The sequence below is a fragment of the Emydura macquarii genome, unplaced genomic scaffold (assembly GCF_026122565.2).
Source record: "Emydura macquarii macquarii isolate MOO-44397 ecotype Brisbane River unplaced genomic scaffold, CSIRO-AGI_Emac_v2 contig_2205, whole genome shotgun sequence".
In the NCBI taxonomy this organism is placed as follows: Eukaryota; Metazoa; Chordata; order Testudines; family Chelidae; genus Emydura; species Emydura macquarii.
The window spans coordinates 21,833,555-21,896,006 of NW_027132342.1; the positions used below are offsets into that span (position 1 = coordinate 21,833,555).

The 62,452-nt window shown below is 40.5% G+C and overlaps 1 protein-coding gene across 1 annotated transcript; it reads left to right on the top strand.

The window, feature by feature from the left end:
- The first annotated feature begins 4,479 nt into the window (after positions 1-4,479).
- On the top strand, positions 4,480-59,739 carry AGBL3 (AGBL carboxypeptidase 3). The gene is made up of 23 exons (XM_067558960.1): positions 4,480-4,524; positions 5,309-5,361; positions 13,841-13,943; positions 17,004-17,064; positions 18,286-18,468; positions 26,238-26,345; positions 28,183-28,321; positions 28,964-29,746; positions 32,007-32,169; positions 32,955-33,081; positions 34,522-34,622; positions 34,777-34,898; positions 36,289-36,355; positions 41,010-41,108; positions 42,785-42,853; positions 46,143-46,196; positions 47,648-47,705; positions 51,120-51,191; positions 53,645-53,833; positions 54,953-55,001; positions 56,459-56,670; positions 57,440-57,692; positions 58,721-59,739. Exons 1-23 carry the CDS (start codon positions 4,480-4,482, stop codon positions 59,106-59,108), a joined length of 3,498 nt encoding a protein of 1,165 aa, XP_067415061.1. The 3' UTR covers positions 59,109-59,739.
- Positions 59,740-62,452: the final 2,713 nt, after the last annotated feature.

Below are 62,452 nucleotides of genomic sequence, written 5' to 3' on the forward strand. Positions count from 1 at the left end.
AGGAGTAATTCAAATGTAGTTAAATCTGCAGTGAAGACATACTTATAGACAACTTGAATACTGCAATATTTTCCTCACAGGCTCCTTATATTGTGTGATCCAAAGCCCGTATCTGACTCCATGGCTTAGTGAAAAGCAAAGCTCTGAACCATTACTCTACATTCCTTATCAACTACCACCATCATGTGGCCATACTGCTTCAAATCTTCCAACTGCAAATGCTATTTTAAAAAAGGTGCTCCACATTTTCCTCTGTCCTTTTAATTATTTAGGCTATTTTATTTCCCTTGTGTCAGTTGTAATTGTGACACTTTGGGTGAGTTGTCTCCTTTAGGGACAGAAGGAACAACCTTAGAGCATTCTGACATACTTATACCAAGCTAGAAAAAATAACAAAAGAGAAAATATATTGGAGGCATTTTTCTCAAAGTTTTTACAAGAGTCTTGATTAAATAACATAATATTCACAACTCCTTTACACACAAAGCAGTGACAAATATAGTTGCTTGGAACAGAGAACTAAAAGCTATCACTTGAGCCAGCACTTATCACTATTAATACTTATCAGGGTATGTCTTCACTGACGGTGGCAAATTCGCCGCCGTCAGATTGATTTATCCGGATCGATTGAGCAGACAGTGAAGACCCACTCAATCGATCCGGGAGTCGACACGGTAAAACCATCCCTCAAGTGGCATAGTGCTGAAGGTGCCATGTAGGAGAGGAGTTACAAAGTCGACGGGAGTTACACAAGCTACTCTTGTGTAGCTTGTGTAACTCCCATCGACTGCTGCTGAATTTCAAGGTAAGAGTAGACCAGGCCTCAGGCTCCTCTGGAAAAGGCTTAATTGGACAGAGGTATGGCTGATTACACGGACAGATTGGGTCTAATGAGTCAATTAGCCCATTCACAGGGAAGCTGTATAAAAGGATACAGGAAGGCCATGCTAGAGACTCTCTATTAGGCCTTGTCTATACTAGAAAGTTTTGTCAAAGGTAGTTTTTTCAGTGATAAAAAGCACTATAATTACAGTGCTCGCACCCATCCACACAGCACTCATTTTGTCACAAAAACACATCCACACTTGGTGCTATAGTATTGACAGTGAGAGCAGTGCATTGTGGGCAGCTATCCCACCATGCAACTCGGCAGCTTCTGCTGCTAGGAATTCTGGGATGGTGGAGAGGAACACGGAGCAGCATGGGTGCTGGCTCAATGCCCCATGGTGCATTGCATGTCCGTGCTGTCATTCATTGCATTGCTGGCAGCAACTCACGCCATATTTTCAACGGTTCCCCACTGTTTACTGCGCGCCTGCCATCTCTATCTGAGAACTTGGATCCACTCTCCACTGTTGCCTTTCAGCATTCTGAACACATTGCGGCTGGTCGTGCAGTACATCATGAGCTCTGAATCAGAACAGGAATCCAAGGAGCCTGACCTGCTGAGTGACATGCAGACAAATAGCACCGCATTACTGTTGTCATTCATGGAGTATCTGCACACAGTAAACCGCCGCTTCTGGGTGCGTGAGACAAGCACTGAGTGGTGGGATCGCATCGTTATGCAGGTCTGGGATGATGAGCAGTGGCTACAGAACTTTCGAATGCGCAATGCCACCTTCATGGAACTACATGCAGAGCTGGCCCCTGCCCTGCAGTACAAGGACACCAGAATGAGAGCTTCTCAGTGGAGAAGCACATGGCAATCGCTGTATGGAAGCTGGCAACTCCAAACTGCTAGCAGTCAGTTGCTAATCAGTTTGAAGTTGGCAAATCCACTGTTGGAGCTGTGTTACCACAAGTGTGCAGGGCCATTAATCACATTCTGCTGTGAAGGACTGTGACTCTGGGCAAGGTGTGTGAAATAGTGGATGGATTCGCAGCAATGGGATTCCCTAACTGTGGCAACACAATAGATGGCACACATATCCCAATTTTGGTACCAGACCATCTTGCAACAGAGTACATCAACAAGAAGGGGTATCGCTCTACAGTACTCCAGGCGCTTATGGATCACAGTGGGTGTTTCACTGACATCAACGTGGGTTGGTCAGGAAAGGTGCATGATGCTCATATTTTCAGGAACACTGGCCTGTAGCAGAAGCTACAAGCAGGGACATTTTTTCCAGATGAAAAGATTCCAATAGGGGATGCTAAGATGCCCATAGTGATCCTAGGAGACCCAGCCTGCCCACTAATGCCATGGCTCATGAAGTCTTACACAGGCAACCTGGATAGCTGCAAGGAGCGCTTCAATAACAGGCTGAGCAAGTGCAGAATGACTATTGAATGTCCATTTGGCAAGTTAAAGGCACACTGGAGATGCATTTATGGCAGGCTGGACTTAAATAAGGACAATATTCCTGTGGTTATAGCCTCCTGTTGTGTGCTCCCTAATTTATGTGAAGCTAAGGGTGAAAAGTTTGCCCCTGGGTGGACCACAGAGGCGGATTGCCTTGCATCTGAATATGAGCAGCCAGATGCCAGGGGTATTAAAGGGGCACAATGGGGGACATATGCATAAGGGAGGCATTGAGGGCCCGTTTTGACAATGAGAACCTATCAGGTGTTTTTTGAAACTGCGCTGTGACATTCTATGACTGCTATACAGATGTACGTGTGTCAGTGGTAGATGCACATATCATGTTCAACACATAAATAAAGAGTGCTTCTTGTTTTGAGAGCTTACTTTTATTATTAAACACAGAACAGCACACAACACAAACAAATCCTAGAGGGGAGAAAGTTGTGGGGGGCAGTGCCATGACAGTTGCATGTAAGTCCAGCAGTCGTTCTTATAGCTGTCTGAGGGGGTGGAATGAAGGAAATAGCGAAATGGTCCATGATTTTGGTAGGAATGTGTAGGGGGATTTGGTTGAGTGCAGGGAAAGAAGTTCTGTTGCAGCTGAAGTGGGGGGCTGAGCTTGCAAGAATTGTGTCTGCAATGACGCTATTGTCTTTAGAAACTCTGTCTGCTCCTCCATGGCCTTGATCATGAGCTCATGGCCAGCTAAAATTCTCTCCGGGTTTTCCTTCCTTTCCTGTCTGTCCATCTTCTGAGATTCTGACATCAATTGTCTCCATGCCCTTTTCTCTCTTTCAGATGCCTCAGAGGACAGGAGGAGTTCCTGGAACATCTCCTTCCTTCCTTCTCCGGGATCACTTCCTTATCAGTCATAGACAGTCCGCCAGCGTAGGGGCCTTGGCTGCGAAGGTCACATCTGTGTAAGAACAAGAAACAAATAACAAAACCATTATTGTGAATGCCCTAACAATACACATGAATCACTGTGAAACACACCTCATTTTCACTGTCCCCCTGCGCAGAGTACAGCTCCTTGATCAGCCTGAAAATGGTGTGTTGGGGGTGGGAAGGGGCGAGATCATACAACTAGATCTAGGTTCTGGAGTCTGGGTGGATGCTCACTTGGGGCATAAATGCAGGTACACAGGGAAAACAAATTTCAAATTGTGCCACCATTCTCCACAGGCAGGGGCCATAGAAGCCAGTATCTCGCTCCTTAGAGTCAGCAAGGATGCTAGGATGCATCTCCTCCACGCGAGCAGCTTCAAACCGGGTCCCTATGCTGCACGACTATGTGCTGCTTTGGTCCCTGCTCAAGTGATTGCCAATTGGTATGGGAAAATGACCTACAACGGGGGCAGAAAAACAGCTGCTCTGCCCAGGAATCTGAGGCAGAGAATTGGAGAGTACCTCCAAGAAAGTTTCCTAGAGGTCACACCAGAGGATACCCATGAAATCTCAGCGTGTATTAACGTGCTTCTCAGCCATACTGTCTAGATGTGCAAGGGATAGGAAAGCACCTGGAAACAGAGCTACTCCTGTGCATTTCTATCCCTTCAAGTACCTGTATGCTTTAGCCAAACTAAGGACCCCCATGCCTCCAGTACACAAGCAGCATCAGCTTCCAAACACTTACCAGAGCTCCCCTCTTCTGCATCCTGAACACCTGAGCTGAAGTGCTGTGGCTGGCTGTAGCCTTCTGCGGTCAAGAACAGCTCCTGACTCCCAACCTCAGCAACCGAATTGTTCCTTGGCTCTGGGTCATCCTCCAGCTCCACTTCCTCATCGATGACCTCTTCGTCGGGGTTCAGTACAATATCCAGTAGCCCCGGGGCCGCAGAGGTGTCTACGGGTGTCTTGAGGGTGGATGTGGGGTCACCGCTGAGGATGGATTCCAGCTCTTTGTAGAAGCAGCAGCTCATTGGCTCTGCACCAGAGTGGCGGTTTGCCTCTCTGGCCTTGTGGTAGCTCTGCCGCATCTCCTTGATTTTAGCTCGGCACTGCACGTATCCTGCTCATAGCCCTTCTCCATCATGGCACAAGAAATCTGGCTGTAGGTATCAAAGTTCCTTTGGCTAGAGCAAAGCTGGGAGTGCACAGCAGACTCTCCCCAAATGCTGAGCAAGTCCAGTGTGCTCCAAGCGGGAGAGTGTTTGCTGCGTGGAGCCACCATGGTCAGCTGGGAAGATGAGATGCAAGCGCTCCACGCTGACCAAGTAGGAAGTGGAATAAAAATTTCAAACTTACCGTGACTGTAAAGGGGGAGAGGCGGGTGGCTGCAGAGCAGCGGAGTGCAATTGGATATCCAGAGTGGTCAGGATTGGCATTGTGGGACATTTCTGGAGGCCATTTACCACAACAACAAAAAAACAGCAGTGTCTACACTGACCCTTTGTTGCTAAAAGTTTGTCGCGAAAAGCTCTAAGCCTCTCTTCCAAGTGGTTTTATTTTGTCGACAAAACAGGACAGTTTTGTCGACAAAAGGGTAATTGCTGTGTGTACACCAGAATTGCTTTGTCGACAAAAGGTGACTTTTGTTGATAAAACTCTCCAATGTAGACCAGGCCTTAGAGATGAACAGAGGGTTAGGAAAGCCTGCAACAAGGAGGTTTCTGAGTAGATGCTTTACCTCTTCTTCCCTTTCTCCTTTTTGAGAAGGGATGAGAAAATTGAGATACAGTATAAAGGTGTAGAGACATACATATGTATTGAAAGTGGGGTTAAAACACTGTAAAACTACAGGGGGTGTTACAAGCAAGACAGTCTCAGTGTTGTGGGTCTGCAGAAATGGCAGGGATGTGGCATGCCACTCAGTCACAAGTGGGAGCTTGTCTGGGTTTTGCTTATATCTGGGTGAATGGAGGAGCTGCTGAAGAGATCTGGGAGTCAGAGGAAGAAATGCTGTAATGGCTAGTAGAGTAGCAAAGAGAGATGCAGAAGGCCCTGCAGACCTTCTAAGAATCCCCCCATGCAGAGAAACAATTCTTGTTTGCCTTGCAGGCAGAGCAATACAAGTGCAAGCCCAGGTACACCAACAGTTCCTACAAAGTTTAGTGAGTCCTGCAGTGATGGGCAAAAGCCAACTACGGGGCCCTCTTTTAACCTTGTATGTCTCTCTTTCTCTGCTTCTCTTCAAGCCTGAATTTTCCTTCTTGGGTCTTTCTGTCCAGCTTCCTTGTTAATGGACTAATTGGCTCATTGATTCACTTGCACCCATCTGGCTTGGTAATCAGGCACACCACTATCCACTTAAGCCTTCTCCAGGGGAAGCTAATTAGTAGGACTCATGACCAGCCTGCTGGCTCAACTACTACCTCTCAGTGTGCATTCACTGTTTTTAAAAGAATAGTTTCAAACATTTCAAAACCACACAAATTTTAGCTTATAATATCAAACTGAATCCTTAAAGTACTTACTTTTAAATCCATAGCTAATTTGGATTTAGCATACAGTCTGATATATTCTCATTCAAGGCAAAAAAAAAAAAAGTTGGTGACTAGTGCTGCCAAAACAAATGTATTTTTTCCAAGCAAGAAAACAACTTACCCCATAACATCTCACTGAAAATTAACCAGTAGGGCTACTGTTGTCCAGTAGTTAGAGCAATTCAGGAGACATGGGTTCTATCCCCAGCTCTGCTACTGTGTGATTTAGGGCAAGACTTTTTACATCTGTATTTCTCCTCCCATCCTTTGTCTCTAGCTAGCTTTCTGAGACAGCAACTGTCTCTTGCTAAGTGTTTGTACAGCACCTATCACAATGGGGGTCCTGATCTTGATTATGCCTTCTAGGCAGTATGGTAATACAAATAATTAATATTAATAACTATTAGAGTATGTTTATTTTCTAACCTTTTGCTCTAGCATTTGTTCCCAGTGTGTATAAGTGAAGCAACTCTTAATATTAACAGCTAGCTTCTCATCATAGAGTGTTTTCATTAGTAGATCTCAAGACATTTTCCATAGAAGGTCAGTATCATTATCCCCATTTTATGGATAGGAGAAACTGAAACATAGAGGGCTATGATTTACCCAATGTCTCTCAGCAGACCAGGAATAAAAAGCAGATCTCCTGAATCCCAGTCTAGGGTACTCTCCACTAGGCCATATAGCTGCTAGCTTTAGCCTTCATTTGGCACTTAGGGGAAATAGAGTATAAAGCAAGCAAATTGTTAAATCTTCAGTAAATTAAAGTGTTATTTTTCAGCATAATCATCAGGATCCTTTCTGAAACCTATGTAAGTAGACTTCTGACTGTCTGGAGGTGTTGCAAAGCCTGTGTGATTAAGTAGTGGTGCTTTAGATGTTGTTTTAAACATTATTTTTGGTTATGTCAGGCAGCAAAACGCTGTGGTAGGAAAGTGCTGTCTGAAAGAGAAGTGACTAATTTCAAGCAATTTTCTTGTGTGGGGCAGATTCTCCACATCTGCATTCACATCTCAGGAGTGGCTTTCCTACAAAGAAATAGAAACATTCCCTTCTACAGGTGACACTAGAGGGTGTTATAGAACTGTTTATGGGACATGTTTCACAGAGGAAAGTAGCTCTCCCCATAAGTGTGTTTGTCAAACTGTGATGATCCTGGATTTGCCTACAGAATAAACCCCTTTAAGGTTAGCACAATCACAAAACTCATTACCATTATATAGGTAGAGGCTGCAGTGTTTCTCCCTGTGAAGCAAACAGCAAAACTCCCATCCATTTTTGGAGTACACGTCAGTCTATTTTAATTACAGCAAATAGATTTTCAACAGTTATAACAGCTAGCACCATATTTTTTCCAAGCCATTACTGCAGGAGATGAGTTCAAATGTAACTAATGCTCACTGAAGCCAATTTATCTGAACTAGGGCCCCTTGGGAATGGGGGTGGGAGCAGTTTGCACAGGGCCCCATTTGAGAGGCCCTCCTAAACCAAGTGGCTTTGTGACCTTCTGCACAGGATGGCAATGCCTTTGCACCAGGTCACAACATCCAGAATGGGGAGCTAGCCATAGCCCAGCAGGACCGGAGCTGTGGCTGAGCAGCAGGGTGAGTGCAGGGCGAGTTTGCTCTTCAACCCCTCAACCTAGGGCCTCCCATCTGTATTTTTTTTTCTTCCTCCTTCCCTCTGTTTTTGCATCCTTGTGTGTGTTTTGTAAGGGTAGAGGGCCTCAGTTTCAGATTTCGCCCCTGGCCTTCAAAAACTTTTGTGTGGCCCTGCTGGGAGTCGCCATCCAGAGGAAAGAGAGTTCTTAACACACACAGTCTCCGTTACAACTGTAGCTAGTCCTTGGGAAATCTGTTGGGCAAGATTCTATACTTAGACCTCTGCAGAGAGTATCATATCAGTACTCATGACATACATTTAATTCCAATTTACATCATTACAGCCATTCCCAATGTCCAGTCTAAATTTTCTTCTATACTATTACTTTTATACTACACTACTTCTTTGTGTTCCTCTCTTTAACCGCCATGACCATTACCCCTATGATCTCAATGCTATCTATCTGTCCCATTTAAATTCTGACCTCCTAGAGTGACAATTCAGTCCCAGTAATTAGCTAGTGACAGACTCAGTAAGCAATGCTGAGTTAGAGTGTGGAAAGAATTAAATTTGCAATACTACACACCTCTGGGGACATTGTCACTATCCTCACTAGTCAGTGTATAGACTGTAGATACTTTATGATCCAAGTGCTTCTATTGCGGTTTTTTGTATGCAATTTTATCTGACATCTGTGAAGTACAGAAAAATCATAAGCTAGAGATTGCTGTTCTTATGGTGCATCATTTATAGGGCTCCATATTCTGAATTCTCTGTCCAAAGAAAGGAGGAGGTCTGACACATTTTCTATGTCTAAATTGCCATCTATCTCCACTCTGCAAGTTAACTGTTATATGAAGCCTTGCTGGTGTAATGACTCAGCAGTGAGAAATAGGATCCTTTGGAAGTCACAAGATAAACATTTTGTACTAATAAGAGGAACTTAAATTTCCCCTCCGTGATAAAGTACGTGGCAAGTGCTGTGTTAGATAAATACTACAGGAATAAAAATTAATATTCAAATGCAAATCACGCTCAGCATCTTTGTCTCTCTCTAATTTCATCACATAGTCTGTTGCATCTCATTAACCTGAAAGAATGATTGCTGCAGAATACTGCTGCATTTCTCCTGTAGGACAATGTACTTTTCCCATGGGGAGAAAGGTCTAGGAAGACTTCTTTCACTCTTAATTTTTTTGCTTATATTATTCCTTGCCCTTCTTCACTGCCACTCTTAGATCCCTGACAGTTGCCTGCAACAATAGATTGGGGATATCTCTTATGACACTGCCTTCTCATTAGCAAGGCAGGAAAGCCAACAGAATCTATTATTTATCTGGGGCTCAAAAGTTCACAAAGCACACAGTATAAAAGGAAGGCTACTACTTTAAGAAAGTGACTTCTCAGCCTTCCACATACCCAATCTCTCACTTCTGTTTACTAGTCGCTAATTATTAACCCTTCAATAACATCAACATTTCAATGACATTGTTTAACACAACTCAAGTTTAAGGGAATAATCATGAGGGACCTACAGCATTTAAGGTAAATTACTTTTAACTCTGTTTAATAGCATGTGTAGCTAGGAAGAGGTGGTGGTTAATTAATATTTATTTGCAGGATTTATTGACAAGGTTTACTTGATTTTACTTACTTTGATAGCAATGTGTGTTACTCCTTTTTTTGTACTGTGAACTTGAGTTCTTGTGAAGTATTGGATTTACAGTTCCTGGAAATGCTATCTTCCATACACAACACAGAAGCAGCAAAGGGAGCATAAATAAGGCTCAAATAAAATGGCAAGCTGCAATTTTGTGTTGGAAACTGCAACTTTCCACGCTCACTGCAACTTTTTTGCAATGCCACTTGCTCTAATTTGGCCCTGACACCCTCTGTCATGTGGAGGAGCATCTGAGCCAAATCTGAGTGAGCAGCATTGTGACCTGGCACTTGTAGTGGGAGTGGAGGCAGCCAAGTAGGATGGGGCCAAGGACTAGTGCAGGTTAGGGCCAGACTCCCTGAGGGGCTTGCCGTAGGCAGTGGGTAGCTAAGGTGAAAGGTGGCTCAGACTTGGCCCACCACTCACACCACAGTCCAGCTTGGCAGGCAAAGCCCCTCCCCTGGCTCAGTGCTGGGCCACCTGGCTACCCAGGAGCAGGATGAGCAGGGAGTGTCTCCAGAGCCCAGCAGCAACTGGGGAGAGGAGTCAGCGGGGCCCCAGCATGATGCTGTAGGCCACAGTCTGTTCCAAGCACAGCCAGCATCCAGCCCCAATCCTGGGGCAGCAGTGGTGAGTTTATCCTTCACAGGTGCTTTGGACCAGAGTTGGGGCATCTCCTGGAGAGGGGAAAGTAGCTTCAGAGGAGGTAGCCAGACGTTGAACTGGGGGGAGGGACGGGCAGGTAGTATCCAGCCCTGTAGGAGGGTGAAGGACCCTGCTGCCAACTGGACATCTAGTCAGTGACAAAACAAGAGTTTAGATCCCGTCTCCGCGCAGCTGCCCACACACACCTGCTCCCCCCATACCACCTTTTGTGGTACTTGAGCTGATCACCCCAAAACTGCAGCTTTAACAAACTGTGAAACTTTTGAACCAAAAAATCACAACTTTCTCACAGCTTTAGCACCCATCTCTTATACAGGTCTCTTATTCAGTAGATCTCAAAGCACTTTACAAAGGAGGTCTGTTGTATAGGAAGGCCATGCATCTGGTTTTAAACTAGACCTGGGGTGCCCCACAACCTACAGCCCCATGGACCGTACAGGGCCCACCAGAGCATTTCATAAGGCCCACAGCCTACTTCAACACAATATACTAATGGCCCAGCCGATTCATTAGTTTTTTGTCATCATGTTTACATTTTAGTTTACAGAAGTGTGTAAATAAGTTGTTTCTATGTACAGTATTATCTATCTAAATACATACAAACGAAGCTGAACTTAAAATATGAATCAATACAAGTGACTTTAAATCCTATTTAAAATATGTAGAATCTGTTTGGACCACGTAAGGTTGTGCTTAGGTTTATGTGACCCTCTTGTGTAATAAGGCTGAGCACCACTGAACTAGACAGTCCTGCTTTTTAAGGTTTATCCTGTCTGGTACTGGGACATAATTGGATGTGGTTTTCTCTGGTATGAGAAGGGGGATGCTGCCATTTTGAAGAGAGTGTCATTCCATTGGCATGACCTTGCACATGTGTGCAAGATCACCTCCATATGGGTGGAGCAGCACCTTCTTCAAAAGTGCATCTCCCATGTGGTGTGACATCACATCCACCATGCAGGCAAGGAAGGTCACGCCAGCGAGGGTGAGCCCATGCCATTCCCAGCAATACCAGAATATCCAGTATTCCGGGAATGCACAAGTGGCCACTCTACGTCTGTATCATTCTCCCCACTTCACAGGTCAGAAAACTGAGGCTGAGAGGTCAAGTGACTTGTTCAAAATCACCCAGCAGGCCAGTGGCCTAGCCAGTAATAGAACCCACATCTCCTGAATGCCAGTCAAGTGCTCTAGCCCAGTGGTTCTCAATTTTTTCCAGACCAGGGTACCCCTTTCTGGAGTCTGATTTGTCTTGAGTACCCCAAGTTTCACCTCACTTAAAATCTTCTTGCTTACAAAATCAGACATAAAATACAAAAAAGTGTCAGCACACATCTGACGAAGTGGGTTGCAGCCCACGAAAGCTTATGCCCACAGAAATGTGTTAGTCTTTAATGTGCTACAGGACTCCTGTTGTTTTTGCTGTATACAGACTAATATGGCTACTCCTCTGGAACTTGTCAGCACTCAATTACTTAAAAATGGCTTACTTTCTCATTTTTACCATAAAATTATAAAATAAACCAATTGGAATATAAATATTGTACTTAAATTTCAGTGTATAGTATATAAAGCAGTATAAACAAGTCATTGTCTGTATGAAACTTTAGTTTGTAGTGACTTCACTGGTGCCCTTTACATAGCCTGTTGTAAAACTAGGCAAATATCTAGATGAGTTGATGTACCCCTCAGAAGACCTTTGCGTACCCTCAGGGGTACGCACACCCCTGGTTGAGAACCACTGCTCTAGCCATTAGGCAACACTGCTATGCTGCTCTGTATACTGCTTCACCTATATAAGCTAAATTCCTCATGACTCTGAGAGCTGAGCTGGGGAGAAATGAGGACAGTCTCATCAGGCTGATCACCCAAATGGAAACGCTTGTTGAAACATTTTGGTTGGTTCTTCCCGGTTCCAGCTGAATGCTACTTTTTGAAATGCTGAGTAGCCAGATCAATCCACGTGAAAATTTTGAACTCTGGTGATCAGCCCTCTAAGGTTATCTCTGCATCTGCACTATCGTTTTGCAGGAAAATCTCTCACTATTTACAATTCTGCTTTTTTTCCACTGGAGCACTATCTGCCCCAGTGCTCCCACCATCAATACCAGCAGGGGAGCTCAGGTGCACAGCAGGCAGCCATGCAGTGTTGGGAGATGTCCCAAGAATCCCAGTGCACAGTGGCCACAACTCTTGCAGCATAAAGCCCCATCTTCTGGAGTCTCATGATTACACGAGAGTCCCATCTGTCCTGCTTTATGCATGCACTCATGTAAAGCAAGTTTCTAGCCTCAGCCTGGCAGAGGAACGCTGGGAAACCCTGAAGACTCACAGCCCAGCGAACAAGCACCCCAACTTTATTCGGGTTTCCCACTCGCATGAGTCGGAGGCAACCTGACAGGCTGAGGGGGGCTGATGGTGGCTCCCCCCTACAGCCCCGGGGGCCTATTACTGGCACGCCGCAGCGGGCTAGCAGCAGGCGGCCAAACGCCGGGGTGACGGACATTGCGATCCAAGCTCCTAGGGCGGGAGCCATGGGGTGAAAAGGGCGATGGAAGCTCCACGACAGTTCGCGTATGCGGGATGGAAACATTCGCCGCCCCCACGGGACACGTGATCTTTCGCGCCACCACCGGGGGGACGGGGAGGGGGGGGGACACAATTCCCGCGAGACTTAAGGAGAACTCGGTTGCTGAGGCAACAGGGCGGCCGCTCATGGTTGGGTTTTCCGCCCCTTTGGGCTCCGCGCCTGGGCCCGGGGCGGGGCGCGCCCGGAGAGGGCGGGCCAGAGGGCGGGGCTCTGGTAGGGTATTATGCAGGGTTAGGGCGGGGCTGTATTAGCATAGCGGGGGGGGAGTCAGTGTGAGTGGGTAGGTGGGGGGTCAGTGGGGAGGGAGGAATGTGGGTTTGGGTGAGTGTGAACAGGAGATGGTGTAGCGGGGGGAGGAGCCGAAGGGGTTTGTTCAGGAGAAAGGCACACAGCCCTGAGGGAGGGCCAGACATCTCACATGGAGAAAGCCTGTGCCAGGGCATCTGTGTTGGATAAAAAGACTCAGAGGCACGAATTAAGCCTGCTTCCTCTCCATAAACCTCCTCCCCCCTGTTAACCTGCCCAGTTGTGCAGAGATCAGCTGATAATCACACTTGCCTAGATGCCCCTGGTGATCACTGGGACCTAAGCTATTAATTTGTGCAGAATTTTTTTTTTTTTTTTTTTTTTTTTACTTTCCATAGTTGACGCTTCTAGCAACAATTTAAAAAAAATGTAAACCCTGAATCATCTTGAACTCAGCAGACGGACTGCTCCGGGGCTTCACTTCTGCTGGTAACTTTGCCAAAAAGCAACCAAGTAAATAAAGAAAATTGTTCTGTTTCATACTGCAATTCAAAAGCTTGTGGGCAACAGTGAAACTAACAAAAATTATGCCAGTTTAAATCTACTGATGCTTTCCAAAATCTGAATTTTTTTCACAGGGAAAGAGAATCAAATAAACAGAGGCCTTGATTCAGAGCAGCAGCTAAGCTGAGTTCTGTATCATGTGGAGGCAAAGATGGCTGTGCATCACATTTACAGTTTGCTCCACTTTCTGGAAGCACTCAGGCACTGTTTGAGCCCCACAGCAGCCCAGGTCTGCTTTTCTGCAGTGACCTTCTTTGGGCCACCAGAATAGATATGTCAGAGCATATTGTGCTATCTCCCTTCTACAACCACATCTCTTCTGCTTATCAAGAGGTCTTTGAGGAAGGTGCCATAGAGAGATTCCTGGCATGAAAATCTGTTGATACCTACATTCCATTTCCACCCTCTAGCTCTACCTCCATTGCTATCATAGCTGGAGTTGTGTTGGTATTAGCAACATTGGGAAATTTTTAGAGAAAAGGTGACTGTAAACACCATAGTATACAGTAGTATAATCCATTCTGTTTTCCAAAGGATTTCCTTTTATAGCTCCCTTTAGTGTTTGTTTTAATCTGTCCTTAAATGCAGCTAGTGATAGCAAATTGACTACATTCCAGTGGCATAATGCCTAATTGCTTGTCAATGAAAAGGAATATTTTCCTAGAAAGCAAAGATTTCAGGAAGAATCCCACCCTTGCTGCCCTTTTATTTATAGAGAAATCAGTTGTAGAAAGAGAAGTGTAAAAACAGTCATTTTGAAATTGTAATTTATTCCACAGTCTGCAGAACAATTTTGTGTTCACATTTCTGAAGATTATGTCAGAAGACTCAGACAAGGATAAGCAGCTGATAAGTCACATAATAAGTGATGAATACAATTCGGTATGTCTCCCTTTGGCCTTCATCAATTTGTATGTATCTATTTATTTATTTATAATGTATCCATCAATATAATAGCATGATTTGCTTTCTATGGAAACTCCGACATCTGATTCCAGCTCACCACTTTAAAGAGGCACTGTGATCTTGAAATGTAGCCACTTTAAAAAAAAAAAAAAAAAAAAAAAAAAAAAAAAGTTAAAAGTAATTTCAGGTACTACACCTGTCCCTGAATTTCCCTGTCAGTTTGGTGGGTTTATGACCACATTTTCCTATTTTTAAAATATTTTTCTCTCCACTTTCCTGTTTAAATAGGGAAAACTTACCAGTGAAACTAAGTATACACAAGTGCTAACAAATGCACTAAGTAAAAATATAGTCCCCAATTCTACAACAAATTTTATGCGTAGATTGAGGTCTGCAGAGGGGTGTGATTGGTTTCTCAACTCTTTTCCAATACAACATTCCTAGTATTATTTCCATACTGCAAAAATGTAATGAAATGATTTCATGGCATATGAGTAATATCGAGAGATGTATGTGATGATGCTGATGGTAATTGCTTCCTTTTCTCTTCATCTCTCAGGGAGCCCAGAGGTTTGCCTTTTCCCTCACGCCTTGTATTTTTCCATGCTTTAAATATTTTATGATTATTCTAGCACAAGGGTTTTCAAACTTTTTCATAGAATGGCCTGCATCTTTGAGACATTGTCTCATGCATTACTCCCATTACTGTATAGAACACCTCCCCTCACATTTGTAATTAACATCCCTGGGGCAACTACGTCAGTTGTTTTCATGGAAAAAGTAAGTTTAAAAATACATCAGTATTTTCATATTATTTTTAAATGGTTTAGCAGCCAAAAACAAAAGGAAAGACATCCCCATGTAACTAGCCAGCTCTTCACAGCTACCAGTAAGTGCTTTGTGGACCGCTGTTGATCCGTAGACCCCCGATTTGGAACTACTCATTAAGCAAAGGACTCTAGATGGAAACCCCTTTAGAGCTCACCATTGATATTGTTCTACTGTTTAGAACGGTATGGTTTTACATTGTTAAGTAATGTAAAACCCTTCCTTCTACCCTGCTGTCCCTGGAGGTGGGCGTGGGAAGTGAATGCACTTCTCCACAGTATTTCTAGCCCTGCTGTCTGGGGAAGTGTGACAGGAAATCAAACCAAGAACTCCCACATGCGAGTACAGAGAACTAACACTGCTAGGTTGCTGTTGAGTTAATCCAGGGGTTCTCAAACTGGGGGTTGTGACCTCTCAGGGGGCTCATGAGCTGTCAACCCCCATGCATGCCAGTAAGGGAGGTATGGCATGGAGGAGGTTATCACCTTTGGGGGGGGGTCATCAAAACCTGAAATATTTGCAAATGGGGTTCCAGCAAAAAAAGTTTGAGAACCCCTGAGTTAACCCAATAGTAATGCTTTGGGACCACAATGTTAAAGTGACTACTGATTTTGTGTGTCTCAATTTTCGGGTGCCCAGCTTGAGGCACAGTAAAGGAGCCTGATTTTTGAAAAGCACTGAGCACCAATAATCTGAAAAACAAGCGCTATAAGGTGTTTCCAGATGGCCACCCAAAAATTGAAACACACAAAATCATTTAGTCACTTCTGAAAATCTTGTCATTATATTCTTCTGTTCTAGGTAAATTTTCAGAAACCATGTATTATATTATTACTTTTTCACCTAAGCAGCTAGTCAGAGTTCCCTTGTAGGTTGTTCCAGCTGGGAGTACAAATTGATGATAGTCTTGTATTTTCTTTGATGAAGTCTTGTTTATTTACAAGGAATGTACGAAGTCCTTCTACAAGGGCAGGAGGAATCATAAACAAAAGGAGTAGTTTCTGAGCTTCCAGGCCCAAGCTTCTCAGCCAGCACCCCCAACCCAAAATCTTTTCCTAGCCTTCTGTCAGGTCCCCAGGCTAATGTTTGGCTTTCTTGCTTTTCCTCTGAGTCTTTCTCAGTTTCTTGTCTGCACTCCAGCTTGTCTTTTTCACCACACACACGCAATAGCCTGTGGAATCTTCTGCCCGCATGGTGCTAGTTTCTCCCCAGACTCAATTATGCCTGGTTCTGGATGTGGCCCCTTATCTGTCCCTTATAGATATCTTAGATGAAGAGTATGTCCATACTTATTAGTTTCAATGAGGTTTTAACTCAGCCTGTAGCAGGGTGTAACTCAGGTCAAAACAATATTTAAAATACTAATGTAAATAGTGTCCGCAAATAAATCAGAATTTCCTACTGCAGTTGTGAAACAGTTTTGGAGTTAGAAAAGTTCCATGGTATTTCAGGAAGAAGGTGAGTTTTTTTTTTCTTTGCATGAATGTGATATTAATGCCATTCTGACAGTCCTAGAAACTAAGTTCTGTATTAACTGAAAATGTACAGGACCGGCAGCAGCAGCAGCTCCTTCATGTTGCCTTTCCAGTGTGTTTCAACCTTAACCTGGCAAAACCATTGTTAGGGTCGAGACAGTAGTTTGCTCTCCATGGCTCTTTTAAACATTAGCCTCTCTACTGAGACTGGAAACAAAAGTGCCAAGTGAGGGATTGGGCATTTTTGTGATATAGACATGTGTCAAACTCATTTTTACTTCTGCTGTATATTCAGATTGGCCAGCAAAAAGATAATACTAAATATCTCTTTACCAATCCTCTGAACCTTCTAGTCCCCCATAGTTTATTTGACAGGTTGACAGAGTTGTCATCTGCTCTGCTCAGATCTCCCAAAAAATATTTCAAGCATGCTCATTTGTCAAGGTAATTGGTCAAATGGGAGCTAATCAGTTATGCAGAGAATGGTCAGTTCCTCATGTTTGCAAAGTTGTTGAAACTCATTCCCTTAGTCGCATGTCATCCTCTTCCCCACCCCTGAAATTTTTACATTATGATATATCATGGGGTCTTCATAATAATAATAAACAAATGAATAATCTCACTGTTGAAAATCACTTATCCTTACTAGAACATGTGCCAGGACAGATGCTGTTGCTGCTTCTTTTTGGTTAAATAGAAATAAGAGGAGACTATCCTATTGTCTTATTTTTAGGATGAAGATCCCTTTAACCCATTTGTGGCAGAAGATCTTGAGCAGTGTGCATTTTTCACAGGTTAGAACCCTTCCATTTCTGTACACTTTCATTGCAGGGCCATAAGGGAGGATGAGAAGGGATATTAATGATCATGCAAGTGACAAGAGCCATGTGTAGTATGAACACAAGCTTTGTATGCTTTCTCATGCAGTTCAGCTAATGCACCAAAGTCCTAACTTGCTGTGTTCCTTGGATCAGAAACTATTGAGCTTGCCAAATTAGGTAGTGGTTTCAAAGAGCGAACATTTATCCACTAGGAATGAAAAAGAGTCAGCTAAACTAATTTCTTTTCCACATGCTCTAGACATAATTTAGATTTGAATCCAGGTCCCCAGAGATGGAAAGCTAAGGCATTACTCCAGTCTCTGTTTGTTGTGCTGAGACAAATGCTGAGACAAATGCACAGATGCTACTACAAATACCTGTGAATGTCCTTGCCAAGTTGCCATTTCTCCTTCCAGAGTGATCTCAGAAGTGGAAGAGATGGAGGAGGCATCATGAGGCAGTGGTTCTGAATCGGGCATACCAGAGTTGCTGCCACCTCTGCTCTGGCCAGTTGCTAACAGCTTCGTTCACTGCTTCTTCCCTATCTCCAAGGCTGGACCCAAGTGAGAGAGACCGGCCCCTTCCACCTGAGAGACACACCCACTCTCAGCTCCCCACTTCCTAGAATCCTGGACTGACATCGCCTCATGCTACCTCCTCCACATCTTCCAGGCCCTCTCCAGAAGGAGAGATGGCAACTTGGCCAAGACACATATGTGACATGTGGCAATGTGAAGGTGAGGAAACCTGTCCACATATGTGCGCCTTTCAGAATATGACCTCTGTTGCTTGGCAGGTAACCTGGGCCCCCTTCTTAGGAAAATTCTGGTTGTGCCCCTGTTCCCCTCTCATTCAGCACTCCTAACAATAATTGCTAATGAAATAAATCCTTTCTAATTCTGTTAAAAACTCCTAATACGTATCTACAAAAACTTGAAATATTTATCCTACTTACTACTTATAGCAGAGTGCTTGATGTGTTTTGTGATAGAAAAATTCATTGTCCACTTCACTTTCCTTTTTAAATTCAGGGTGATTTGCATGCAGCATTGATCTTGTGTTTCAGTGGGATGACAGTAATTTCATTAAACCATTCTGGGGTACTGGATTATCCGTTAGTTTCAGACTAATTGTCTTTGAATGCTGTCACTTGAAGGACAGAAGAAACTAGTGTATTTTTTCATTTTCCATTAGATTCCATTTGTGATCAGCTTTTCCCACGGACAAAACAGATGGTCTTGGCATATAACTCTGGAAGATGGGTACCCCGGCTTTGTGAGCCTCGCAATCTTTATGGCATATCTCCTGCAGGTCACCTGTGTTTAATACGTTGGCCACACCAATGTGAGGTCATCAGGGACAGAATTGAGCATATTGGTAAGTCCTAAATCAGGGGTTCTCAAACTGGGGGTCGTAAGGTTATTATGGGGGGGAAGGGTCGCAAGATATCAGCCCCCATGCATGCCGGTAATGATGACCTGGTGTGGGGGGGAATCATCACTTTTGTGGGGGGGTCATCACAGCCTGAAGTACTTTCAAAGGGGGTCCCAGTAAAAAAAAGTTTGAGAACCCCTGTCCTAAATATTGGTCATTAATAATACTAATACCTAACTCTTATATAACCCGTTTTTCGTACTTTTTACAAAGGAATCTTTGTCAAAGCTATTGGGGTACGATTAAGAACTCTCCTTGCCAGTCCTTGTGCTTTACTGATAAAATTCATTGTGGTTTTGGAGCAATCAGTGGAGATCAGGTGCTTTTCTGAGGTGAGACTGAACTGTTGATGGTCCTGATTCTGTTCCCTTTAAAGTCAGTGATCAACTTCCCGCTGACTTGAGTAGTGTAGGATTGGGTTGCCACCACCCACTTGGTAGGGACGCACTTGTCAAAATTGAGAATTGAGAATATAAATAAAATTATATTTCGGGAAACAGTTACACAGAGTCTAGTGTTATTGTAGCTGTGTTCATCCCAGGATATTAGAGTGGCAAGGTAGGTGAGGTAATATCTTTTATTGGACCAACATCTGTTGGTGAGAGAGAAGCTTTTGAACTTACACAGAGCTGAAGAAGAGCACTCTGTAAGCTCAAAAGTTTTCCTCTCTTACCAACAGAAGTTGGTCCAATAAAAGATATTACCTCTCATCCTCAAGGTTTCTCTAGTGCAGAGAGTATGTCATTTCACATGTACGAACAACTGTGTTATAGAAATGTAATATCAAATTGCTGTTCGTGTCGATTTTAATATAATCAGCATCTGTCTCAACACCTAAGAGGTAGCCTTCAGTAAGTCTATTCAGGGGGAACTAAAAGCAAAGCAGAAAATGAAATGAGTGGGGTGCCACTGGGGATGTCAAGAGAATGGAGCCTTCTCTTTGTACAGCAGGTTTGCAAGAGAACATGTGGTATAATATCTAGAACAAAGAAAAGAGTCTGAATTTTGTTCTTGCCCTTAGAAGTGGTTCTTCAGGTCAGAGTTAAAGGAGATCTACAAAAGGTATTTTAAAAATTAGACTTGTGCCCCATTTTACTTCTTTATGATAAATAAAGAAATTATAGAAGTTTGTATGTGTGTAAGAAAAATCAAGTCTGGTCCTCTCTAGGTTAACTAAAGATTCTCTTGGGGATCCCATGATTGTATATTTTGAGTCTTTACAATTTAATTGAAGGGATGAGGATGTTCACTCTTTAACAAAAGCTACATTTTTTCCCTAGTGCTCATTAGAAATTAGAGAGAAATCGGTGTCAAAACCAAACAAAAATTAATACGTTTTAAACAAAGTTATTAAAAATCTCTTTCCAGGTTTCATTCTCTTGTCTCTATTGATGTTATAACTTCACTAGTTTTTCAGTCATAACCAGGGCTTGGATTCAACTGGTAAATAATGGTACAGTGTGTTACAGCACCTTTTTCATGCTGCTTGCTTGTTCTCCAGAATCATAAACTTTAATTTAAAAAGCAGAAGTAAGTATCTAGCTGGTTTGTTTGTGGAGGTACACTTGGGTCATAATTTTGAGGCTAACTCATTCAATGAAATCGGCCTGCCTTTGCAGAACCCAAAACAATAATTCTGAGAGGCATGACCTTCCCCATTTGTCTCAATGGGTGCTAACTCAGATGCCCAAAGATAATACTTTAAACACCAACATTGTTAACTCACTGCTCATCAAAGTATGTATAAAAGGAGAGGGAAGATCATATTATGAGATGCTGCAACAATACTGTGAATAACAGTTTATTTTGGCACTGATAGCGAGTGGCTTCAGAAAAGTATTGCCATTCTTTTCCATCCTTCATCAAAAAGAAGCTAACCCCAAAGAGCCTTTCAGATACCCCAGCAAGGTATCTGAGCCCCCATCAGGGGGAATCAAGCTCAAAAAGATCAGCAGGGTATCACCCAAGGGAAATCAAGCAGAACCATGGTTGTATTTGGACCTCATCAAGAGGGAGCTGAAACAAGGAGCTGAGAGAGCATTTGTGATCATATTTTGAACATCTGCACAATGTAATGTGAGTGATATCTCAGGTGGGTTGGGCTTATTTTGTGGTCAGAGCTTGGAAAAATACCACTATTTTTCCTCTTCCCCCATCTCCCTCCCATCTGACCCCTGGTCACAACAGCATCTTCCAGTGGGTATATATTTCTAATGTAAAAAACAAGCAGAAAGAAAACTTATTTATTAATTTTTATTTAAAAAATCTTCCAGGTTATAAGAACATAAGAATGGCCATACTGGGTCACACGAATAGTTTATCTACCCTAGTATCCTGTCTTCCCACAGTGACCGGTGCCAGACGTTTCAGAGGGAATGAATAGAACAGGGCAATTATAGAATGATCCATCTCCTACCATCCAGTCACAGCTTCTGGCAGTCAGAGGTTTAAGGATACCCAGAGTGTGGGGTTGTGTCCCTGACCATCTTGGCTAATAGCTATCGATGGACCTATCCTCTATGAACTTATCTAATTCTTTCTTGAACCCAGTTATACTTTTGGCCTCACAACTTCCCCTGGTAATGAATTCCACAGGCTGATCGTGCACTGTGTGAAGTTCTTTCTTATGTTAGTTTTAAATCTTCTGCCTATTAGTTTCATTGGGTGACACCTGATTCTTGTGTTGTATGAAGGGGTAAATAACACTTCCATAGTCATTTCTCCACACCATTCATGACTATAGACCTCTATCATATGCCACCTCACCGCAGTCATCTCTTTTCTAAGCTGAACAGCCCTAGTCTTTTAATTTCTCCTCATACGGAAGCTGTTCCATACTCATAATCATTTTTGTTGCCCTTCTCTACACTTTTTCCAATTCTGATACGTCTTTTTGAGATGGGGTGACCAGAACTGCACTCTGTATTCAACATGTGGGCATACCAGAGATTAATATAGTGGCATTATGATATTTTCTATCTCTTTCCTAATGGTTCCGAACATTCTGTTAGCTTTTTTGACTGATGCTGTACATTGAGCAGATGTTTTCACAGACCTATCCGCAATGACTCCAATGTCTCTTTCTTGAATGGTAATAGCTAATTTAGACCCCATCATTTTGTATATATAATTGGGATCATGTTTTCCAATGTGCATTACATTGCATTTATCAACACTGAATTTCATCTGCCATTTTGTTGCCCAGTCACCCAGTTTTGTGAGATCCATTTGTAACTCTTTGCAGTCAGCTTTGGACTTAACTATGTTGTGTAATTTTGTGTCATCTGCAAACTTTGCCATCTCACTGTTTACCCCATTTCAAAATTTTCTGAATATGTTGAACTGTACTGGTCCCAATACAGACCTTTGGGAGAGCCCACTAGTTACCACTTTACATTATGAAAACTTACCATTTATTCCTACACTTTGTTTCCTATCTTTTAACCAATTATGATCCATGAGAGGACCTTCCCTCGTATCCTATGACTGCTTACTTTGCTTAGGAGCCTTTGCTGTGGGACTTTGTCAGAGGCTTTCTGAAAGTCCAAGTACACTTTATCAGCTAGATCACGCTTGTCCCCATGCTTGCTGACACCCTCAAAGAATTCTAATAGATTGGTGAGGCATGATTTTCCTTTATAAAAGCCATTTTGACTCTTCGCTAACAAATCATGTTCACCTATGAGTCTGATAATTCTGTTCTTTATTATGGTTTCAACCAGTTTGCCTGGTACTGAAGTTATGCTTACTGTCTTGTAATTGCCAGATTTGCCTCTGGAACCTTTTTAAAAAATTGGTGTTACATTAACTATCCACCAGTTATCTGGTACAGAGGCTGATTTAAGCAGTAGGTTACATATCACAGTTAATAGCTCTGTAATTTCATATTTGAGTTCCTTCAGAATTCTTGGATCAATACATCTGGTCCTCAGTACTATTAGTGTCTAATTTATCAGTTTGGTCCAAATTCTTCTCTCTGGACAGCTCAATCTGAGACAGTTCCTCAGATTCGTCACCTAAAAGGAATAGTTCAGATGTGGGAATCTCCCTCACATCCTCTGCAGTTAAAATTGATGCAAATTATTCATTAATCTTCTCCACAATGGCCTTGTCTTCCTTGAATGGTCCTTTAGCACCTTGATTTTCCAATGGACACACTGATTCTTTGGCAGGCTTCCTGCTTCTGATGTAGTTACAAAAATATTGCTGTTAGTTTTTGTGGTTTTAGGTAGTTGCTCTTCAGATTCTTTCTTGGCCTGCCTAATTATACCTTTACACTTGACTTGCCAGAGTTTGTGCTCTTTTCTGTTTTCCTCACTAGGTTTTGACTTCCAATTTTTAGATGATGCCTTTTTTCCTTTGACCATCTCTTTTACGCTGTTATTTAGCAATGGTGGTGGGGTTTTTTGGTCTTCTTACTGTGTGTGTGTTGTTGTTTTTGTTAAAAGTTTGGTCTCCTGTGTACATCATAGAGAAGGAATAATAAGCACAAGGCCACTTTTTTTTTCCCTTTGCAGGTCACTTTTTAAGGCATGTTGGCAGTGTGCCAAAGTTAGCATTGTAAATAGTGATTTCAGCTTTCAGGGCTGTTTTTTTAACATCTCTCACTATCTCTATATTGATAGGTTAAAGGTAAAAATTCTTAACCATGGTAATAATGTAGCACCATGCCACATCAGTCTACCAGGGGCATGATATCTTTCAATTCTGTTTTCATTTGACAAGATCAAATTAATGTGATGGCATACAGCCATGAGTCACAAGATAGATCTCTGTATTATTTATTCTCTGCAGCCAGTACTGATTAATTATAGCCTGAACAATTCAGATGCAGCGGTGAATTTGTTTATTACATCTGAGTCACTGTTGTGCACACTCACGGGAAGAATGGTTGATTATACTCAAAAAGCATTTGAAATAATATCTGATGTTAAATTTCACAAAAACGGCTTCTTTTTTAATGATCATCCAATACACCCTCAGCTTGGTTTTATTCTCTCTCTCTCCCTCACATTTTACCAACTCCTTTTTTAACATACACTAACTGAAGGGGAGGAAAAGGAGTTAAATCAAAATCCCATTCTTTTTAAAGGAACTGAATCACTCAGGAGATTACTGGTAATAATAATATAGAGACTTTCACCTCTTGATTACTGGTTTAAAGATGGACTTCACAGCAACACATGTTTAATGGCCCTGACTGTTCTGTATGATCCCAAATTTGCTTACCTTCCCCATAGTAAAAATGTTTTCTGTTCCCCTTTTCATCCCCCTCCCTCGTATTTGAAGTATCAGGAAAATCTAGAAATCAGTTCTCTTTCTTTTCCAGAAAAAACCTTAGCAAGATTTGTAGTCTATGAATAGTCTGTCACATGAAGCTGTAAATTGAGTCATTCTGCACACATAAGGAGGGAGAATGTGATGACACTGTAAAATCAGCAGTTCTCCCCCGCCCATCTCTTAGGGAAAGGAAAATCTGCAGCTCATATTATAGATATTAATTACAGCCTCATGTGACGTCCTTTTTCATATAATGCCAGTTCTTGTCTTTGTCCTTGACTGAAGAGGAGGTGAGGACCTAATGTTTCAAATATATACAAACTTCTTTGATTTAAAATGTTCAGATGAGCACCTCTGTTTCTATATGCCTGGCCCACAGTATGATGGAGGAAGCATGATCCTTAGTTTTATACAGCACATTCTTATATAGGGTGTACAGTTTTAACACAGAGAATGAGTTGTACAGTCTCCCATTGTCAACAGAGGAATCTGTACATCTGATTCTGTGGGCCTTGCTTTGACAATGAAGCCCTTCAGGTGGATGTGCAGATAGCTGTAATTGAAGGCTCTAGCCATTGCCTTACAAACTGTTTTATGGGCTGAGTGCTCTAGTCATGTCATAAGCAAAGATTCAGAGTTTTAACAGTGACATATATCGATTGACAGATTGCCATTCACTAGCACTACCAGGAGCAATATAGGAATGTAAAAAAGATGATTTACCAGAGAGTAACACATAAACACACACATACACACAACTTGTGTTTATTTAGAATTGCGAATTAGAATTGTTCCTAGGTATTAAAAGTGTGGTCCAAGTTTATTGCTCTTTAATTTAATCAATTGATTACCCTGTTCTTTTATAAAGAGGATAAAAAGGAAGGACAGATACACTTTCAATATGTCCTTCATAATTTGAACATTTCAATACACTTCTTGCTGACTTTTCTTTACAAGTTAAATAATCCTAGCAAACAGTCATCATACATAGATGTCTGTATACCATTAACGATCTCTGTGCTTCCCTGGACCATGTGGCTTTCCATTTTTCTTTCTGCAGTACCCCTGGTCTTTTTAGTTAAGATAGTCACTTGTCTGTTGGTTTTGGTCAAACATCCACTATGGCCAGTAAAGTTTCATCATCTATATTTCTTTTTCCTCTTTTCCTAGCCACTTGTCTTTTTTAAAGTAACCAACTGTAACTCAGAGGTTCATTCTTGTATCAGCAACTCATCTCAGGCCTGCTATGCTCACTACACCTAACACACTGTTGTCATAATCTGTATCTAAAAGGGGTCATGAAAAATATCAGTGGAAAACTAATAACTCATGGATCATTCATATTCTTGTGTGATGTATATACGGAGAGTGTACATAGAATTATGAATATCTGCTACAATTATATTCTAAAAATGAGTTTGGCAAGCAATACAAGCAGAGGAAGAGACAATGAAGGTGACTGGATGTGGAAGCTGCGGGAAGTACATGATCCTGGAGGGGGTAACCTCAAAAGAGCTACGTTTGTATGAAGTGCCGCCTCATAGAGCTGATGGAAGAGTCGATTGGGTTGGAGATGCAGGTGGAAACTCTGGTTGAGTTTAGAAGGGGGTTCGAGCAGATGATGGAGCAGAGGAATGAGGAGGCTGAAGGGAAAAACCCAGACCTGAAGATGAAAACAGACCAACGAACTCTGAGGGGAGAATGCTGGGTGAGGAAAGTGGCCAGTGGAAGCATGTGACTGTGAGAACCTGGCAGAGGAAAAGATTGGCTAGTGAAGGAGAAATAGAGCTCAGAAACAGGTTTGCGGAGTTGGAAAATGAAGAAGGGGCACAGCAGGTGGTTGCTGAAGGTGGGAGGGCAAGGAAGAAGAGAAGAGAAGCTAGTCCTATACAAAGAGTGGATGAGCCAATGGAGATACCACCAAATAAGAGCCCCAGGAGGATACAGGAATGGTTGCAGAGGATTGCAAAGGAGAATAGTAGACAAGATGATATGCAACCAGAAAGAACGGGGGATAGGCCAGAAAATTCAGAATGCTGAACCAGAGCTGCCCAGCACACAGACACTCAAGGAACTGCATGCTTGTCTGCTGGCTGTTGGTGTCCAGGCTGTGAGCTACAGCAACAGAGCACAGGCACCCAGGGTTATAGGCCAGGCAGTGACACAATCTCTCACTGGTCTGAGTTGCATCCCAAAACATGACATCCACGCTGATGGTGTTTTTAAAGGCAAATTATCAAGGTAAAGAATGAGCTGATAAAACACTTGTATAAACCTAAGAAGATCTCTTATCCTCAAAAGGCATTATTTGCTTATTCCTACCACAAATGATTTTGAAGTTGCTGCCTGACAACTTGAGAGAAGGTTCAAGGAGCCTTCATTTGTTATGGACACCCTTTGTTGTTTAGCTCTCTCTGTCTCTTCTTTTTCAGACTGGATTCCCCATGAGCCTGAGCCACTGTATCACCCAACAGGCGTGGAGCTCGAGCCACTGTGCCAAGACCCCAGAGAGGGCACTGTGGTTTATTTAGCAGATGAAGGTGGGAGCACGTTGTGAAGTGTTATTACAAGGTGCATGTAATTTTGGCACCCATTTTGATGCTTGCCTGGGTTTGTTTTATTCTTTATGGGCCTGATTCTTAGCCAGTTAGTCAATAGGAGTCTCTCCCAGGATTTTAATGAGTTTTGGATAAGCTCCTATATCTATAGATATATAAATAAATTACAGAGCTCTTTCCCCATCCATGGATTCTGCTTGTGTTATTAACAACCCTAAAAGTGCAATTCAAGCAGTTTCTGAACTTCAGTGGGAAATAGCCTGAAGCTAGTTTAATTTCTCTGTATTGATGTTTTCATAATATTTAATCAAAAAGAAAGTGTGAATGTTCAAAAATCATTTTCTTTCATAATTGCAGGGATAAAAGTGGAGGTACATGTTGGTGGGAGACTTTCCGTATCCTGTTTGCAACTTATCACTTTATACAGTGATTCTCAACCTATTTATATGGCCCTCAATGTGTGCCACATCCAGTACTACCTGTATGGCCCAGAGGATGTTAAATGAACTACAACTGTGTGCTGATTGGGCTGCAAATTGAGAACCACTGCTTTATACTATGACCTTGTCAATTCTCTCAAGTTAAACAGGGTCAGGTTTGGTGAATACTTAACCACAGATCTCTGAGGGAATAGCTAACTGCTGCTGGCAGTGGCTCTGTTGATTCATTTGGTGGTATTGTTTTGTGATTCTCTTCTGAACCACAACGGTGTTAGGGAAACTCTGTTGCTGAAAGCACCTTCTTTTGGATGTTATATGAAACCAAGATCTCAACCAGTTGTAGTCATTAACCCGAATTCTTTATTGCCACATACAAAACATGTTATATACACTGTATGGTTCTTTGTATTCCAAGGAAGATCTCAAGGTGCTTAATATTGTATAGGAATCACTTAATTTAGGATCCAGTTCAGCAGAACACTTCAGCATATGCTTTACATTAAAGTCAGAGGCATTAAACACATACTTAAGTGCTTTGCTGAATCAGGATCTTAGTATTGAAATACACCCAGCCACCTCTTGGCTGGATATGGTAACTATTCTTTTGCCAAAAACAGTGCAAAATAGGTTTTAGGAGGGGAATTGAAGAATATGTAGTGAGATGTGTAGTGAGCTCTAGTGATTTAGTTGGAGTTGGTCCTGCTTTGAGCAGGGGGTTGGACTAGATGACCTCCTGAGGTCCCTTCCAACCCTAATCTTCTATGATTCTTTGAGATGGGTTAATTCAGGGGTTTAAAAATGTTGTTATAGCATGGATCATACCTTAATAGAGAGAGTGTCTCATGAACATCATCCCGTCAAGTCATGTTAGCACAGACCACCTCCTTTCTAGTTCATGACTGTGTAACTTTCCTGTGCCAACTATAGCAATTGCTTACATAGAAAGTAATATTGGGAAAAAATGGTTTCTTTTAATGTGATTAACAGCTGAAATAAAGGAGGCCAATTAGAACTATGTGAACAGCAAGATTTCCATAGGTGACCACTGTTTGGGAACTGGGGGGTAGATGCATTAGCTTGTCACTTGTAAACAAGATAAATTTTTAATACAAAGACTATTTAAAAAGTAAAAAGGGAGCTTTACATTAATAACAATAAATAGTAAGCATATAAGTTTTCAAAGCATATTGGTGATGTTTTAGCCATGCGGATGATTGAAAGCCATTGGAAACTGAGTGGCTAAAACTTTGCATGACTCCTTTGAAAATTTACCCTAGATATGCACTAAAAATCAGGTGTGTACTTTCTGTAGAAGGTTTTAGACATTGCTGAAAATCATTCATAACTGAATAATATGTATGTTCTGCTCCTTTTACTAGCTAACGAAGAATCATGTTTTGTGTATTCTCGGGTAGGGGGTAGCTACCCCTCGAAGCAGGTCATCACTCAAGACTGGGACAACACTTTGATCTTTGAAGCACGGTTTGAGAGTGGGAATCTGCAAAAGGTGGTCAAAGTGTAGGTTTGTGATCTTTTCCTCTTTGATGAGGTAGTGTAGGCATCAGCGGCAGTTAAACATGCATTTGTAAGTACCCTGGGTCCTGCACCCTGTGTTACACTAGTGGAATAAGCCCTAAGAATATTTTCATGTGGACTTCAAAGGGAACAATCTCATAACTGTTCCATGGCATTAAATATTTTCTATGGGTGAAATTCACTTTGGTACAGAGTGTCTGGGCAAGGACTGTGTACCACTGGTGTTGCAGTGAAGCCTCAAAATAGTGATTCAGACTTTCGGCATAACTATAAATTTCACCCTACGTACACAAATTCATACACACAATTTTCTTGCACAAGGTTTTTTTTAATGATACTCGGTTTAGTCATCTTAATTATTTTAAGTAAACAGTAAAGAAATGTGGTGGTGATTATTGAAGCATTCCATCTAGTCTGACATCCTGTCCCCAGCAGCAGCCTACAGTTTGATTATTTATGTGAAAGTGAAAATCCCTCCACACTTGAACATGGTTAATTGTACATTACTTTATCATGATGTTGAAGGAATTTCTTCTCCATCCCACAGTCACCAGCATGATTTGAGTCTAATGTATTTCTGTGGTAACCAGCATTAAAAATGCTTGTCTTCTTTCTGCACACCAGTAGTGAATTCGAGTACCAGCTGACACTACGCACTGACCTCTACACAAATAGACACACCCAATGGTACTACTTCCGAGTAACCAACACTCAGGCAGGAATGCGTTATCGCTTCACCATTGTCAACTTCACCAAGCCCACCAGCCTGTACAACCATGGTATGCGTCCACTGTTGTACTCAGAAGTGGAAGCAAAGATCCACCAGGTTGGCTGGCAGAGGACAGGAGATGAAATCAAATATTACAAAAACAACCTTGGCCAAGATGGGCATCAGTATTTCTCACTCACTTGGACATTCCAGTTCCCACATGATCGAGATACCTGCTATTTTGCCCATTGCTATCCTTACACTTATTCCAACCTGCAGGACTACCTGGCAGCCATCTCTAGAGATCCAGTGAGGTCAAAGTTTTGCAAAATCCGCATCTTGTGCCATTCACTGGCAAGAAACATAGTGTATGTTTTAACCATCACCAGCACCTCAGAAAGTGGCAAAGAGGGAAAGCGTAAGGCAGCTGTGATTTTGACTGCGAGGGTGCACCCGGGAGAAACAAACAGCTCCTGGATAATGAAGGGCTTTCTGGATTACATTCTGGGCAGCTCCGGCGATGCTCGGTTGCTCCGGGACACTTTTGTCTTCAAAGTAGTACCAATGTTGAACCCAGATGGCGTGGTTGTGGGAAATTACCGCTGCTCCTTAGCAGGCCAAGACTTAAATCGTAATTACACATCAGACCTGAAGGAATCTTTTCCTTCCATTTGGTACACCCGGAACATGATCAGAAGGTAACATCATCTCTTCTCTCTTCAGAACAAAAAAACCTTTCTATTCTTAGTGTCTGATATTTAGTATAACCACTGTTTACGCTATATTGGCCTCACATTTATTGCTTCTCATCTCATATTTAACCCCCCATTCAGTTTGTATTATTTGTTTAAATTCTAAGAGGCTGGGGTTTTTATTGTAGTTGACAATGTTGTTCTTCTGTTGTACACCACCCTAAATATAGCATCCATACAAGGAATGTAAAAGATACCTTAAGTAGCAAAGGAGAATTTTTCAGGAAACATTCAGCCCCAAAGAGAAAGGGAGGTTTTTTTTCATAGTCCTTCTCCCCAATGCCCCCATCAAGATTTACAAATAAGGCTTAATTCTTTTGTTCATTGTAATCATTCAATTACAATCAATTAAAAAAATACAAAAACAATCAATTGTACAATGTAATTCATTGTAATCAGTGGCAAAATACATGCCAACTTCATTGGTGCAAGACAATGGCCTAAAATGGGGCCAAGTCCATAGTGGTTCCAAACCTTGCATATGACTGATAGTGCTATCAAGTTTACTATATATTTCAGTATAAATGTGTTTGGTTTCTGATGCTTCACTTCCTTATGCAGTGCAGAGATCTAGTCATCTCTGTAGCTTCATACCCAGACATACCCATACATGTAACTTCATACCCAGAATCACCATTCAGGTTTGGCTTCTGTAACTGGGTTCTTCCAATGGCTTTAGCTTTGAAAGGACTCTGCCAGTGCCGGTAGAGCTAATATTTAAATTACAGTGCCAGTTACAGTATGTTTTGATTCTCAGGTACATGTTTGCTCATAAGCACTTTCCCTTTCTGCTTCTCCATTCTTCAGATAAGAATCCTTCAGTCTCACTTACCACCTTTCCATTTGGAAAATATTTAAAGAAGAAGTTCAAATTCAAACACTGACTCTTTTACTTATTTCCATTCTGGCCTTTCAAACACTGGCCCTTTCAAGAGTCAGTGATGACTCTGGGGAAGGACTGGAGCCTGCTAGAGAATGAAATGGACTATTCTTGCATAGGAGACAACTTGGGTAGATTTGAAAAAGGACAAAAGTTTTTATGATAGATGGATACAGGCTAGTCTTTTCCAAAACTGTGTAGCAGATAAATCCTCTCTTTGCCCCACATCTCAGTTTTACAATTTAAAGGCAACTTGTATAGCAAAATATAAAAAATACATTTAGACAAATGTGCTGAAATGCCCCAAATAGCCAGACCCACATTTAGCACATTATCAACTAAAAAAGGTACTCTTTCTTTTTTTCCTTTTCTTGATCCATCATGACTTGCCAACTCCGATGCAGAATGATGACCCAGCATGAATGATGGTGATGATATCACATCACCCCCGTGAAATTCTGCTGGAACTGGCTTTTTGGGGATGTGTTAAATCCCAATTTTTTTTCAAAGTTGTGCAGGTTTGCAATGTTTCTTTTAAAAATATTATAGACAAAATACAACATATTCCAAAACTTGCTATATTGCAAAAAAAAAAAAAACCTGACACTTGAAATTAATTCTTCCTTCACCCTGAATGGGGAAAGGGCTCTCTGCTACACAGTTCAGTGCTGTATATTTATGATGTATTTAACTCTCCAGATTGTGCCATGGGTATGATATGGCACACAAAAAGGACCATAAAAGTAGCATTCTAGTGCAGTGTCTTGCAATACTACAAATTGCTTTAAAACACACCTGAAGTGGCTGAAGATCATTCCCGGACCTGAGGTTCAGTAAGGCTGGAGGAGAATGTAACTGGGAAGGGAAATGTGGAGGTGGAAGGGAAAACCCAGATAATTGTTGTTGAAGAAAGGAAGATCCAAAAAGGAACAGAGTTCAGTTACCCACAGGTTTTTAAAAAAAAGCTTTTTGGTTTCATAAAGAATGACTTACCCATTATAACTATTTTAATAAAATGAATGCAAAGTTCTGATGCACAACCTTGGATCTTGTTGTTTCTGAGCCATGGCACACTCTTTGGGTTTGATCCTGCAAGGTGCTGAGCTATCTGGCCCTGATCTAGCAAAGCAGCTAAATTCATACTTAATTTTAAGGACATGAGTAATCCTGTTGAAATCAATGGGATTACTCATGTTCTTAAAGTTAAGCACATGTGTAAGTATTTATTCCTATGAAGATTGCTGCAACCCATCAGCCCAGGCTGGTGTGTCTGAGATGCAGAAAAAAAGTATTTACAGTAAAATATTGTTTTCTCTCTTGTTACAGAGTGATGGAGGAGCGTGACATTCTCCTGTATTGTGATCTTCATGGTCATAGCAGAAAAGAGAATGTCTTCATGTATGGCTGTGATGGTGGGGAGCAAGCAGACATGCCATGCTTGCACCAACGCATCTTTCCCCTCATGATGAGCAAGAACTGTCCAGATAAGGTAAGCAAGTCGCTAACTTTAAATAGTCACTAAATGAAATCGGTGTCAGCCACTCTGATTTGCTAAGATGTCAGTCAATTGGAAACAAGCTTATTTATAAAGATGTTAAGCATTACAAGATTGTGCTTTTATTGATAAAATGACTTCTGATTGGCTAAAACACACAACAGGTCAATTCTCTAAATCAATCAGGATTCAGCGATTCAATAATAGCACAACACACAAACTAACACACTAGATTTATTACTGTAGCATTTGGGTCTAATTCTGTTGTCTTCAGAAACCAGTGGTGAAGTTATCCAAAGCTCCATATGGCCCAGGGTACCAACTGTTGATTTGTTCACCCATGACAGAAGAGCTATTTAGATTTTCACTAAACATGCATTTCACACTATCTTAGTATTAAAAATAGAAATGGAGGTATGTTTGGGCTGGCCCAGCAATCTGATGGTAGTCCAACTATTGGAGTAGACTCCTTTGACGCAGTATTAAAAGATGTTACATGGTGAAATGATTACTAGTCCTTGTTAAAGTAAAACGAACTGCTGTAATCAAAGAGGGACTCTCATTCCAACCACCGCTCTGTTGTACCTAAATTATTAAAAGACTGTTATGTACCATGTGTGATGCACTACAGGGTGAGAGAAGGATGGAATGAACCCTTAACTATTTTCCTAGTTGGGAAGCTTGAAAGTTTTACAAGCTAGTGAGGTTAAGATGAAACTGTGGCATCTTCATCTCTACTTCAGTGGGAAAAGGAGCTGACCATACATCCTTCTTTTAAGTTTTCATTCCCAGACTGCAATTTCAAAGTACAGAAAAGCAAAGAAGGGACAGGTCGAGTAGTGATGTGGAAGATGGGCATCCGCAACAGCTATACTTTGGAAGCCACTTTTTGTGGCTCTAAACTAGGTAAGGCCTTTTTACTCAAGGGAAATTGCAGGGGTCATCAAACAAAATCTGTTTTTGTTGCCTTTTTTTTTTTTTTACAGATACGGTAGGGATCTGGATGGTCTTAGCTACCATCCTCAAATAATCCTATTTAACAAAGATAAATGATAAATTGCGTGAGGTTGGGGTGAGCATTTTAACCCAGGGTATACATAAGTTAATTTTCAGACATGTATTAGATGTGTTTAGATAATTAATTATTACAGACATGTACTGGAAACCAGTACATAATAAATTAGTGGGCCTGCCTACCAAATTAAATGGAATTGCTAAAAATAAATATGCCAGAAACAATTGTACAAATGAGAGGAGAGATTGCTTATTGAGGATACTTAGTGAGAGGTGAGGAGAAATGTTATTAGTCCCAAACTGGTTTTGTTGGAAGTAATGTCATATATAATTCCATCCTTCTGAGACACCAGCATGAGGACACTGTCTACACTGGCAAAACATGGATTTAGAATTTTCTGTTTCTACTATCAATTTCTACTCCATCAGTAGTAGCTGTAGGGAAGCTTTAGTGTGGACATGTCTGCAGCATTCTTAACGCTGTCTAGACAAGAGCTTCCACCATTGTTGCCCCAGTAGTGCAGGTCTAATTTTTCTTAGTTTAAAAAAGGCCATAATGGCTATAAAAGAGGGTGTTTGCTTGCCTAGAGAAAGGAGGAGATCTCATGCAGATCAAGACGGGGTGCTGACTAGACACATAGCTTTGCCAAACCTAGAATATCAGAGATTGCTATAGGAACTATTCAGTGGTTATTATCCCAAAACTTTTGGCCGGCCAACCTAGCATTTTGTGCAGTCTCTAGAATGAACAAGCATATTCAATTTAATTTGTAGTTAGATTACTTTTCTCTCTATTTTGTATTTGCTGTGCTAAATAGATTGTGCTTTATTTAAGTTCATTTGATTTTATTGTCTGCCACCGTGGATAATTACTGTGAGCCACTCTTGAAAGAAGGGAATGAACCTCTGACCTGTGATGAGAGGTGGAGGGACACTAAGAAGCACTAACTTCCTTATTTGATTAAAAGTATGGGGACAAAAGATCCATTCTAAGAAGCATTGCTGATACTCAGGCTTCAGTCAGATTGGAGCACAGGAAGAACAAGACAATGTCATAATCATGTCATTTGAGCAGTTGTATTGAAATAGTAGAAAACTGTTCCAAGATGTCTTGGAAAACCAACAATGTTCAGCAAAGGCTTTGGAGAGGGTGGAATGTTTTTCTGGAAACTATATTATAAGTTTGTGGGGCAGCAACTAAAAATTAGATTTTTCCAGTCTTGAACAAAAGAAATTTTAACTTACTTTCAGTCCCCATGCTGAAAATATCACTGCAGCGGGTGAGCAGGACAGTTATGTCTTCATTTGTGAGTATCCCTGTTGATGTTTCAGGCAATAGACGGGGCACTCACTTCAACACAGAAGACTTAGAATCAGTAGGATACCATTTCTGTGATGCCCTCTTGGATTACTGTGATCCAGACAAGAGTAAGGTAAGAAAAGCCCTTCTTAGAGCTATTGGAATACAAGTATTTCTGTGATAAAATTCTCTGAAGGTAGTAATAACAAACACTATATTGGTTTTGTTAAGTAGCTTTCAGTGAGGCAATGGACTTCATTATTAACTAAGTGTATGATCTTCTCTAGTATTATCTGTGTCTGAAAGAATTAGAGGAAATGATGAAACAGCAAACGAAGACAAACTCAGAGAATCTTAATTGTGACTCAGATGCCTCTGTCACAGATCCCATGCTAGACAGAGATTCCAGGTAAATCAAAACTATTGAGATATATTGAGATTTATTCTACCTTGTTGTGCATTTAGGTAAAGGGGACTACATTTACATTAGTCAGTAGAATAGTTACCAATAATTTAATATTGAAATTATTACAAGGTAATTATATCTGAATCTCAGGTTAGTCTTTAATGATCAGTTGGCTGTGGATAGAACCTCAAGATTGGTCCTGTCCTACAAAAGAAAGCCGGCCTCTCATTAGCCCAGTATAGGGTTCTAAAAGCCCTTAGGGAGAGATGGAATTGAACTGAATGGAAATTGGTGCAGAACTTTCAGCTGCATTGTGTAAATCAATACACTATTTTTTGACCTTATATGTTTGCACAGAAGTGTAACTGTTGGATAAAGTGTATCATTTAATTCAGTGCACGTGAATATAGTACAGTGGAAAGGTGCCAGACTGAAGTCCTGTACTCCATTTAGCTACAGAATAGGTCCATCATAAGCAATAGCAATACAAGATTCCCCTCACTGACCCTGCAATGTGCTTCTCTCCTGAATGATCCACCCCTAGATGTCAGGGAGAAATACAGTCTCCAGGGTCCAATCAATCCTTGATCTCACTGCTGAAACTGACAATAAGTTAAGTAGTGACAATTATGCAGGTGATTTAATGAGATGTGGACATTAGCCTATTGTGAATGCTTCAGAAATCTCCAAATTCATTTCACAAGAAGTAATATTTTGTAATTTTTTGAAAATCTCGATGCTTCTATTTAATACCAGAAATGAAATATCTCTTGGTCCTTGCCTTGTCAGTGCATTATTTTGAAAACTGCCTCTTCAAAATACTGTCTCCCTTATGAATTACTAAGAAGTACACATCCCAAAACTGAAGTCTTCACTCCTCTTGGTGAATAATAAACAAATGAAGAGAAGAAGTTTTGTTGTTTTTTAAAAAATACAGACAGACATATCTTAATGTCTGCAGTGCATTGCATCTTGGTAGAGAATTAATAGAAGGCTTGCTTATAGAAAACAAAATGAGATATTATTAGATGAAATGACAAACTAGAGTGACAATGCTAAAATTATATCATAGCTAGCTAGAAACAGGAAATGTCATCTGCACAAATCAGATAGTACTGAGGAACCAACGCTTTTTGGACAACCCTGTAGTCCCCATGAACAAGGTCCCCTCTGTTATATTGCTTAACTCCAGGTCCTGCAGCCTATACAATGAGATTGTGTGCTCTATATGAGGAAAGTATGAAAACCACAATTTATACAGCACTTCCAATAGGATTACCGTGTGTAAGGGGTGGAGCAGGGCACAGTCATTTTATATGGATGAACTCAACAAAATATTTTTTCCAATCCAAAAATAAGGAAATAAAACAAAACAATGTTCAATCTTTCACAGTACCCAAGTTTCTGACAGCTCAGACTCCAATGATACAGCTTCACACTGGCTAAAACTGGATACTCAGGTATCTTATTAACTTCTCTCAGCTGCTTAGATCTCTCTACTGGATGTAGCAAGAAAGAAATTGTTCGAGCTGAAAGGACAGTTTTATGTGCCTAAGTTAACAGGAGGTGAAAGTGTGTAGCAAACTAGTCATAATGCTAGTTAATAAATTGAGTATGCCTCTGGATTCTCCTGAATAACGTGAAGTACAGTTAATAGACTATATTAGTCTATCACGTCACTGAGCTTTACAGTATTTCCGAATACAGGTGCAGTCCAAATCTATAATGCAGAACAGTAAACAAAATTAGGGATTTCCCATAATCTTCTGTAATTGTCATAATCTTCTGTACTAAGTTTTTCAGAATTTAGTCTTCCATTTCAAAAGAAAAGCCATTTCTAGCTCTTCTGGTTGCATAGAAATATTTATACACCTTAAAAAAAGAAGTGGGTCTAGGATCATAATATGCATCATTGCAATGCATTGAAGACAGATTTTTATTACAGAAGGTAGAGGAAGCAACTAGGGGAGAGACTATTCTAGATTTGATTCTGAGAAAGAGGGAAGAACTGGTTGAGAAATTGAAGGTGGAAGGCAGCTTAGACGAAAGTGATCATGACATAGAGTTCTTGATTCTAAGAAATGGCAGAAGGGAAGACAGCAGAATTAAGACAGTGGACTTCAGGAAGACAGACTTTAACAAACTCAGAATTGGTAGATAAGATTGGTAGATAAGATTGGGAAGCAAGGCAAAGGGAAAAAAGAGTTCAGGGGAGTTGGCAGTTTTTAGAGAGACGTTTTTAATGGCCCAAGAGCAAATTATCCCAAAGCGTGGGAAAGATAGAAAGTGTGGTAAGAGACCATCCTGGCTTAAACAGGAGATCTTCAATGATCTGAAACTCAAAAGAGTCATACAAAAGCATCAAGTCATACAAGGGTAAAAGCATCAAGTCATACAAAAGTGGGAAACTACATCAAATTATGAAGGGTGAATGTAAAAAAAACCAATGTAGACATGTAGGGACAAATTAGAAAGGTCAAGGCAAAAAAACCCGAGTTTAAACCAACAGGGGTCATAAAGGGTAACAAGAGGAAGACTAAGAACAGGGTAGGCCCTGTCAATGAGCAGGGAAAGACAATAACAGAAAATGCAGCAATGGCTGAAGTGTTAAATGTCTCTTTTATTTCACTTTTCACCAAAAAAGTGAGCAGTGATTGGACAACTAATATAGCGAACTTCTGTGTAAATGGGGTAGGATCTGAGGCTAAAATATGAAAAGAACAAGTTAAGAATTACTTTGACAGTTAGATGTATTTAAGTTGACAGAGCCTGATGAGATACATCCTAGAATACTTAAGGAACTGACTGAAGAGAATTTTGAGCCATTAAGAATTATCTTTGAGAACTCATGGAGGATAGGAGAAATCTCAGAAGACTGGAAAAGGGCAAATATAGTACCTATCTATGAAAAGGGGAATAAGGACAACCTATAGATCAGTCAGTTTAACTTTGGTACCCAGAAAAATAATGTAAATATCTATAAGAAAATAAGGTGATAAGTAGCATTCAACATGGATTTGTTAATAACAAATCATGTCAAACCAACCTAATATTCTTCTTTGACAGGGTAACAAGTCTTGTGGATTGAGGGAAGCAGGAGATGTGGTATATCTTGAATTTAGTAAGGGTTTTGATAGTCTCACATGATGTTCTCATTAACAAATTAGCGAAACATAGCCTAGACAAACCTACTATATGGAAAACCATACTCAGAGAGTAGTTATCAGTGGCTCACAATCAACCTGGAAGGGATCTCTCCTGGGTCCAGTTCTATTCAATATCTTCATAAATGATTTGGACAGTGGCATAGAGAATACATTCATAAAGTTTGTGGATGATACCAAGCTGGGAGAGGTTGCAAATGCTTTGGAAGACCGGATTAGAATTCAAAATGATCTGGACAAACTGGAGAAATGATTTTAAATAAATAGGATGAAATTCAATAAAGACACATGCACATATATACACTTAGGAATGACTAATCAATTGCATATTGCAAAATGAGAAATAACTGTCTAGGAAGGAGTACTGCAGAAAAGGATCTCGAGATATAGTGGATCACAAACTAAATATTAGTCAACAGTGTAATACTGTTGCAAAAAAACCCGAACAACATTTTGGGATGTATTAGCAGATGTGCTGTAAGCAAGTCATGAGAAATAATTCTTCCATTCTGTTCAGCACAGATAAGGACTCAACTGGAATACTGTGTCCATTTCTTGGCACCATGCTTTGGGAAAGATGTGGACAAAGGAGAAAGTCCAGAGGAGAGCAACAGAAATTATTAAAGATCTAGAAAACATGACCTATGAGGAAAGGTTAAAAAAAATGGGTTTGTTTAGTCTGGAGAAGGCTGAGTGGGGACATGATAGTCTTCAAGTACACACAAGGTTGTTATAAAGAGGATGGTAATAAATTGTTCTGATTAATCACTGAGGACAGGACAAAAAGTAATGGGCTTAAATTGCAGCAAGGAAAATGTATGTCAGACATTAGGAAAAATTTCCTAACTATAAGGGTTGTTAAGCACTGGACAAATTACCTCAGGAGGCTGTAGAATCATCATCATTGTCTAAGAAAAGGTTAGACGAATACGTCAGGTATGTTCTTGATAATACTTAGTCTTGCCTCAGTGCAGGGGACTGGACTAAATGAGCTATCGAGGTCTCTTCCAGTCCTACATTTCTTTGATTCTATGACACCAGCACTTACCATGAGAATCTTGGTGCCGCTACATGTGTTGATGTGTCAGTCATCATTCCTTAATGCTAAGTGCTCATGGCTCACAGTGCTTAGATGATGCACTCCCCTCAGAACACACGCATCAGTCATGACTCTAGCACTAAATGATGTTAACACAGTGCTGTTCCTACCCTCAATAGTAGCTATTCTGGAGGGCAACACTAGCAGTTATAGTGCCAATTCAGCAAAGCACTTCACATTGAAGGCAATGGGACTTAAGTGCATATTTAACTGAATTGCTTTGCTGAGTAGAGATGGATTTAAGCACATACCTAACCATTCTTTTGAATTGGGGTTTATGCCCTTGGCATGAGGGATTAACGTTCAATACTTCAGATGTTCAGTCCCCTCTTCTTGGGCAAAATTGGTTTGGTTTGGTTTTTTTTTTTTTTCTTTATGTCTTTTGTGGTGAAGTTACTTTTTATTAGTAATTTTCAGTTGACAGTAATAGTTTCTATTTATTGTAGCTTTCTGTTTTAACATAATACAAATAATAAAAGGAAAGCTATAAACTTGAAACATAGAACCCAAAAGAGACCAGCCCCTAAAATCCTTTAAAAAACAAATATACACAGGCTTTCTGGATGACTGGGCTGATGGATTCCATGGTTTCCTTTGGGTGATTCTAACTTTTGGATCCAGTTTAGATGATGATTGGGTAAAACTGAAGCTTCTCCACCCCATTTTGCTCCAGGCAAAAGAAATCATGCAATATATGCTGTGTATTATAAATTACACCACTAGTGCAGTGTAATTACCATGACTATTTCAACTCTGATTTAATCAGATTTATTTCTCATCAGAGATTGATCCACCACTTCTTTTATGTGGGAATTTATTTGGCATTTCTATCTCTTGTCCCCTGCATGCCTCCTCAAAGAATTACCATTTTTAACCTCAGTCTAAGAGTTATCCACTTATGAATTATAAATCCAGATGTCCATATATTTAGTTCAACATTTTGGGTGAGAAGTTTGGGTGAGAAGAATTAATATTTACCTGTTAAAAACAACTCAGTACAAATTTAAAACAGACTTTAGATTTACCAGCAAATACTGAGTTATATGAAAATAAACTGAATATTTTTCCTGACCCTTTCAAACTCTGCATTCCCTCTCCCCCACCTCCAACCATCAGGTTAGCAATGTGCCTGTTTATCCTAAGGAGTGATACAAGTCTGGTGGCTGGTGGGAGTATCCAGCTGAAAGCAGTGTGAAAAATCTGCTCCAAAACCTGAGATTTTCACTTGATTTACCAAAAAACCCTTCCCTGAATTAAAAAAGAAAGAAACCAGTAAAGTTCAAACTTGGTCTGATGATCCCATGATAGCAAAGTACAGAGCTGTATCTTTTATATATTCCTCTCTTTGATTCCACCCAAAAAGGACCATGGTTCTAGTCAAGGAGGGCTGAGTTTGATTCCATCAGCACTACTCCTGTGTTGGCTATAGTTGGTCTCTAGAGAGCAAAAGCCACTCAATATTTTTCTAACCTAGAGTTTGTGGTCCTCTTGTAACTTGAGTTAAGTGATTGCCAAATCACTTGAGTTAGCTAACACCTTTACAAATATTAATCTAGACACTCCACAAAAGTTTGTTCCAGGACATATGTGTTTGTGGTTTACCCTAGGACTCAGGATGCTAAGCACTATAGTATGATTTTGGCTATCCAGCTGTCATGGGGGACAGACACTGAATCGTTTTGGAGAACTGTGATTTCAGATAGTAGAAGGAATTTTAAATGAAAATAATAGAAATTGGGGGGACATGACTCTGTTTTTATCCGGAGCTCTGTTACCCAACACAGAGGAACATCATAGAAATGTAAGAGGCAGTTTGTTTCTCATCCACATAAATTCTGGTTTGTTTGCTAGGTAAAATCCAAGAAGAAGTGTTTGAAAACAAAGAAAGAGAGGAATTCCTATCTGGAAACACTGGAAAAGAATCATACAAAACATACACAAGAGCAACTGGTAGGGCATGATTACTTCTGGTGTGATATATATGCTAGACAATGAATTGTAGTAGCATTTCTCCATCCAACTGGATTAGGATGATCACTAGAACTTCACAGTTTTGCAGTAATGACTGGGAGACCTATTATGAATTACTACATTTTGCAAATTTGCCAGTAAGCAAGCAAACAATAAAAAAGCAAGGATGTTGCAATAGAGATCCTGCAAGATACAGAGTATCCTGTGAAAGACTAGAGTCAGCGGGTGTTCAGAATGCTTAGCACTTCACAGAATCAGGCCTTTATTTGGTCATTTTCAGTCCTAATTATTTACAACCTCACGTCATATTCTGCTAACACATATGCCAGGGGTGGCCAAACTGGCTTGTGAGCTGCATGCAGCTCTTTTACAGTTAAAATGCAGCTTGCGGAGCCTCCTATGCCCCCCTATTCTCCACATACCATACCAGACTGGGGTGGGGAGCTCAGGACTTCTGCCCTGCAATGGGATAGTGGGACGAGGGGTTTCTGTCCTGCAGGGAGGGGAATCTCAGAGCTTCTGCCCTATGGAGCAAGCCTGCCAGAGCTCAGGGCTTCTGAGCTCAGCAGGCACGCCCTGGCTCTCGAACTTCTGAAGATTGTTCTGTTTTCCCAGAGGATTAGTAAGTTTGGCCACCTCTGACATATTTTGGTTATCTTATCCATCCAATTTATACGAAACTTCACCATGCCATCTGCTATTAAATCTTTGCTGAGATGTGAAAAAAGAGTAAAAAGTTGTTGTGCAGATTTTATAATGTGTGAATTTAATGTATTGATGATAGCAGCAAGAAATAATAAATTGTTGTATAAGCTGTTACTTGGGGAAAATTAATAACTTTTGCCAAATCTGTTTGAAAGCACAGTAAATCACCATTTCTGGGAAAAAATCGCTAGCATTTGAGCACTTGCTGATGCAGTATGTTGTGCAATATTCTTCCTTCTCTGGGGATCTGGGTTCAATTACTAATTTAAATGACAAGATCAGTAATCTTATCAACATCCCTTTTTGTGGCTTTGATGAAATGGCCACAGAATTTTGTATCATTTGTTAAGGCTACCAGAAGGAGGTTAGGACTTGAATTGCAAGGGATATCATGGGTCACTATTTAAGTATTGTCCAAGCCCCATGGGGGAAGCTTGCATGCAACCCTCACTCACGCTTTGTCTGATCAAACCTAGAAAACTGAAATAGTTCACAAATTTAAAAGAAAAAAAAAGTAGTAAGTTAACAGCTTTCTACATGATATGCCTCTTTTAGGTGTATGTATACTGTGATGTTGGGCACTTCATTAACATTTTAGATAGACTGATGGATAAACAGATGTTACATATATATAGCTCCTTCTAAAGGAACCCCTTTATTAATATTATGGAATTACAAGAGTGGCAACAGTACCACCCCCAGTCAAGGTTACAAGACATGTATGCAGAAATGAGGAAGAGTGGGGCCTGCTACCATTTTGAAGTATGTTTGTGTCCAGGATTCATATCTTTTGTGACTAGAACTGTAAGAGAAAAGCACTGATCTTCAGCTTTTTGCCCACACCTCATGCTTTTAACTTTGGAATCCTAGTATTCTATAGCATTCTTTTCTCTAAGATGTAATATTTTCCCTTATGTGTAAAGATGGTTACTTATTGTTTTTCCATTTAGAGAAAAGCCAAAACTTCAGAAGAGAATTTTCACAGCATCACTAAGAACAGAGGAAATGGAAGCAAAAATGTGAGGGCTTTTCAGTACTCTAAACTATGGGGGTACCTTCTTTCAGCATAGGATGTTATTCTTCATCTGACCAGAGAATAACATATGGGCAGCTTACTTCAGAAGCAGTGACTTTGGACACACTGTTGTGATAAAGGAACAATAATTAATCTGAAAAAGACCACTTTTCTTTATTGTAAAATGTGTGTAGGTTAGGTCACAGGTTTCCAGTGGAAGGAAGGTATCAACATCCAGGAATCTGGGAGAGGCCAAAGATGCTAAAATTTAGTCTCCACTAACATGTTATTTGATACCCTAGCTCTTTCTGTAGGGACATGCATAGGGACAGGGGATTTGACCAGATCCCCTCTGACCTCAGAAGCTACCCACTACAGTCCCTCCACCTCTGTAAAATCCTTCTCTTCATGATTTTCTTCCCTTTAAGGGGAATTCTGTCAGTCCTTTAAAATGTTACACTCTTCCAGCATTTCTCCATCAATCATATAAAACACTTTGGGGCCTGTTAAGAGGAGCGAAAGAAGGGAGTTATTGGGGTCCTAGAGAAAAAGGCATGGATAGTTCTAAATAATCTTGGAAACCATTTCAGCCCAGAGTATCAAAATATTTGCACTATTCATGATTTGTAATGACAATTCATATACCTTCCTACCTGTCAAAGGAAGTAACACTATACTTACTATTTATTAACTAACCAAGCTAGCATCTCATGTGCTTAATTTTGTCAAAAGGACATAGTCAAAGTTGTTGGATATAAAATATGACTTCTCATACAACTAGTGGCATATTTCCATTAATACTTTAGTACATGTTGGACAAATACGTATGCCCAATCATGTTCCACTTAAAGTCCATGGGAATTTTACCATTAGGTCTAAATAGAATAGGATTGGACTTCTGGCATATCAATTATAAGACCACTGCTAAGTAATCATAAAATAAACTTTTGTATGTGCAGGCTGTAAATTGAAATTTACATGAATCCTGCTCTTTCAAATACACAGAGGAAAAAAACAATACTGTCACTCATGTCTAGAATACACAAACACACCACAATCAGACACACAGCTGGTAGATCACATTTTTGGCCCACCTATCTTGTGTCCCCATAAGCTGTTGTATAACCCAAACCCTGTTGGCCAGGAACAGCAATGTAGCAATCAAATGAGTGTGCTGTTAACACAGCAAAATCTAAAGGGGACCTATGGAAGGACTCAGGACTTTTTTGTAAATGTAGTCACCTCAGGACAAATGGGTATTATTATTAATTTTATTTATTTAGTAATTAGAAATGTATAACTGATTATTCTGTTTCAACTTATCCTACTTCGCAAGTCCCATGTGTAAAGTTATACATATGCATTAGTGTTTGCAGGACTGGCACATTAGATTGGAAACCCTTCAGGCAAGGGTGCTGGATCAATTTGTATATGGGAGGTGTTGAGAGCCATTGAACCAAACTGTAAATTCTGTATAAAATGGAAACCTCTTCAAGCCAGGGGGTGTTCCACATCCTCAGTGCCCCTAGTTCTAGCACCTCTGCCTTCAGGGGGAGTATTGAGTCTTTCTGTGTTTACGGGCAGTACCTAATATACTGTGGGCTCTGTCAGAATACAAAAAAATAGTAATAGTAATTAATAATGCACTGTGTATTTAAAACTTAATAAACTTTTGGATGTTGTGTATTGATCAACTGTTATCTCAGACTTCCCATTTTTAACCATATTGCAGCTTCCATCCTGCCTGTTGATTTAATGGATGCATGGTGTATCTACCTGTTTTTTCCCCAGGTACATCTTACTCAAAAAGTAAAACTGATGGAGTTGTACAATATGTTCAGGGAACATAGGAATGAAGTTCTAAGGCAGGAAACAGAGTCTTGGATGTTTCAATATTAGAATAAGTCTTGTTGTGCAACAAAATCAGAGTGCTTTCAATGTCTGCCATTCTATTTATATTGTTCTGTCGGTGATCAGTGTGGTTCTGCACCAGCACAGGGGATCATCAGCATAGAATCACCTACCAGTTCAGGGCCTAAGTCTGATATTGAAGTTTAACATGGCATCTCATATCTCTGGGTTTTTTTTTCCCTATCCCACTTGGGCCTCCTCCTAATATAACTAGGAACCCACAACTCTATCCCCTTAGAACCAGATTTTCAAAAATCTGGCTCCACAATTCGGGTCAGATTTTCAAAAGAATTCAGTATATTGGGTGCTTTATTCTTTATTTAGGTCCCTAAATGGGAGCTGAGCTTTTTTGAAAATGTGACTTTTATTGTGGGTCCTGATCACTGAAAATGTGGCCCTAAAGCCAAGATTTTAAAAAAATAAGAGCTTTAAATTGTGCTCCTAAATCTGTGTGCAGACATCTAAATAAAGTGGCCAGTTTCTCAAAAGTGCTGAGCGCCAGTGTTGTGCCAGGCAGAGCTCAATCACAGCTGCCTGCTGGTTCTGGATATCAGGTGAGGAATAAAAACACGCCTACACCAATTAGGTATATGTATCTTTAATCACGGCTTACGCGCCAATCAGCAGAGGGAGACTCTAATGAGCTCTGTGAAGCAGGCTGCAAGGGATTTTTACCACGCAATCCTAGTGGATTCATGGCCGAGTCTCGTTACGCAGTTTGCATTTCAAGCTTTTATACAGCATTCTCTAGGGAACAGCAAGCATTGGCTAATTTACAGCACATGACCTTCTTTCCTCACTTTCTCCTCCTTCTGGCACCCAAACAAGCTACACAGCAGATTGCGAAACCGGCCCTGCAACTTGCTTAGGGTGCTGTGCAGCAATTCTAATCAAACCGGTTCAGACTAGCCCCACGGCATCACTATCTCCAGCGCGTTACAAAATCTTCCAAGCCCTGCTACTACAGCCAGCAGCTTCCAAACAGGACAGTGGGCGTTTCTGAGTGTTCAGCCTGTTTGACATTCAGGCCAGTTATTTCAATGCCTAACTTTAGATTCCTTTTTAAAAAACAAAAATCTTGTCCAAACTGTTCAGAATTGGTTTAGAGAAACCATCTTTTAGATTATGATTTCAAACGTGCTTTTTCTAGTGCAGGCAAATAAAGGCCTGCTTGCTATTTTCCCTTTGTTGACTCCCATTATGTATGATAAGTAAAACCGTAAAAGTTGTATGAAATTATTTCATTGCTTTAGTCAGCAAAAAGCTCTCCAAACAATAGTTGCATGAAGTAAGTTATTGGTTGTCTTCTTATTAATGTTTCCTTGTTTGTGGTGCTGATGGTGGCATTCTGTCATGTGATTCATACATTTCTCTTTTCAAAGGTCTCCGTCTATCTCCCCTTTAGTTCCAGAAGCAATGATGTCACCAGAGTCCAGGTACTTGTATTTGAGCAGAAAGAAATCATATAATTTAGGAGGTTATAGTTCCTATTATAAATCATTCTGTCCAGAAGGATCACTCTGCATCCATCTCCTAATATGATTAGCTTTTATTTATTTATTTATTTACCCTGAGAACCCCCTCAGGAATGGGATTTTAAAACAGTGGGCCCAGCTGAGAAATGAAGGTGCAAAAAGGGCATTAATTAAGTTAAGTAATTAATTAAGGCATTAAATTAGTATACTCAAGAGTGTCAGTCCAAGCTAGGATTTAGTGACAGAAAACATGTATTTTTAAATGTCAGGCATAGTGGTCTGGTGAGCCAAAACAATGTTAGAAGCTTTGCACAATCCAGCTTGAAGAGGCCAGTAGGAAAGATTCTGATGGACACAGCAGACAGCACTTGTCAGGCAGGCAACTAAATCCTGGGGAATCAAGGAAGTACAAAAAAAAGCAAATGTCACAGATACTCAGGACACCACCCAAAGGAAGCCTGGCCCGTGTCCCTCAGATGGCCCAGGAACACTAAATAATGTATTCAAAAAGTATTGTGAAATGTAGCCTGCTTTAGTAAGCACTGCCACTTGCCAAATGCTGCACTCATTTTACTAATGAAGTGATGTGCAGAAAGGGTCAGGATTCTCCACTAGCATAAACCAGCATAACTCCGTTGACTTCTGTGGAGCAATGGCATTTTACACCAGCTGAGTGTTTGGCCCAAAATCCATTTAAAAGACTCTGCATCAGGATAGTGAGTTTCATCTTTGAGACTCTTGCTGTGGTGCTCCTCACTGTTATGCAGTGCTAGAGATATAATTGAGCAGAAGATAAATAATAATAAAAAAGCCATGTCTCTACTACATCAATTAACTTGCTTTGTTACTTCCTGGGATCTGCTAAAGAGACCCGGTCATCCCCAAAATCATATTTGTAAAATTATTTCATGTATTAGCTTTGCCACTAAAAATGATTATGAAACATAAAACTAATATCTCTTTGCAAATTACATTTATATTGCGTGAGTTTTCCAGCTTAATTTTTTTTCTCAGCATCTACTATCACTCCTAAATTAAGAATTCCAGGAACAGGGTCTATCATATAACCCTGTATTTTATCCACCAGTCTGCTCGTCCCCGATACCTCTACATCCTGTTTCAATCCCACGATCAGTCAATTCCACCCATCCCAAACCAAGCAGCCAGTTCAGCCTTCCTGAAACTACGCAGCCTCAACCAATTACCCCTCTCCCACTTAAACAAACCACCCAACTCCTACCCAAGTTTGTCACCGTCTTGGAAAATCATTGAGCCAATTTGCACTCCCTTGACAAACCATTGAGCAGCAGCAAAATGCCGTTTTCTTTCTGTCTCTCATGGTTTCATTTATAGTAGACTCATAAAAATAATAATAATAAATAAATAATATATGTCTCTGTCCTCTCTTACAGACTAACAGCTTGGCAGCATTACATAAAATACTTAAGGAAATTGACCCCATGGTCAAAGGTAAGCCTCACTTTTTTTGGGGGGAGAATCAGGGGCATGAGATCCCTGTAATTCAAATACTGTCTTTCTGTAATCTGTAGTCTTTCTGTAGTCTCTCTGGCTGCAATAAAAAGTATATACCAAAAATAGAAGTTCAAAGTTCTTTGGCTCAGTTTCCATTCATCCCAATTATAGCCTATCTTCCACACCACTGTCACCACCTGTCACATTCTGCATCACCTATTGGGAGCTATCTTGTAGGAGATATCTTGAATCCAGAATGATTGGCCACCTCCAGAAAACTGAAAGAATAAATGTTTGCCAGTATAAATGCTAGGATGCCAGGAGTTGTACTAATGTTCTCATTGGCACAAGAAGGTTAAAGAGGAAAAAATTGGATAAAATAACATAGCATAAATCCAGCTTGTTCTTAAGACTCCATTCAAGCCCTGTGCCTAGAGTGATGGGGAAGAAAAGTCTCCCCTCCAGCAAATTTGTCACAGGAAATATGTTCACTAAAAATATGTTTTCAGCATTGCCTTGATTTTTTTGCAGAAATAAAACTAGCTTCCATAAACAGAAGTTACTGCAGTACTTACAAGGCAAAAATTGGTACTTTCACACAATTCTAGTTGGGTCAATATGCTTATTCCAAACTGTGTTTTCTGGGTTAAACTTCCAGTGTAAACATCAGGTTTCCCTGAATTGGAAGTAGATGGTTGCCTCGGGACTAGTTATCATGACCTGATTACATTTATTATGGGCGAGCAGAGGTAGTTGCAACCTATAATGTGTATATATATTTGGTATTTCAAAAGGGCTAATTTCCCAAAACTGAGAAGAATTATGAGTGAATTGACAGGAAGGAAAAAATTAGATGGAACAATGTGAATGAAAATTGGGAGTTGTTTAAGAAGAGTTTATTAGGTGATCAAAAAGCCAGAGTTCCACAATCAAGAAAGAAAACAATTTTGAGTAAAGGCCTAGCCTTGTTAAAAGGGGAACTGAAAGCTGCAATTAGATATTAAAGAAAAAAAATATATAACAAATGGGGAAAAACAGGACGCAGACAGCAGTCAGTATAAATTATAAGTTATGAAATGTAAAAAAGACAGAAGGTCAAGACATAAGGGAAAATGAACGGTTGGCAGGGCTAAGGTTAATGAGAGAATGTTTAAAGTATATTGGAACAAAAGAATTCCTAATAATAGTATAGGCACATTACTCGATGGATATGGTAAAATTGTTAATAATGATGCAAAAGAGGCAGAAGTGTTCAATAAATACTTCTCTGTATTTGGAAAGAAGCAGGATGATACACTCATATGAGGAAGAGGAAGTACTTTCCAATTCATTAGTAATTAAGGAGGATGTTAAGCAGCATCTACTATGGATAAGCATTTTTAAATCAGCAGGTCCAGATAACTTGTAGCCAAGATTCCTAAAAGAGCTGGCTGATGAGATCTCTGGCTTACTTATGTTAATTTTTGATAAATCTTGGAATATTTGGGACATTTCAGACAACTGGAAGTGTGCCAATGTCATCCCAACCAGCAAAGGTAATTGTGAGCCAGTTAGCCTGAAAGCAATTCCAGGCAAAGTAATGGAAAACTGATAGGGATTTAATCAGTAAAGAATTAAAGAATGGGGATATAATTGGTGCCTGTCAACATGGATTTATGGAAAATAGGTTTTATCAAACAAACCTTATTTAATTTCTTGATGAATTGGGTTTGGAAAATAAAATTGTGCAGATATAACAAACTTTATAATAAGGTGTTTAACTTAGTACTGCACAACATTCTGATTAAGAAAGCACGTGTTAACTGGATTAAGAAGTGGCTAACTGAAAGATTGCAAGTAATAGTCAATAGAAAATCAACACTGAATGGGGGGGGGTGTCTAGTGAAGTTCTGCATGGATCAGTTCTAGACGTAATGCTATCCAATATTTTTATCAATCATCTGGAACTAAATATAAAATCATTGCTGATTAAGATTAGCAGATGACACAAAGACTGGTGGAGTGGTAAATAATGAGGACAGGGCAGGCAGAGCAATCTGAATTGCTTGGTAAACTGGGCCCTTTCAAGCAAAATGTGTTTTAACACAACCAAATGTAATGTCATACATCTAGGAACAAAGAATATAGGCCATATTTACAGAATGGGGCACTATATCCTGGAATGCAGTGACTCTGAAAAGGATATAGGGGTCAGAGTGGACAAGCAACTCAACATGAACTCTCAGTGCAACGTTACAGCAAAAAGACCTAACTAATGCAGTCCTTAAATGTATAAACAGGGGAATAGGAGTAGGGAGGTGATTTTATCACTGCATGTGGCATAGGGGAGACCAATACTAGAATGCTGTGTCCATTTCTTATATTCACATTTTAAAAAGGATGTTGAACAGTTTGAGAGGATGCTGAAATGAGCCACAACAATTATTTGGGGGCTGGAGAAAATGTTTTGTAGTGAGAGACTTAAAGACTCAATCTGTTTAGCTTATCAAAAAGAAGATTGAGAGGTGACTTGATTGTGGTATGTAAATACCTCAATAGGGAAAAATACCAGGTACTAAAGGGCTCTTCAGTCTAGCAAAGAAAGTCATAACAAGAAGCAATCACTGAAAGTTAAATCAGATAAACTGAGATTAGAAACAAGGCACACATTTTTAACAGTGAGGATGATTAACCACTGGAACAAACTACCAAAGGAAAATGGTGGATTCTCCATCTCTTAATATCTTGAAACCAAACCTGTGGATGCTTTTTTGAAAGGTATGCTTTAGTCGAACTAGTTATAGAGCTCAATACGCGGGTAACTAGATTATATTTCTAGCCTGTGTTATTCAAAAGGTCATATTAAATTACATATGGTCTCTTCTGGCCTTAAAATACATGAATCTATTAATCTTGTTTGCTCCAAACTGTACTTTAATGTCATACTTCTAAAGAAATAAGAATTCTCTACAGGAGTGCAGAGTTTCCTTGGTTGTACTTACTTCAAAGGTTATTTTTAAAAGTTATTGAAGCCTCAGCACTGATGATTGATGGAATTTGTAGTACATAGCACTACACTATGTACACTACTCCACTAGCTTATCATGGAGTCGGGAGCCTGTAAAATCAATAAGTTAGGCTATGAAAAAGCAGAAAAATACAATTCTGAGTATGAGCCTTCCTTGCTCCCACTCCTCCCTACTGTTAATTTTTGTTTTTACTTGAACATTATTATTATTATTTATGCCTTTAATAATTATTTATTCCAGAAAGGTTTTCCACAGATACGGAATCAACATTTTTGCTTTTGCAAAATCAGCTCTGACCTCTGGCCCATTTCTGACATGGGAAAGCAACCATGGTGAAATGTTATGCAGATGAAAAAGTTGAAGCTTGTTTTCATTTAAATGCAGTCTTTACAATCTTTTCCAGACGCTGTGCCAGCTGTGCAAGCAAATTATACAGAACCATATCTCAGTCCTTTTTTTCCTGAACAGGGATCGGGTGAGTAATTGTAACAATATGCATGTGTGTGTGTGCCTATATTATGTATCAGTTAGATATAGATATGTGATAACATATTTTTTTCCATCTATAGCTGTATTGAGGATACTGGAATTTACCTTTCTGACATGAGTGGTTTCATCACTCATAGGGAACCTATCGAGTCTCAGGTTCTGTAGTAGTAGTAGTAATAATAATAATAAATATTAAGGAGTATGAGTGCATATGAGCACCTAAAATACAGGAATTCTGTGGAGGTTTTAATAAAACTCCTGACAAAACCTATGGAGTCGGTTCATGGTCAGGGTTTATTAATAACTCATAGGGATAAATTTTAGAAAGTAACTTTCCCTTTTTTTTGTATGTTTATTGTATGTTGTGAAGGCTATTTGTTTAAAAAAACAATCACATTTTATAATACTGAGGGATAATAATAACATCATACTGTAACAATTTGTTTTAACAGTGATTTCATGTTTTCCATTCATGCTGCTTAAAAACAGGTCTCTGAATCCCTCTTTGTTTTTCCTGACATGAACTCAGACCTGCTGTACCTTCCATTAGCAGAGAACTATCTACTTCAATGTTTCTCAACCTTTCAAGTAGCAAGCTCCCCCTAACTTCTGAAAATTTTAAGAAGTATCCCAACACTCAATTTTCCACTCTGAGAAATACAATCTTTTTCCCCTTTACCGCTGGACGACTGTATTTCTCATAAAGCAGGAGGGTTCTGAGTTCTGCAGTGCTATGTGGCTGTGGCAGATCACAAAACCCCCTGCTGTTTCTCCCCTCCTTCCTCCTCCCCTTCCTCCATATAGGAGCAAAGGTCAACACCAGCCAATCACTATGGCCTGACGGCGGGGACATGTGGTGTTCTCCTCACACAGGCGGGAACTTGTGAGGTATGAGCAGGCACTAACGGCCCACCAGAGTAGATAGCAGTGCTCCCCATGGCCATCCCTAGGGGAGTGTGGGCCTGGGGCAAATCACACTGTGTGGGCCCCTCAAAATTTTTATACTGGTAAAATCTGGGGCTGTCATAGTTGTCAGTTTCACTGCTCAGCTACAGCAGTGAAATTGACAAGTAAACCAAGCCCGGCTCCAGGACTGGGCAAGCTATTGGGCTCTCCACCTGGCTTTCTGGGCACCGGACTAGAGCTGAGGAGGAGCACTGCCACCTGGGCAAGTTGCAGGTAGCTGCCGCCTGGCTGTCAGCCCAAGAGGTGAGCAACTGCCACCTAATCCGAGCTGGGTGGAGGAGGCTTCCGCGCACGCTGGCACCCAGGGATGTGGGCGGGTGGCAGGCAACTGCTGCCCATCTTCAAGCCAGGGTGCAAGAGGCTGTCTCTCGGCTCAGAGCCGGGGTATGGGTGGCAGCCACCCAGCTGCGAGCCCAACTCGCAAGACACAGGAGGCTGCTGCCGGGCTCCCACTTGGGAGCTGGGACTGGGTGGGACGTGGGCAGCTGCCGCCCGGCGGCCATCAGAAGCCAGCAGCTGCCGCCTGGCGGCCATCAGAAGCCAGCAGCTGCCGCCCGGCAGCCATCAGAAGCCAGCAGCTGCCACTCAGCTCCCTTCACTGGGTTTTTCGTCACGTACCCCCTGCCTGTGTCTCACGTACCCCCAGGGGTACGCGGACCAGAGGTTGAGAAACTATGATCTACTTGATGGTTATTCTCTTGTAGAACTTGATGGGAAACAGAAAAATATATTGAAAAATAGTAAAAAAATCATTTTAACTTTTCCCTACGTTTTATCTCCCTCCTTCTCTTTGGGTTAGTGGATCAAAGATGACAGCAAAGACTTCCGAAAATTCCACAGAAAGTTTTGTTTCTGGTCTCCAGCTTGCCAATTTTTTTTATTAAACATTAACACTGGAACAGTTTTTATTGTTGGAATATATTGTATTTCACTAGTTTAAAAAAAACCCCACCTATGTATTTAGAGAAAAAGTAGCTTCAAAATTGTGTGTATATATATTCACACCTACACAGATACTGTACAAATACATATATCAGCCCAGGTATTCTGGAGGGACAGGTTTAAAAAATCTGACCTTTTATTTTTTCCCCTCAGCTGCTAATTGTGGGCATAAATAATTCCAGGCATAATTCAATGGGACTATTCATATACTTAAAATTAGGCATGTACTTAAATGCTTTGCTTGTTCAAGGCCTGTCTGCAGAAGAAGAGGTTAACAAGGAACTTGAACATACATTAATGGAAAGAAGTTTCTGAGATTTGGCCTGCAACCTTTAGAGGCAAAATATACTTTCTTTTTCCCTCCCTCACAGTCCTCAGATATTGGAGCCATATCTAGAAATGAACACGTTTATAGAAATTTGTAGATTACATTCTGCCAGGCTTTCCTGGAAATGACACTAGCTACAGGAAAGAATATAATACTGCATGACTAAATGCATTTATCTTTGACCTTGATTATTGTTTTCTTAGACTTGGACTGGACCAATGTGTCCCAACCGCTAAAACATTTCATATCCCAGAGACTTTTTCTCCCTCCTGCCATCCTCAAACAAATGTGCTATATAGGTGCAACAGCAGGGAATGGGGCAATCTCTGGGTGTCAGCTTCCCAAGATGGAGAATAGGCTGAAAGTGAAAGAAAAAAAGACCCAGAGAAGAGGTGAGGAATGGTGGAAGCTAGGGGGGAGATGAAGGATTAAAACATATATAGAAAATCAAATGCCATATTGACATTAGAGATCATCAAGCAGCTGATAATCCCCATATCAAGACTGTGGGGATCTGATTATTATTTGTATTACAGTAGTGCTTTGGTGGGTTAGATGGTGTATGTATATGTGGGAGGAGACAATGTCCCTGTCCTACATATTTTACAGTGTAAGTAAATAAGCCATTCAAAGTGTGCTAAAAAGGAAATAATATTATCCCAATTTTACAGATGCAGAATGGAGTCTCAAAAAGATGAAGTGGCTTGCCTGAAGTCACACAGAAACTCTGTGGCAGCATCAGAAATTGAACCCAGAGACCCTGAATCCCACATACTAAAACTGGGTGCTGTAAAGGGGACTTTTCTCTGGATTTTGATAGTACTATACTAACAAATGGGAGGGAGGATGGTCTTATGGTTAAAGACAGACCTGGGAGTCAGGAGATTGAGGTTCAATTCCAAGCTCTACCACAGTTGTCCTGTGTGACCTTGGGCAAATCACTTGACTGCTTTATGCCTCAGTTTCCCCATCTGTAAAATAAAAATAATAATACTTCCCTATTTCATAGGGGTGTTGAGACTAATTCATTAATGTTAGAGGTGCTCAGATGCCAAGGTATTGAACACATTAGAAATTATTATAAATTAAAATAAATAAAATCAGCATTTACTGATATTTAATTGAAACGGTAATTTATGTTGCTCATCTACCAAATCTTGAATAGTCTAAATTTTGTTTAATCTGTAGGATATTTGATCAATTTCTCTGTTTCAAATATCAGGGCAAATCCAGCTGAGGTACTGGCAGAGCAATAGATATATGCTCCAAGGTCAAAATGTTCAAAGTTGCATGCCTAAAATTAGACTACTAAATCTGTACTTAAGCACCTAAATAAGTGATTTGATTTTCAGAGCTCCTAAGCATCCACAACTCCCAATGACTTAAGTTAGCCATCAAAAGTGGGAGTAAACTGACAAAGACAAAAATCAGGGTATTGTATTGTGTGATTATTTCCTCTAAATCTGACGTGCACATTCATTACAATGCTGTTTCTTTCACACTTTTTACAGTGAAGCTGCCAGTTACAGACTCCATCAAGCAAGTGGGAAAATGCTTCAGGTAAGAGAACATTATATTTGACTTCCAGAATTTCTCTTGGAGGGGAAAGAGTGATCCCAGCTTGATTTTTCAAAGTCCCTCTTTATCTCTTTATGATGTGGGGAGGGAAATAGACTGAAACTACAGATTAAAATTGTTTAGCAATGGAAGGATGACAGCCTTTTGGAAGATGATTTTCAGAGCTGGTGGTGGTAGTGGGATTTTTTTTCCCCCATCAATCTTTTGTATTTATCTGACTTTCTGGTTTTCTGTCATTTTGTCTTGCCATTTTAGGCCCTATTTCTACAAATCCTTATACATGCGCTGAACTTTAAGTATGTGATTTGTCCCACTGAAGTCAATGGGACTACTCACATGATTAAAGGTAAGATATGGATACTGCACTTCCAGGTTTTCACTGTCTTGGCAGTGAATTCTAAAGGCTGTATTGTCTTATGGATGTGCAGGACTTTTATACCAGTAACACTGATACTCAATATTCATTATGTACATAAATTGATGTACATATTGATAGGCTATTAGATCCCTTTGCTTGTTCAATATGCACTGTTAGCTATTCCTGGGTTGACAGTGCCTGGTGGTATGTTATTCAAAAGTAGAATCAGTACTACTGGTAGCCAGTCAAATGGCAGGATGGTGGAAAATTATTTATTATTATTAATTTGAGAGATAAAACTTCAGCTAGTCAGCATCCAATTTAGTTATGAAAAGTAATATATGCTTAAAAAAAACCTTTTACATTCAAGCTGGCTTGTGTGAGTTACTAATAAAAGACTTTTTGTCTGAATCTATCAGTATACAACAGAGAAAGAACCTTCACAGGACCCAGACCAACACTTGAGAACTCTTTGATTATTTATTTATTAATTATTATTATTATTATTATCATGGTAGCACCCAGGAGCACCAGTCATGGACCAGAATCCCAGTGTGCTAGACACTGTACAAACACAGAACAAAACCATGGTCCCTGCCCCAAAGAACTTATGAAATAACATTAACCACTATGTTTTCTGCATTCAAAGTTAATGCAAAATCCACTTCTTCATTCAAGCTTTCTCACAATAGTAATTTATTTCTCATACTTTTGTATTAAAAAAAAATAAAAAGAACCTAAGCCTATGTCTTGGTGGCAGCTAAGGAAAAAAGAAATTTCATTCTTTTTGTTTTTTTACTCGTCATACTCGAGGGACTCTCCGATACCTCTGGGATGGGCACCTACAGGTGCCAAATGTCATTTGCATCAGTATCCTTCAGATAAAATGACTGAGTCACCATAATTTGTTTTGTACAGTTGAAATACATGGGAAAATGCCTCAGTTTAACTTGGCATTAGTGTAATAGCAGGAGATCCTCCAACTGTAACAGTGTCTTTTTCTGTGCCGTTATCTTTTATATTTTGTCATGAATTAGTCTGGAAATAAATTAGTTACTGGTGTGAACCTCATTTCTTCCAGCTCTGAGAGATTGACTCAGGGTGCTGAAGGCAACATTCTTGAAAAGAACTGTTTGCCACTAGGGTTAGGAGGAAGCATGTCCCAAGATGCGATCCTACCCAAGAGAGCAAACCTCTCTTTGCCATGCTTCAAGCTGACATCCCAAAGGGCAGAGAAGCACCAAGGCAGAAGGGTCACCAGCTGCACAGAGAAGACAATTACATATATGAGAGGTATTTTTATAATTTTTTAATTAAACTATGCTAGGTGCCAAAAGAGAACAGGATTTGCTTTTGTTTTGAGCATTTCCTATTCCAGATATCTCAAATCATTTTACCAAGCAAAGAGATGGGAATGCAGTGATTGTTCTGAAAAATACAGCAACCATTAGGTTTTCAGCAATAGCTTACAGGCAAAAGAGGATGTCAGAACTGGCTTCACTGAGTAAGTTGGCCAGGACACAGGATATTAATCTATATCTTCTTTGAAAAGTGCTATGCGTTCTTTAACCTCTACCTAAACATCCAACAGAGAAGGACATTAAGAACCTTAATATAATGCCTCATCCAAAGGATAACACCTCTAACACTTTGCTATTCCCATCCTATTACTGCTGGGGGATAGTCCATCCATCATTTCCTAGTCTGTCTGACTAATATATGCATCAGCATGCCATAAAGAGATGTATGGTATGACTCTTCATGAATCGTCAAGAAAATCTTTTAATAAGAGTCAACGGAATAGCCTAGTATTTGAAATGGGTAGAACAAAGTTCAGTCCCCCAACCACAGATCCATGCACTATAATATATTAGGCTGTAAAACATGTTGTAGATTACTTCTCCTGTTGGACACACCTACTGCTGCCAGACTTTCAGTTTCTTGTAAATTAAACTAAACTATCAGAGCAGGTATCCATTTCACTAAAATCATATGACTTTGTAGCTAATAAAGAATTCTCGCATGGCTGATATGGTGTAGCTTTTTTTCCTTTTTGACCCAGATCTGGATCACAATACAAAGAGCAATTCAAGCAGGGAAGAAAGAAAAATGAAGGACAGGCCACCACTGAAAAGTGCAAGGTCCTGCCGAAACAGGACAACAAATCAAGAAGTGAATGTTAGGACGATCAAGTCCTGCCAGACACAAGAATTACTGCAACTTTCTTTCCCTATAGTGCCTGGTGCAAAGGGCAGGCAATCCACTGAAAAGTGTCATGAGGATGAACCACAGCCAAAATCATTTGGCCAGCACCGGTAGGTGAAGAAGAGTCCAATTATTTCACTTGCCTATCCAATCAGTGACACTTTGAATGTACATTATGGCATGAACAATTAGGGTGTCAGTACTTACACAAGCTGAAGTTCTTGCTTTATTTCTAAGCCATACAAAGTTGGGCAACTGAAATATGAGAGATCTCACCCTGTCGGGGAGGGGTCCCTTCTCACTGCACATCAGCTTACTTCTGAATCTCTCCTAAGTAGAAATTTTCACTTGTGGTCTATTATATGCATTGTTTTTTGTTATGCAAACTCCTGCCTCCTAGAAACATAGGCCTCATTTTTGTTTACCATCTCAAGCTGATCTTGGCTTTTGGTCCTTGATATACATGTTGAAAGGTTTATTCACTGAGCCACTCGACCTGACATGCTTATCTCTTGATCTGTGATAGATAAATTGGAGGACCCTAAGCCTTATGGATAAATAATCATCATCAGTTTTCATCCAGGAGACTCTGAAAGCACTTTCCAATCATAAAAAATGACAATCTATACATAGGTATCGTTTTATTGACTATGGAAACCTGGGAGTTAATTTGCAGCCATTTATGAGGCATGACACTATACAATAGTTTAGGACAGGAAGTGAAAAATATCTCATCTCCAGTTGAACTCTAGCTACTAAATTTCCCAACATGTTAAGTTACTCAGCATGCAGTTTGGCTAGAGCCCTCTCGCTATCTCTTCTTTATCTTTACATCATAATGGTTTGTACCCCAAAATGAAGTCAGAACCCAGTACTGATTAGTTCAACTGAGTATGGACAGCACTGGATTTAGTCAGTGGTAAAAGAAATCTCTTGATTATATTTGTACATGCTGCTAGAAAAAGTTATTAGCTAAGATATGGAATTCATAATATACTTAAAATGATAGATTGATTAAATAGATGGAATTGGAGATCATAGCCACTAGATGGTATCTTGTAGACAAGTCTATACTACAAGTTGAATAGGGTATAATGAGATACATGTAAGGCACCAACTGACATCTTTTTTTTTTCAGACCAGACCTGGCAACTTGTTTGAATATGAAAGGGAACATGGGCATGCCTACTGTATCAAGCAAAACTATTTTGCTGCCCCAACGTGGTATCAGAGAAACATTCCATCAAGCATCTCTGCTATGTGCCATAAAGAAGACATCATTATTGTGCAGTAGTCAGACCAAGGCCATGGCTAAGAGAAAAGCTCTGAAGCCTGGGTCGCAGAGTCTGCATACAAGACCTCCCAGTCACAGCTGGGTGAACTTCCTGTCAGGTTTACAAATTGATGCAAATGTTGTGAAAAATGGTAACTTACAAGCTAAAACATACAGCAAGCCAGGCTCCATTCAGACAGGACACCAACACTGGGAAACTAGTGGCTTCACATCAGATACCTTGAGGGATTAGGTCTTCAGCCCTGGGGAAACCCATTGGAAGGGGTGTTCTGAAAATGAAGCAGAAGTGTGTACAGTGCAAAGAAGTTTAACCTCAGACTGTCCTGAAAGACAGATTCTAGATTTCCAGGACCTCTAAATGTCAGCCAAAGAAGGCACTGCTTTTACGTTTCTTTTAGAATTTTTTTTATTTTTTAGTTGTCAGCAAATTTCAGACATTAAAAAAAATGTTGAATCATCTGACTTCTTCTGAATTAAAGCAATGTCTGAATAGAATGGAAAAGTAAAAAGAGGTAGGGTTTGTGTTACTCAACTCAGACCCTTCCAGTCACTTCAAGAAACAGTGCTGATGAACTCTCAAGGGAATCCCAACCAGGCCCGTGCTACTTAAGGTTGCTAGCCACAGGATAGATCTTTGGGGAAATATAGGGAATACACATCAAGGACTGGTAATTCTAGAGAGTTGTGGGGAAGTAGGGCAGGAGGAGACGATGTCCCAGTGGGAGGCAAAAGCAAAAAGCATAAATTTATTCTAAAATTAAAAAGTTACAAGTAAATAAAATGCCTTAAAAAATCCCAGCTTGTCACATACCTCGCTATGATGCTGGATCCCAAGTGGGATTAGTGCTGTCTTTGATGCTGTCCACCTAATCCGTTTTTCTTATACCAACTGAATATTTATTCCTTCCCCAAGAAAGGCCAGGAATCTGGGATTAATTCCCAGGACTCTAGCTCAGGGTTTGAGAGCCTCTGAAGAGTTGGCTAAATAGAGCTAAATGCAGAGATGCTTTTCTCAGTACTCAGATGATACCTGTACTAATGAATCTCCACTCTCTCAAAACCTCTCTGTGCATTTAGGGTTTGTTTTGACAAGGATATTATTAGAACATGTGATCCTATGAAGAGCTCAATATACCATAGAATCATAGGGCTGGAAGGGACCTCGAGAGGTCATCTAGTCCAGTCCTCTGCACTCATGGCAGGACTAAGTAATATCTAGACCATCCATGACAGGTCTTTGTCTAACCTGCTCTTAAAAATCTCTAATGATGGAGATTCCATAACCTCCTTAGGCAATTTATTCCAGCGATTAACCACCCTGACAGTTAGGATGCTTTTCCTAATGTCCAATCTAAACCTCCCTTACTGCAGTTTAAGCCCATTGATTCTTGTCCTGTCCTCAGAGATTAATGAGAACAATTTTTCTCCCTCCTTCTTGTAACAACCTTTTACGTACTTGAAAGCTGTTATCATGTCCCCTCTCAGTCTTCTCTTCTCCAGGCTAACCCAGTTCTTTCAGTCTTGCCTCATAGGTCATGTTTTCTAGACCTTTAATCATTTTTGTTGCTCTTCTCTGGACTTTCTCCAGTTTGTCCACATCTTTCCTGAAATGTGGCACCCAGAACTGGACACAATACTCCAGTTGAGGTCTAATCAGTGCGGAGTAGAGCAGAAGAATTACTACTCATGTCTTACTTACAACACTCCTGCTAATACATCCCAGACTCATGTTTGCTTTTGTTGCAACAGCATTACACTGATGATTCATTTTAGTTTGTGGTCCACTATGACCCCCTATATCCCCTTGCGCAGTATTCCTTCCTAGGCAGTCATTGCCCATTTTGTACATGTGCAACTGATTGTTCCTTCCTAAGTACAATGATACATTGTACAATGGTACAATGAAGTGATTCATGTTACTGATTTTATTCCTTGAACTGATGTGCAGTGTTCCTCAGAAAATAGAAATGATTAGATGTTCTTACAGTCAGTAATCTGAACAGGAAATTTACTGAGAACCCCAGGATTGGATTTTCATGTAATTCCTAATTGCCTCAGTTAATGATAGGCACCATGGAAAACCCTCAAACAGTGGGGCCGATCCTGAGCTGTGACCAATGAGCACTCAGCATAGCTCCTGAGCAGATTGTAGAGGCACTGTTTGCACCTTCCTGATCATTGGACAGCTCAGCACCAGGCCAGTCCACCAGCTCAGATTAGACCAGCCTGCTTTAATTTGCACCAACAGTCAACAACTTCCAGGGCCTATTCTGGCAGCCAGGGCTCTGAGACAGGGATACCTAGGAGCTGCAGCAGCTGTACACCACCAGAGAGGATTCCCCTCTGCAGAAGGAATCTTCGGGCAGCCAATGAGAATTCCCACACAGCTGAGTAAGTTTTTCAGTGAGCTTCAATGAGAGCACATGCAGTTTGTGATGAATCCTGGAAATGTGTATCTACTAACATTGTGGAAAATATCCACACTCACATGAAATGTGGGACAGATAATGGAGAGCTCCAAAAGGAAACATCCCCCCCCATATTTACTCAGATTTATAACACAACAAACACAGCCTCACCATGCCCTGGGTGTTTTAAAATGTCACAGTAACAAACAGCATTCAGAATATATGGAGTTGACTCCCTCCTCTTGTGTACTGAACAATGGGATATTTTAAGTAAACAGGATATGCTGTAAGTGTAGCTGCTTCTGCTGTATCATGAGCCAGAAACTGTCTCAAAATAGCTCATTGCAGGTTACAGCTTCAAACCTGTAAACACTCATTCCATGCACGTGAGTAGTGAGATCTGTATATGAAACTTTAGAGTGTGATCCTGTAAAGATTTATGGACATTAGTAGCTTTCGTACTTTTGCACAAAAGGTTCATATTTGCTACTTTCCAGCTGGCAGTTCCAGCAGGTTTTTCTCTAATTGAGAGAAAACAGGAAGTTGGTTATGTCCAGCATGCAAATGTTACTAGCCATATTGTTACCTCACAAACATAACACATTACAGTACCAGTTTAAAACAAGGGTACCTTTACCAGGAGCGTCATGCCTCACCCCCTTCCCCACCCCAAAACACTCTTTAATGGCTTTGAAGTGCTCCACCTCCAGGTATAGCAGCTACAGAAGTGGCAGATTTGGGGCAAGGTACCTGAGGAATCCTGCCTCCATCACAAACCCAGCCTCCCTGGAAACAATTAAATAATGAAGCAAAGCAAGCAGTAGAAATTATGGCCAACAATGACAATAAGTAAAATGTAACATTTCTAAGTCACCTACCTCTGCTGACCCCAGTTGGTTTTTGTGACCTTCACTGAACCAGAACCTGCTTTGCCGATGCACCTCAATGCAGAAAGATATACCCCTTTTTTTCTCAGTCCAGAGCATCATCTGAGACAAATCAGCATTTTCACTTGTGATTTGAAACAGGATTTGAACTCAGGTCTCCAGTGGTAAAATGATGATGTTGTAATTCACCTTCCCCTTTTTCCAGCCTCCTCCTGTGGTATGTGCCCTTTAGCCAAAGAACAGTCTTTCATGTCACTTGCTTTATACATGCTTCTATAGCA

Coding starts and splice junctions, on each gene's coding strand:
- AGBL3 (XM_067558960.1), top strand. CDS start 4,480: ATGGTCAGCTGGGAAGATGAGATGCAAGCGCTCCACGCTGACCAA. Junction 42,854..46,142: donor GAGGAAATGGAAGCAAAAAT/GTGAGGGCTTTT, acceptor CTCTTTTCAAAG/GTCTCCGTCTATCTCCCCTT. Junction 56,671..57,439: donor GACAATTACATATATGAGAG/GTATTTTTATAA, acceptor TTTTTGACCCAG/ATCTGGATCACAATACAAAG.